We start from the raw sequence: 72,089 nt of genomic DNA, 5'->3' as shown, positions 1-72,089 counted from the left end.
ATATCATAAAAGCATATCAATCACACCAGAGTATGATGTCACTATGTTACATCTAGACCCTCACCAGTGGGACATTTTTCTTTCACCAGCGGGACATTTTTCTTCTGTGACCTGACGCATCTGTCAGCTTTTCAACAGCGGGGAGACTGCATAACATACTGGGAAATGTGCAACATGTAGGAAGCAGAGAATCGTGGAACAATAGCCAAGCTGATATTAACAGGAGGTTTTACAGTTAATTAATTTACAGAAATATAGTGGAGAATGAAAGGGTGGGTTATAGCTAGGCACCATTACATAGAACTGTGGAGATCAAGGGTAACAACAATGATATTGTAAACATTCAATACAGCAAACCCGATTAATTCCCTGTGTGTACAAACAATTTTGATACCATCAACATTCTGAAAACAGATGACAATGGGCAGTTTGTATCATTTAAATACAAAAACATCTGGCTGTGGTTACACTTCCAACCGCTGTGGCTCAAAGACTAATAAAACAGTGTTACAATGGTAGTGGGGAAGAACTATAGAGACCCCAGGGCTTTTATGGAATATTACAGGGTCCAGGCCGGCTACAGCCATCAGCCATACCTTAGTGGGAGAACTGGAATGTATGTAGCAGAGCTTGGTGGTATCTTTAAAAGTCTCTTTAGACGTGCAATGCCCTTCCTATGCCATGGCTTCAAATGAGCTTAATCACATGAGAAAACAGCTGCTACCAGTGTTGCAAAACATGTCATGGGGAGTGTGACAGCAGCAGTTGCCAATTGTCTCGACCAAACAGAAAAAGAAAGGGCAGGATGGAGCAGGATTCATTTATAGACATTGTCAGAGTGTTAGGAGGAAGAGGTCCACATCACATCTACAAGGCCCTCTGAAAACCGTTAAAAAGCTTGAGGGCCCGACGCAGGCATCAAACTAAGAAGAAGCACTTTAGCCCTAAAACACACAAAGGCAGTGATATGTTCTAAAGAACAATGGCCTTCTTACATGGTTCCTCCAGGGAGTGTGTGAAATCAGAGCTTGATTTGTTCACCATACCACCAACCCCAACCAGCATCAAGAACAGTTTCTTCACAGAGGTGTCTCCCCTGGCAGCAATATTAATGCTAGCTCCCATAGAATTAATTGCAGCAGCGTCGACTGAAATGTATCTGGACTTGAACAACTCATTCTTACCTCTAACTGGCGCAAGAGTGGCTACAATCGTATTTCCCAGAGCCACAATGTTTACCCAGGTGGACATAACAGTGGGTGATCGAATGATCACACACAGTAATAATATGTATCCCTAGAGGGCCTACACATAGAGTATATCAAATTATGGCCTCAATGCCTTGGAAAATTAGTTCTCGGCTGGTCTCCTTCACTGAGACATTGTGGGAGAGTTTGATGCCACTGCTCGGAATGGTGATAACACAGGGTTCATGAAGAGAGCCTGCTACTCCATTCTCAGTAGACCATTTCATTTCATAGGAAGTCTACATTATGGCTTTTTCTTCCAGAAAAACTGTTGATCAACAGTGTTAATTTTAAAGTAAAAGTATCCCGAAACACAGATGCTTTCTCTCTCATCAGCAGAGATGCCAAACTATACAAGCTAGTTATATCGGCTAGTTTGTTCATTAAACATTTGAGCATCACCCCAACCATTAGATTAGCACATGCGGAGGCTTTGCAAATAGCTAACATGACGTATCTCTTTGACAGGGTAGCCCTTAAAGTCTTCTGCATTATGACCATTAGACAGCATACCAGTGGAGACAACCTGTTCCTGAGGCAGCTGCCAACAATAATCATCATGGGGATTGTTGAAATGGCATCGCCCACAGGCACATACGCTCGAAACCCCTTCAACTTCAAACACTGTAACATGAACTATTTAGCGCTGCATAAGGATGGTGTCTTGATCCCAGCCAAAGCATATGCACCTAACTTTGTACTTCCAAACATAATCTGGGAGGATATGGGGTTGGTGTCTACTACAGGGAAGCACATGCGTGATGCATCAATTGCATTCACAAGCAATGACTTTGCCCACGGCTACACGCTACTGGCATTCAACCTAAGACCTGGTCACACATCATCAGGATATTTAAACCTACTGAGGAGTGGAAACTTACGAGCTGATATGACGTTTTAAAGAAACCTAGTATCTATGCACTTGCTTTGAGCGTTCTCAAGTTCAACACACAGTGAAATATACTCTTTGATATATAATGGATAATCTACTGATAAAAGGATTCCAGACACACTAGGAAAACATTTTACAAGTGTGTATGCCAGTTATACATGCCCCACGCAACTGCACTGCAGTCGCCCATTTATTTATGTATTTATTTATTGTATTTATAACAGCGCACACAGCCCTGAGGCATCTAGGCACTAGTTACAGTGATTAAACAGTTACAGTCAAATAACAAGTGCAGCAGGAGGGAGAGGTGATGAAACCAATCAGTCTCGGGCAAGCGGTGAGTCTTAGAAATGTTTCATTTGCTAGGTTTTCGTACACAGTGTGTAACTGCGTGCGAGGAAACTCGGCACACAGAGGGGAGCATTGGAGGACAGGGAAGTAGGCATTCAATAAGTTAACAGAGATTTAACTAAGTGAAGAGCACGTGGAATACTGACATGATTTCATGAAGCCAGCTGCACTCGACTGGAAGGCTTCTAGGTTTGAGCAAAGACATAGACACATGGATGCAAAGATGCAAAGCATGCGTGCAGTAATAATCGACTACATTGACAGGAAGGTTGCCTGGTAGGACGTAGTTGTAGTCTGGGAAAGCCGCCGCAAGGGACTGGAGCTACCTCGGACCAGGGAGATAGGGACGAGCATGTAAGGTCAAGTGGCACAGCGAGTAGAGTGCTCGCTTTGACATCTGTGCAGAACCTGCTAATGCAGGTTTGAATCCCGGCGGGGCCAAACTCAGCCTTTCATCCTTCCAAGGTCGATAAATGAGCACCACACACCGTGGGTAGTAATAAGCAGCGCTCAGATACCTGAGGGTTCGTAGCGCTATATAAATGCCAAATTATTATTATTATTATTGGATATTATATGGGCTAAGTAGGTTCATATTACGCAATAGCAGACAAGTTGGCAGATGCTTAGAGAGTCAAATATAGTCTGCACAAGCATACTTACAAATCAGGATAGTAGTAGGGCTTTGTTGTGGTACGGGAAAGCCTCAACCTTGGGTTGGGCTACATCTGACGTGGAGGCGGGTGAAAAAGACTTTTAGCCTGGTGCTGAACACTGATCCACTGGCCCAAGACGGAATGCATTGGATAGCTCCGTGGTTGATGGGGATACACTAACAGATAAAAGGCAGCAGTTATACATAAAAAAGTCTAGACAGCGGGTCGTTCGCAGTTATCAGACAACCAACTCAGACGTATATGTCTTCAGCGAAGCCTAGGCGCTTCAGATGTATAAGTGGTAGGTTCATCATAGTATCGTGATGTGGTAGAGTCTTTAAAGCCCAAGGCCTGCCACCTCACTTCAGGACTGGGTGATTAGGTTCTGTTGATAGGGATGGTTGGCCTGGTTGCATTGTGCTGGAGTGGGTTAGCAGGATCAACAGCTTTTAACCTCTCCAGAATGTGCTGTTTGGTAGCATTACCCACAACGGATGCTAGCATATTTAAATCAGCAACCACTTGCATGAACTCATCCCAGCCATTGGGAGCATGTTGTATAGAAGTTGACTGTCGACTTGTAATACCCCATACTAGATCATGCACGTTCGAGCCCCTAACAACTGCGCCTCTGTAGATAAATTCTCCCTTATCCGATCATGCCGCCACATCCTTTACAAGCCCCATTTTCTGAAGCAGGAGTTCTGCAATAGGTCTATAATGCTGGCTAAGAGTATTTACCACTTCTGACACAACATGGTCTACTGCCTGTGGAACCTTCACACCATTAGATTCACTGGATGCCATGTATAATGTTAGTTTGTTATTTTCTGCATTGCCGTGCCTAGCGTGATTTAAGTATTTAGGCAGAATATTTGCATATAAGGCCACCTTATCATGAGTCGTTAAACCAGGCCTGTTTAAAACATCCTTAATTTCAGAGTCGAGATGAATGGTTGAAGCTTTACATAGATCCCAACCCTTCAAGGGTGTGGGTGCTAGGCTTTCTATGCTTTCTAATTGTTGCTTGTCCACCAAATAAGTTTAGTTTTGTGAGTGTGCTCTATCATTTACCCCCCAGCAAACTGGTGATTAGAGGTAGGGCTATGCCTATGAGAGATCCTATGAATTCAGCGGCCTGACAGACCACTTTTCTTTTAACCAGTATTTATTCCAGCTTATTAACCAGTTTCTTGATGACACCCTTTTTTTTAACATACTTAATTGGAATTGTGTTAAGGGGACATGCCCCTTTAAATTCTTCTGGACAATCTGGGAAATAGCGGCCACCAAATCGTCAGAGGCCGTTGCTAGAACTTGTGTTTTAATCATTTTAATCTCATAGATGTCCCTTTTCCTTTTATATTAAAATTGGTTAAAGGTTTGTATTTTAACCATATGCTTAATAACATTTTTAAAAAAAGGACTGACCTTACATTATTTGATCGAGGCATATACAAGCATTTTGAGAAGTGCAATGTTTTTCTGTGTGCAACATTTTGAAAGCTGTAACAGCTTCTGATGAGGTGCTGTAGCTAGTGATGTTTTCTAGCTGTTTTAGATGCCTTTTCAGGAGTGTAGACTAGGTGGGTATATATTGATGCGCAGTTTATAATTCTCTAGAGCAGTTGTTTTTAAATGAACCAACAGATATCCATAGGGTTCACGGGTAGCTTCTTCAAAGGACTTCATAAAGAAAAGCGTTTTGGATGGATACATCTGTTGAGCTATCATGGGTAATTGTTGTTTATTATGTTTTTTTAAAAAAAATAATGCTATATAACTAGCCTTTAATGTTATAGATCTGTTACTCTTACCCTTGTTTAATAGGTTCGGCACGATATAGCAAATGCTTAGATTGTGGTGATGTGAATACTGGGTAAAGGCTTTTCCTAGTTCAATGCTCTGACCACCCTCAGTCATCAAATCATCCACAAGGAACACAGTCACCATGCTCAGTGGTAGTAAGTGATCATCGTTGAGACTGTCTGGCATACCTTCTACAAATTGGAGATGTTTAAACTGGTGTTGTAAAGAGAGGCTGCCAACAACTATATAGCCAGGCAATGTTAATTCGGATGTGTGACATCGCTGTGTGTGTATTTTCTAAAATGATAACTCTTGCTGCAGCTGGAAGGTTCAGCCAGCACACACGCAGACAGATGTTGTAGTCTGTTATCCATAATAACTTGTTATCAATAGCCGTAGGGATGTGTCAAGCCTACTGGTGTTAACTTCTGTTTGCATTTGTATTTATTGTGTTTTATATAGTGCCTTTGTCTAAAGCGCTTTACATAGAACAGTCAACAATATAATGAATCAGAATGTAAATCAGCATTCATAAACAGTAACATTCAAACTGTGTTCATAAATAGTAACAATTAATTAGCATTCCTGGGAGTAATCAGTCAATCAGTGTTCATAAACAGTAACAATCAATTAGCGTACATAAGAGTAAGTGAATCAGTGTTCATAAGCAGATTAAATCAATTAGAAGACTGTAGCAGGTGGGTTTTTAGAGAGGAACGGAACAGAGTATACGAAGTAATAGAGCAAAGAGACAGGGAAAGCATGTTCCAGTGAAGAGGGGCTAGGAGCTTAAATGAGCAAAAACAGGATTGGGCACAGGGGGACGTGGGACATTGAGTCTAAAGAGATTAGTAGAGCGGAGGGTTCGAGATGGAGAGGAAAAAGAAAGGAGATATGCAAGGTAGTCAGGAGCAAGGGCATTTGAACACAAGACAGAGAAAGTTGTATTTAAATTGAGAATAGAAGGCCAAGCAGCCAAGAGAGGCCAGGGAAGAAGAAATTGTGTCATGTTAGGAGAGAAGACAGAGTGAGTGAATGAAGAATGACAGATAGATTTAAGAGGAGCAAGGCGTGAGTGGGGAAGACCAAAGAAAAGAAAAGAAGAACTCAATAGTCGGGAGAAGACTAGTGAGTAGATGAGTTTTGTAGCGTGGAAAGTGAGAAAATGGCGGACTTTGCAAATGTTGTAGAGATGAAATCGACAGGTACAGGATGTAAGTGAGATGTGGTGGTTAAAGGAGAGATTAGAGTCAAAGTAAATGCCAAGATTGCAGGCGGACGGAGCGATTGAGAGACAGGAGGGAGGAGGTTGGGAGATGAGAGTGTTTGCGGGAAAGAATAGGACCTCCATTTTTTTAGTATTGAGAGTGAGGAAGTGAGAGATCATCCAAGACTTTATTGCAGTGAGGCAGGATGAGAGAGTTTGATGAATGTCTGAGGAGAAGGACGAGAAGGATAGAAAGAGCTGGGTGTCATCAGCGTAGAAGTGATGTGACACACCAAAGGATGAGATAATGGGGGCAAGAAAGGTAATATATAAGGAAAATAGAAAGGGGCCAAGGACTGAACCTTGAGGAATGCCATGGACCAGAGGAACGTGAGGAGAAGTGTTGCCAACCCAAGAAACAGCAAAGGTATGGATGGAAATGTAAGATGAAAACCAATGATAGAACAGAACCACGCAAACCAAGGGAGGAGAGAGAGTCCAGGAGCAAAGAATGATCTACGGTATCAAAGGCAGCAGACATATCAAGTAAAATAAGAACAGATGAATTTTTGGAGTAGTGAGCAGTGAGAAGAGAATTAAGTACGTAGGTAAGGGCTGTTTCAGTTGAATGATAGGGGCGGAAACCAGAGGAAGGAGAGATAGGCTAGATACAAATGATGAGATTTGTGAATAAACAAGGCACTCAAAGAGTTTGGATAGAAAGGGTAATAAGGATATATCACAGAAATCAGAAGCAAGAAGGGGGTTAGCTGTAGGTTTCTTTAGGATAGGTATGATGATTGCATGTTTAAAGGCAGTAGGAAAGGTAGAGGTGGTGAGACAAATGGTAAAGAAGGAGGTGAGAAAGTTTACCAGAGATGGGAAGACTTTGGGGATAAGTGAAGAGGGTATGGGGTCTGACGGGGCTGATGTAGGGTGAGCTTTGGACAGGAGTACAGCCATCTCAGAGTCTCTTACAGGAGGAAAGGTAGAGACAGTGCTGGGGGGGTAGGGAAGAATAAGGGGAAGAGTTATAGGAAGGTGAAGATAGTATGTCCTGTCGTAGAGAGTGCACTTTGGAAGAGAAGAAATTGACAAGGTCAGATGCTGATAGGGATGAGTTGATGGACGGGTCAGTTGTAGGAGGAGAGAGAAGTCGGTTTGGGGTTTGGAAGAGACGTTGAGGATGAGTCGATTGACTGTCAAGAAGGTCAGAGAAGTAGGTACGTTTGCCAGACTTAATACAGTTGTCATATAGGACGTGATAAGAGAAATAGGTTGCTTGGTTAGTAGGAGAACGGTATTTATGCCAGCGCCTTTTGAGTACTCGTGAACTCAGAACTGTTGAGTATGCTAATTTCCCATTGCTTTTTGTCATGCACGATGCACGTCTGTGTAATGGTAATAGGCCTAGGGTTGTTACACGCATCTTCCTGTGTATACAACTGCACAAGATCTTTCAAACTGTTAAAAGTGATCTCAGCTGTATTGTTAACATTAAGGGTCATTTTTCACCTTAATATTGTCAGTCCCTAGAGATGTGCGATAGGCAAATGCTTTAGGCCCTGCAGATACGAACTCCACAATGTATCTGCCGGGGTCTAGCTCAGAAGTTAGATCCCCTAGGTAATAAGCGGTGGTCAGGTTGACATCGCTGGGGTGCTGACAAAGATAACACTATTGGTATCATTATACACAACCCTTTCTTGCAATTAATTGCTCCAACACACTGTACAACTTCAAAAGAGCATGAGCTTTTGTGAATGCGGCTATGAATATATTGGTATTGTCAGAATTGCTGGATATTCCTCAGCTTATCGCCAGCCCAAACAGGTTTTTCCATCATCTAAGAACAAGCAGCTTCTCATGTCATAATAATTATTGAATAAATAAGCAAGAAGCCCATCTGGGACTGTGATGATGACTGTGTTTGACAAATGAACTCTTTGTGCAAATTTGCCCGTAGCAAATTAAGACATAGGGGGCTATTACGAGTTAGGAGATAACCATGCTGCTATTAGCGGCATGGTTACCCCATTACCGGGTACCGGGTCCGGGTTCCTTGAATAAGAAATTACTGGGCCATTCTGACCTTGAAGGGCCCGGTAATTCCTCATTCAAGGAACCCATCCCCACTCCCATTCGAGCCCCCATAGGGCTCAATGGGAATGGGGAGGGAGCTAACAATGGGCCCGTTAATAACAGGCCCGTTGTTAGCACCCTGGTCTGCTCGCCGGACCCACTAAGGGCACCTGGTAAAACCAGGCGTCCTTAGTGGGTTCCCGCGAGCAGACTCGTAATGCGGCGGTATGGGGTTGACGGCTCCAGCACCTTTACTGGGTCCGTTAACCCCTTACTGCCACACTCGTAATGACCCACATAGTTTTGATAAGAGCCGCCTGGTCGGGTTGTCCTCGATGTGTTCAATGTGCAAACATATGCCCTGATGATTGTAATAATCATCCATGTAGGCCTGTTTAGTGGCATTGTTAACATACCATGAATAAAAGCCATTTTAAGGTAATCACAAAAGAGCAATAGAGTGATTTTTTTTAAATGCCATATCTTGTGTATGTGCCCCAGTCAAAAGCCACCTTTTAAAGCAGCCTGAAACTCAAGCGTGCACCAAATGCCTGTCAGAACCCACTCTACATCCATGTGTTTACACACAGTGTGTTTTGTCTCGATGCATGGGAACATGAGCCTGCCACCCCATTGATAGGGAAACATATGTAAGTAAAGGCCTCTGGGTGGGTAGACCTTGCACCTGATCAAACCGTAATACTGGTCTGTATTGCCAAAATTGTCACAGACGATCTCTGGGTGTTCTAGAGAATATGGTTTTTCATTGTTAACAGGCGGGTATAGACTGGTAAAATATAAATAGTGTATTTGTGCACCTTCTGAGGTGCAATGGTCTAACATTAAGGCATACGTACTCGTACGACCCCCGTACAATGCGTCTCCAGCATTTTCTTCTCTTTAAGAAAACCACCCACTTTTGCAATGTATTGTACCATTTGAGTGCCACTCATCTTCCCCAATACTGACAACATGAACTACTTGACTGGATAGGGATGTTTGTTTCAAAAGGGTGTGTCTATACAACTTCCCGTAAGTAGTGAGTGTTGAAACCCCCGGGTGGGTAGCATTCAGGACACCAGTGGTAAAAATAACCATTGAATTCATAGGCCGTTTCCACACCCTGAACCAAACCACATCCATCCAGACAGTATTTGCCATACCGTTTCTCACCGTTACCTGTTAAGGCGTGTTCCATTGGGATGTTTTCGGTCTCTGCGATATACAAGAGCCATTGAATAGCCAATGTTGAGTAATGTTTTTGGAGCTCCTGGTATAAATCCTGGGGCAGCACTGTGAATCATCCCATCACTGAAAAAATTAAAAGCTCTCAATGTGAATGTTTGGACAAACACGTGACCGAGCAAAGGTTTGACATTGCAGGCATTTTGTAGGTCTCTCTTTAAGCGCTTTGCACTCATCTCTTAAACACAGGCGACAATGATACAGACAGCTGTGTTTATTTTTGTTGTTAAAAATATGGTGACAATGCTTACAGAGGTTTTTAGCCCATAGGAAGTTTTGTAGATTTGCTATACCATAGAAATGGTTGTTGTGATGTAACATATACAGTAGATTATATGCTGTTTTAGACATTAGCCGGAAGTATCGCCACACCCCTCTGTTAAAGTACAGGATTTTGTGGGCGCTATCGAAATACTGGTCAAAGAGATTCAACTGTCCCAAACGTACAGGTGTGTATCACAGAATACCCAGCTCTCTATGGGTTTTCAATGCTTTGTCAAGTATATCTGCGCCTGTACAACTCTGTGGCTCAATTAATCCTATGAGACTAGACGCCAGACACAGATTTAATGACTTGTGATTGAAATTTAATAGCCATCTGCTTTTAGATTTTATAATATGGCTGTGAATTAGTTTTTTTCAAAGGTTTGTAAATACCTATGGAGCGGGGCCTAGCATCCACCCCAATGATTCTTAAGGGTGCAAAACACATAATTGTGGTCTTACTCTGCATGAGTTGTCTCAGATTTTCCAGAAATTGTAAAATGCAGAAGCTATCACACATGGATCACCTTGTAAATAAGGGCCTAGTTAAACCATCAGTGTCCAGGCATATCTGTATGAAATCGTGGCACCCAACAGTTTCTAATATACGGCTGATCAATGTTTCTACTGCTTCTGTTATAAGAGCTCGTCCCTGAGTCCCAAGGATAGTAACTTATTCAAGTTTACAAATTGGAATTCCTCTTTATACTCGATGGCTGCAAATATTTTATACACCCATTGACATGTGTGCACCCTTTCTAAGTGCACAGGAGCTTCAGGTGTTGGGGTTTGGGGTTGTGGTGAGTTAGGACGATCACGTCTGTATATAAGCAACCTGGCCTTTTTGAAGATTTAAATAACCGATGTCACTGGATTCTGGATCTACACCATTTTAAGGATCATTTATTGTCTTTACACCAGTTGTAGCAGTGCTTGTGTTTTCAACTTCACATGTTGGATCACTCCTTTTACATCAGGTGCTGGTTAAATGCAAGCATGCTCTAACAGTGTGTTGGCTGTTTAGAAGACGCACCTGTAACATGACATTTCGTTTTGAAGTGTGGGCTATTTACTAGTCACAAGCATTTGCTGACGTTAGACCATGTTATATCTGATAATTGTGATACCCCTTTTGCGGGTATTGGTGGATTAGCAACTGTACTAGAGCTAGTTATCACTATACCATCATTTTCAATGGGTATCAGTGCTGTAGAAGATGTGTTATGGTTATCAAACCGGCAGGCGCCATTCTTCCAGGTATGCCATTTTGGACACTTTGAGCATTGCATGTTTCGCCACTTTGATAGTCGAGCAGTCTTACCAGGGATGTGTATGTGCTGCCGTTAAGGCTGTAGCACTATCATCCATCCGTTCAGTTAATGTAGATAATACCTGTTCCACACATTGAAAATAACCCCTGATATAAGGTTTGCCCAATTTACTTTTATAATAGGGCTGCAGAGTTTCCACGACAGCCTGAATTTTAAGATGGGGTATCTACCATTTTTTCTGTTCTTTTTTTGTGGAGTTGGGAGGTTTTACGCCATGCTGGGGCCCACACATATGATGGTTGTATATCCACACACATTGGCTGTTTCATCTATAGTGATGATACTAATGTTAATGCCTTTTTGAATGCAAGTGGGATCTCGATTGGTGATTATCACTCACCCCTTCGGAGACATTAACACCATTCTTCTGAGTTTCAGCATCATGATCATTGTATGCATTTGTGTCATTTATAATGGTAATACTGCCACCATCACCATCTGTCAGTGGGGGAAACATGGGGGTTATCAAACACATAATTGGAATCACTGACAATGGTTCTTTTGAGTTTCAACATCATTATCATTATTTGTGCTTGTGTGTTTAGTCTTTGTATTTGGTTTATCGCCAAATGGTTTAAGGGTCATTCAGAAAAGATTGTAAGCCATTTCACAAACCTCTTGATTGGGCATATTAATACAGGTTTGTAAATTATCAGCCCCCAAAGCACCCAGTGCAGCATCTATACAATCAAACTGCACTCCCTCATTAACTAGCCTATCACAAGCACCCACAAATACATCCTCATCCTCCCATGGGCTGATGTTTTCATACGGAGGGAGATCAGGCTGATACTACTAAATAGATCTTTTAGGTGCTGATTAATGATCACCCTGGGGTCTGGTGGTGCTATAGGTCGGTTAATTGGGGTATTGACAACAGTATTTGCTATAGTTTGATCTTTACAGTTAGCTATATTATTTTTTAATTCACAACTAATACCTGTTAACCTTTACGCATTAGTTAACAATGTATATTGTGTTTTATCAATCAAGGTGTTACATGCTATCACAGCATTGTCATCGTCAATAATTAACACAGCTCGGGCTGTGTCATCGTCTGTTGAACACACATGTGTGCCACCCAGCTATAGCAGTCGTATGCTGTTGCTATAGTTAGGTGAGGTTCCATCAAGGGGGGGGCAAAGCTATAGTGGGGGTCCCAAATGTTATTTTTTTTTTGCCTAGACACAATGGAAAAAAATGTCTGCTCATGCCTACAGCCTAAACCGGTGGACGAATGTTCACCAAATTTGCGGCAGGAGCTGCAGCTTGGTCCTTGTAAATTTAGTGTAAATCTGTCTAGTAGTATTCTTTAAAATTATTGACATCTGGGTTTGGTCCGCGGACCCACTTCCCTGTTCGGTCCACGGGCGGGCATCCGATTGGCCTAGTTGGATGGTGAAAAGCTTGAAGTGTGTCATATTTTTGGAAACGACCTCCATGTTGGATTCGTGGACAGCGACCGGTGTCCACAGACATTGTGGTACAAACATATTAAAAAACACAACAGTGCACTTGTCAAACTTATCAAATAATCTCTGGGGAGGTGAGGGGTGATGAGGATGTGATGGGATATGGCCATAAGAAGCTAAAAACAGGCGTTTTTCACCCCCGAAGTCCGCAAACAGTCCGGATGGTCGGGGTGCTCCTGTGATGTTCGTAAACACTTCAGATGTTCGGGACATTTATGCCTATTTCTGCAATACAGGGTTGGTGAAAAGCAGTTTTTGGATGGCTTATAACCTTGGCGCCACTCGATGAAACTGCATGAAATTTAGAGATTCTATTCTAGATCTGATTCTGAATGGGTTTCCAAAGTTTGGTGGGATTTTGTCCAGAGTCGGATAAATGAGTGGGGGTTCTCAACATTTTAAATGGCTTATAACTTTGTTGCTGTTTGACGAATGTTGACAAACGTTTCCAGAAAGATTATATGAATGTTTTTGTAAAGTCTGAATGGATGTTGTCAAGTGGGGGCTATGTTATATGACTATTGTATGTGTATACATTTTGACACTTTGGAAAAAATAAAACATGGGCGGATTTCCAGCAAACTCATGTAAGGAGCATTGGCAAGGACCTTAAAGCATGGTTTTGCAAATGTGCCCGTGTTTTATTTTTTGACAAGTGTCATAATGTAGGTACAAAAAATAGTGATATACTTTTGGTGATGCGGTATAGCCTGTGGCCATGAGCAGTGGCCAGATTGTCCATGTCATGACATAAGGTCATTACCCAGACAATATGGCTACTGGTCATGACCACGAGGGATGACAAACGCTGTTAAAGTGGCCATGTCCACCTGGGACTGACTATGTGGTACAGTTATTAGAAAGTGGGATAGGTTTGAAAGGGAAAAGAAATGTTGTGTGTGGTAATATGGTCATAGTGTTCTCTCTTCTCCGACTGCAGGCTGCCATGGAAAGGGAAGAGGGGCTCTTTACGAAGCCCCGCCTTCCCTTTCATGGTGGCCATGGTGGAAAAGAATTTTCCTTCCGAAAGCTTCCCGGTGTAGGAAGAAAAATCCTTTATTTTTTTTTAGCACCCTGGGTTCCCGCTTGGGAACCCGGGGTGCTAATGGTTTCATCCCGCATTGCAGGGGCTGGAACAGGAGATAACGGTCAGGAGCACTCATTACCCACCCTTGCTTCGCCTTGGCCAATAACTTGTGCTGCCGGGACATTATCCCCCATTCCAGTCCCACATTATTCCCATTAGGATAAACACAAAATGCTAATGGAAATGTTGGAAAATCTTTTTGAGCCTATGTATTTTACTGACAAATGTAAAGTAGATGGAGTCTATAAGATTTTTATTCTGTTCTATTTTTTAACTTAGAAAGGTGGTTCCTAAAGGAACCTTCCTTTTGTTGTTGTTTGATGTATTTCTTTTTTTGCAGGAGAGGTTAGAATGTTAGGTGGGGAGGGAAATGAAGGAAGAGGCACTAAGCACTAATATGGAGGGGCAGGTTGACAGGGGAAGATATTGCGTGTGTGTTTTTTCTATGGTAGGGCAGTGTTTCTCATGGTCCTTGATTACAGCTGCCAAAGCACTTCGAAATAGCTTTCCCCTACAGAGTAGTATGTTGCAGTATGTATAGAGGACTATTGTCTTCGAAAGATATGGATCATCGGCCTCTTTTATTGATTGCCAAGGTAGCTGCTGGTATTTTGTGACCTACAGAAGTAAGCTGTGTGGTTAGAGTATTGGTTGAGGAATATGAGGTGGAGGAAGACAGCCTACTACTTGCTAAGAAAGGAACATTTCTGAAAGCATTGCAGTGGTTGGATTTGGTGTAGCGATGCATGGAGGTGGTCCCGTAGGAGTACTGTCCAGGTAGTTCACGAATGAGAACAAAGTTGCATTCAGAGCATTTCACCTTGGTACCTTTAGCCTTTGTTACATTCCCAACAGTGGTAAAAAAAACTGCCACACCCATGATTCTCTCTGGGTGCTTAAGGTAGGCACTTCCTCTACCTCATGCTCTTGGTCATCTTCATTGTCTTCGGAAGTAGTGCACTTATTTTGTTGTTTAGGTCCTCCAGCTGGTGGTGGCTCTCAGGGAGAAGGGATGGCAATAGCTGATGCCATTTTTAAGATAAATAGCAGTTTTGCTAATATTCTTCCAAGTATGTGCTTTGTACAAGATTGTTAATGGATAATGTGTAAGTTTAGGTGTAGGAGATGTGCAAGAGTACATTTTGAGCTTGAAAGTTCCTAGAGCAGTAGGAAATGCAGTTCTGAACTGTCCTCGAAGCATGGACCTGATCGCGAAGTGCAGACACGACATCAAACCGTGCAGGACGGCATGGGCACGATACTGCTGTCCGGAAGGTCTGCAATTATGTCAGATGTTTGTGGACGTCGACGGATGCAAAAACAGTTGAAAAAGTTGCAAAAGGTGAAACTTTGTAAATTGGACAAAAATGTTGTTATAATGGGGTAAGTATGATATTAGTAAGTTGTAGGAAGATAGTATGCACTGGTGAAAACCCATGAAATTCACTGAAAAACATTGTTAAAGGGACATTATGGTTACGTTGCACTAATGAAAACCTATGAAATTCAATGAAAAATATTGTTAAAGGGACTTTAAGGTTACAAGTAAAACCAAAAAAACCTCAGAAATTCTCCAGTTATGGTAAGCTAAGCAACCATAACTCGCGCCACCACTGTGCACTGCTAATACTAACACCCAAGATATCAACAATGACATTACAAATGTCATTGATGACATCACTGATGACATCACATATCCAGGCCACTTGTTTTTGTTCACTGACATATCTAGGCCAGGTGGTTTTGTTCACTGACAGTCAGAATATTAAAATTCAAAATGTGCTATATATCTAGACGTTAACCTTGTCATATCTTCTTAAAGTACTTTCCTTAGGGTTGGTCTCAGCTCATGGTGCACATACATAGGGCAATAAGCAGGCCTCAAACACACAATGCGTTTGTATATATTTAAGAATTAGTGACAAGGCGCACGCTCTGTTGCCAGTCAAGCTTTCCTACATTAACTTCTCCTCCAAATGCATGTTTTCATGACTCCATCAATCTTCAGGGAGGCTGTGTTTCTTTACTTTTTCAGGCGTGTCTTCAGTTCCTTTTAAGGTGTGGCAAGTTAATTGACTGTTTGGATTCTGGTACTTGTATTTTTTGCACTTAATTGTTCTTGCAGGTGGCTGGAAACAACTCTCTTCAAAGCACAAATCTTCCCCTTGATGGGGGGAGGGGGAAAGCCATGGTTGTGGCTCTCCATTGTAAGGCATGATGCATTTGTATATATGAAGAGACAGTGAGAAGTTTGGCAGAATGGGACAATTTGAGGTTTGGCGCACTGACCAAAGATTGAGATAGTTAACGGGCAGCAATTGGAAGCAAAATGTGGACAGCCTGCCTGAGGTGTACACGTAAAGTGAATGGGGTGAGGATTGGTTTGCTCCCAAGAATTGCGCACACAACAGAGATTAAAGTGCTCAATTAAGCATTATTTAATTCACATCAAGAACAGCCGACACATGTTTTTGAGCAACAATGCTCTTCTTCCAAGGCTGCAATATTATTAGAATAAATGTACATATGTGAAAATCCTACATATTGATTTGCAATGATTGTAAACCATCCAGACCAAAAAGTATAGGCTGTGCATAGAAGTGGCATTTAGTATAGACATCACAAAATAGCCCAACAAGGTTAGCCAAATTGATTGTCAAAGTCAAAAACAAAAACACATATTAAAAAACATGGCAGTAAAATAAATAGCATGAAAGGATATAAAGCCAATTGTTCATTGAAGTTCATGAGAGGATCGAGTCAAGTGCCATGTATGAGAGGAAAAGAAAGAGAAATGAAACAAATCAGTGATCGGAACTGTCCCGTGAATACAAAACTGGTCACACCCATGTCCATGTGATCTCGAAAAATAGGGAACCAATTTTACCTGAGCAAACTTGAGACTAGCTTTGGTGCTACAAAAGAAAACAGAAACATATATGCTGTTGTATAGCCACAAAGACAGTATTAGTAAAAAGCCCACATTGCGGCTTGCGATCAGATAACTAATTGGTATACTCCTCAAAATTACAGCAATTGCCAAAAACTCTTACCTATATGGTTGTGAATTTTATATCGAATAGAAGTTGCGGCCCCGCTGCAAGCAGAAAAATGCTAGGTTAGCCACAAGGAAGTAGTTAAATTAGATTGATGCCATACAACAAAAATTGATTAAAGGAGATCACATACCTATATGAACGCAATTGCGTGTTGAGACTGGAGTTGTCAAGGTAGGCATGAAAGATGAGGTTGACCAAGATATACGGCATGCACCAGACACCGTGTAGGGGGGAAACAGAAAAAAGGAAGGATCTAATTAGAGAAGGTAATTGGTAATTGCAAGTGCGAGACGGTCACGTGCGTATGTCCCCAGGCCACATAGTCTTTAGGGGTCTATGCGAAAGACCTGGACTCACCAGCATTTCCGCCCATACTGAAAACACTGGAGCCTCGCGCATGATGGTTTAGCTCCTATTTACATAGATACAGGCGCCGTGTGGATGACTATAGCCGCTAACGCGTGCGTTATCTTGCGGCGGCCATGTTGGGTGTGAAACACACGTTCTATATACTTGAATAAGCAGTTGGCAGACACTGACTATTTAATTCAATTATAATTAGCACAAGTGCTGAGAGCAATACTGGCCAATAGGTACTGTGTATAAATTAGATGATACTGCAAAAACAAAAAATAAAGGCAAAAATTAATTAAAGAGAGTCTAGGCCATTCACCAATAATGCCAACTAATTGGCTTCACATATATTAACGATCAATTGGCAATGGTACACCGCACATAAGGTTCCACACCATTGCCCAATTGCCACAAATTGGCATAACAGTCAGAAAGGATACCGCTGTTAAAAATACAGCAATTGGTGATGTGAAAAAGATAATAAAAAACCTATTAGGAGGCAACCTGTGTCCCCCGGTTCTCAGTGTCATGTCCATACGGTCTAATTAAAATATAAATGTGTAGTCGTTACTTATGCACATGAGACATTAGTGGCTACCAGTGTTGGTTACACAAAACAGTTCCCATCCAAAATATATGCTGACATGTATGGAACCCCATACTATTCTAATACAGTAATTTAGCAATGACTTCAGAGAAACACAGATAATTCATGATCGCTGTTGAGGCCATTGGATATAGTTCGATATTGACAGATTAAACGTGCTTCCAATTGTCTCAATTTAAGAGTGAGATTACCTCCACGTTGTGGTAAAGTTACTTTTGCCATGCCGACAAATTTGATCTGTGTCTTGTCATCTAGCTGGTGAATGTTTTGCCAGTGCCTGGCAAGTGGTTATTTGGAATCATGGTTGGAAATGTTAGACAAGTGCTGCCTTATTCGCGTCTTGAGAGGCCTAATGGTACTACCAATGCAGTGCTTACCACATATGCACAAGATGCAGTAAACACAGAATTTTGTGTTGCAATTAATGAAAGAGTTCACTTTGAAACTGCCAAGCTTCGCAAAGTCAATTTGAGAGGCCTCAAGTGCGTGACAACACATTGAACATCTTCCACACTTATGGAAGCTTTGGTTGCATCTCTGACTAAGCCAAGTTGTAGCAAGTTGTAAAGGAAGGGGATAAAATATTTTTCAGATTACTTGCTTTACTATAAATGAAATTAGGAGAATTGTCCAACCAAGGTGAGATCTCTTGATCTAATTGTAGTAAATGCCAATGGCGCCGAACAATTTTATACAGGTTAGAGCTATCTGTGTTGTACCGTGTGATAAATTTCAATTTTTTGGTGTGGGTAGAGTTGGATCTGATTTTGGAAGTGAGTAAGTCCACCCTCTTCATATTTTGTGCAGCATGTTCTGCTTTAGTCAGACCAGACTAATTGAAAGATCTAAAAAGTTAATACTGGTACTACTATATTCATGTGGGAATGAGATTTACCAATCATTGTTGTTCAAATAATTAACAAATCCATCAAGACCATCCACTGTGCTTGTCCATACCAAAACACATAGGGCCTCATTACGACCCTGGCGCTAAGCGAAAAACGATGGCGGTAAATGCTTACCGCCATCGTTTTCCGCCAGGTCCGATCATGACCCGTGACCGTTAACTACGATGCCAATAGCGGCATCGTAGTTAACGCTGCCGCAAACTGCGCTAAGGGTGCGCGCACGCGACCGCCCACACCGTACTTAGCGCCATGGCGGAAAGGCACGCAAATGCCGACCCAAGCGGACATGCACCTAACGCCATCAATGAGGCCGCTAAGTACCTTACCGCCATGGTGCAAATAACGCCATCGCGAACCAACCGTAAAGGGCCAATTCAAGTGAATGCAGCTGCCACAGGTGCACAGAAACAGCACAGGTGAAGGCAATACAGACTCAGGGGAGTATAAAAAGAGCACACCCCACCCCTACCCACACCCAGTCACACTCCACAATGATGCCAATACGACTAGCAATGTTGGGGCTGGAGGACCTGATAGCAATGAATGTGCTACTACAACAGCAACAGCAACAACAACAACAACAGGCAGCACAGAGGAGACGCAGGAGGAGAAGGAGGGCAAGGCAGGCCCAGCAAGCCCCACCAGCACAGCCAGTGCCACCACGCAGGCAGCCCCCAATCCCACGCATCAGAGCCAATCCAAACAACCTCACTGCTGAGCAGATCCACACCCTGTACCGTTTGGACAGGGACACCATCACCGCCATCGTAGACATGACACACAACGACATCGTCAGCATGATAGAAAGTCCAACCGCCATCCCCCCCCTACTGAAGGTAGTGGCTGTACTCCACTTCCTGGCCACAGGCACCTACCAGCACACAGTGGGGCACCTGCATGGCATTTCACAACCATTATTCTCACGAACACTCATCCAAGTGCTCGATGCCCTCCTCAAGCACACAGACGACCACATCTCATTACCACGGACTGCCCAGGAGATTGCAAACACCAAAGTGGGTTTCCATGCACTAGCCAGCATACCCGGTTGCATTGGTGCCATCGACTGCACCCATGTGGAATTGGTGGTTCCACGTGCCATGGAGGTACCGTACCGCAACCGGAAACAGTTCCACTCTGTCAACGTGCAAATGGTCTGTGACTCCAACAAGATCATCACACATTGTTGTGCCCGATTCCCCGGATCAACCCATGATTCCATGGTCCTGAGGAACTCCACAATACCACGCTACATGGAGCGACATGCAGGCCCAAGATCCTGGCTACTCGGTGAGTGCGATGTCATGGAAGTGGGCATGGGAATGACGTACCAGTGCATACTCCACCTGGCTGAAAGGGGGGGGGGGGATGATGCATACTCCACCTGGCTGAAAGGGGGGGGGGGGGATGATGCATACTCCACCTGGCTGAAAGGGGGGGGGGGATGATGCATACTCCACCTGGCTGAAAGGGGGGGGGGGATGATGCATACTCCACCTGGCTGTGAGTAACACAGAGAACGGATACAGAGGAAGGCCACTCACAATGCACAAAACCCCTCTGCATACATAGGGTGATGGCATGCAAAACAGGCCATGGCAGCAATGAGCATATACTGGTTGCATAGTGTGAATCAATTAGTGCATGTAGAAGTGAGCCAAGGTAACAGTTCCATGCCAGCCATGGTGGGACATCATGTTCCTGATCAGACAACATGACTGACACATACATTCTCGCCTACATACAGGTGATGCAGCCTACCCCCTGAAGAGGTGGCTCCTCACGCCAGTCCGGAACCCGCAGAACCAGCACGAGGAGGACTACAACCGTGCACATACACGTACTCGTGTGGTCATAGAGCAGACATTCGGCCTCCTGAAGGCACGGTTCCGAAGCCTCAGCAGGTCTGGTGGGGCACTCCTGTATGGCCATGAGAAGGTGGCAAAGATCGTCATGGCATGTGTCATGCTGCACAATATGTGCGTCAGACGGAATGTGCCCCTGCCCCCTGACGCAGAACTGCAACCACCTGACGATGAGGATGAGGATGAGGAGGGTGCAGAAGGGGCGCCACCACATGGAGGAGGCGATGCACAGGAGGGGCGTGCCATGCGCCAAAGTATCATCAACCACTGCTTCTAGCACACACGGCTGGTGTTCATCGCATGGAGACTGCACTTGGGGCACTGTGTGACTCTGGGGCATGCACACTGAGGACTGGACACCAATAAAGCACACATACGCAATGAAAATGTCCACACATTTCCTTTTTTGAAATGAAAAAAGTGTATTTGAACTATGAACTGTCGTGTCACACCCCCTCCCACCTCCCACCTCCCCCCTGCACACCCCAACACACCCCCTCCCACCTCCCACCTCCCCCCTGCACACACACCCCCCCAAACTCCCCCCTTAACTCCCCAACACACCACCCCGCCACCCCCCTGCACACCCCAACACACCCACTCCCCCCTCCACCCTCCCCCCCCCCCTGGAATCCCAACAAAGGTGTGAGTTGGTCTGTGCAGCAGTGTCAGTAGTAGGATTCCTACACTGTCCGGCCACTATTGGCAGCCCCCTCCACTGGCCCCCGGGGCACCCCTGCCTGTGCTGCGGAGGTTCCTCCCCGATCGGCGGATGGGGCTGCTCGGTGTCGAGCTGGCAACCGAGGAGGATCCTGCCTGCTCATTTGGACGCATGGCCCGTATTGTCTGCACAAGGTCAGTGATGGCGTGCCGCACAGCAGCTAGTTCCGCGCAGATGTCCTTTGTGGACGACTCTATAGCTGCCTTCACAGTCTCAGCACATTTCTCCATTGCTGCACTTGACCCCCCACATTCAGCAACATGTTCTTCGAGCAGCGAGGAAAGTTGCTGCTGCCGGGTGGCAATCGCCTCCAGAGAATGGTTGGAATTCTGGCCCATGGCTAATGGCAGTGGTATTCCCATTGGGCTGATCTGCCCCTGCAGCGGGGATGGAGTGGCTGGCCAATCGTCATCCTCTGGCTGACCCTGTGTGGCATCCGCATGCGGGCTGCTTAGGGACAGGTAGGGGGAATGAGGGTGGCCTGTGGGGCTTCTGACATCACTCTCCTCAAAGATCCCTGCTTCGCTATCGGAGGAGGCAGCAATGGCAGCAGTCTCCCCAATTGTGCTGCTTGCAGCAGAGGCTGTGGCTTCTGTGGGCATGATTGGTGTGATGTCTGCTGCTGCTGCTGCTGCTGTACTGCCTGCTGGGGTGGCTGTCTGTGCCCTGTCCTGTTTCCCTTGCATGGATTTTGCCTGCTGTGGTGTTTTCCTCGGGACGACAGAGGTGGAGGGTTGTGGCGTTGGCACAGTTGGCCTGGCCCTCTTGGTGGGTGTGGAGGCTGTGGTGTCCTCTTCCTCAAGGTCGGAATTTGAGCCTGTGGTGGGACAGAGGAGGGAGAGTGTTATTGATGGGTCTGCGGACATTGGCCGGGCATTGTGGCGACTGGCATCTCATCAGTTAGTACATGTGGCACATTTCATGCAGGGGAAAAAAGTTGTCTCCCTTTTGTGTGGAAGTAGCATGGAGGTATGTGGGTGCCTGCAGTTAGGGTGTGCGTGCTGCATGTGTACAGGGTGCAGATCGGATGTATCTGTGGGCAGTCTCCTGCTGATGTGTTGCATTCACACTATGGGCCAACATTGTACTTCACATGAATGGACTTAGGTGAGATTTGCATGCCTTGATTTGAGCCACCTACCTGCATCGCCCGATGTCGGGGCTCCTCTCTCCATTCCTCCTACTCCTTCAATGCTCTGCATTCCGATTGTGGAGGCACAGATTTCCTCCCATGGCTGCAATTTTATAGGGGACTCCGATCCTCCCCCAGTTGCCATTGCCAGGTTCATGTTGGCTGAGAGTATGCTCCTGACTCTGAGCCGGAGATCGTCCCACCGCTTGCGGCACTGTTTGACATTGCGGGGTGTTGTTCCCACGGCACTGACCCGCTGAGCTACCAGTGCCCATATGGCCTTCTTCTTGGATATGGCCGGTCTTGTCAGTTGGTTGGAGAATACCACTGCAGCGTTCTCCTGGAGGGTCTCCGCTAGAATGGTAAGCTCCTCTCTGGAGAAGCGGTCTTGCCGCTGGCGGTCACAGGCTTTTTTCAAAACTTTGGGCATCTTCCTGCAGGTAGAAGGTTGAAGCCGGTATTGGCGGGGTCACAGGCTCGGATGTCCAGTGGTTTCGGAGGATGGCAATGGATTGTGTTTTTAAAGATGGCCGCCATGCTCTTTCCCGTTCCGCCGCGGTGACGCTACTTCCGGTTCCGCTTATCTATGGTCACCGCTAATTGCGGTGACCGCTAACTACGGTCACCGCTATGTACGGCGGTGGCGGTGGTGCACCTTGCGCCGCATACGATGCCGGTAGGTGCCGTTTTGGGGGCATTACCGCCATGGCGCTGTTTACATTACCGCCATGGCGTAATGCTCGTGCGCGATGGGTCCTAATATGGCGCACTTTACGCCATCGTCCCACGGCGTTAACGTTCATTACGCCATGGCGGTAATGACGGCGGATTACCGCCAGGGTCGTAATGAGGCCCATAGTCTATAGTGTAGTTATGGTTAAGTTGGTGTTTCCATAGGAAGAGCACTTTTTGGGCGGCTTATAGCTTCGCCCCCTCTGGACGAATCCTCACCAAACTTTGCAAAAAAGGTATATGGCCCACTCTGAATTTTGGTGAGGATTCGTCCAAGGGGGAAAAGTTATAGGGGGGTCCCAAAATTTCTGTTTTTTCCCATAGAGTGAATGGGAAAAAATGTTTGCTCGCACCTACAGCACAAACCGCTGGACGGATTTTCACCACAGTTGGACCAGGAGCAGCGGCTTGGTCCCAAAAGCGTGCTTTCGCAAATTTGGTGAAAAATCCGTCCAGTAGTATTTTTTGTAAAATGACCAAAAAGTAGGTTAAAAAAAATTAGTGATATCTGTGTTCGCTTCGTGGACACACTTCCCTGTTCGCTTCGCGGGCAGGGCAGTGATTGGGCAAGCAGCTTGCGTGATGTCCGCGGACATCTGACGTGCTCTCTCATTGGATGCGGTGAAAGCGTGCAGTGCGTCTGGCTTCAGAGACGCCTGCCATCTTTCTTTCCCGCATGAGAGGCTTTGTCAGGTCCTCCCACCCCCTCTCATGCCCCGTGTCTGCCCCAGCCCCCGCTCATACACCTTGTGTCCTTTTTGTCCCCCCCACCCCCGCTCATGCCCCGTGTGTCCTTCCTGTCCCCCCACCCCCGCTCATGCTCTGTGTCTCCCCTGTTCCTCCAGCCCCCGCTCACGCCATCGCACACGGTGGCCAGCGGAGCGCAGAGGAGCGGGATCTGCCGCACAAACTCATGTCCGTGTTTTTGCATACAACCCTCCCCACCCCCCGCTCATGTCCCGTGTGTCTCTCTCCCTCCTCCCCACCCCCCGCTCATGCCCCGTGTGTCTCTCTCCCTCCCCCCACCCCCTGCCCCGTGTGTCTCTCCCCTCCCCCCACCCCCACTCATGCCCGTGTGTCTCTCCCCTCCCCCTACCCCCGCTCATGCCCCGTGTGTCTCTCTCCCTACCCCCACCCCCGCTCATGCCCCGTGTGTCTCTCTCGCCCCACCCATCCCCCGCTCATGCCCCGTGTGTCTCTCTCCCTCCCCCCTACCCCGTTCATGCCCCGTGTGTCTCTCCCCTCCCCCCCAACCCCCGCTCATGCCCCGTGTGTCTCTCCCCTCCCCCCACCCCCTGCTCATGCCCCGTGTGTCTCTCTCCCTCCCCACCACCCCCCGCTCATGCCCCGTGTGTCTCTCTCCCTCCCCCCCACCCCCTGCCCCGTGTGTCTCTCCCCTCCCCCCACCCCCACTCATGCCCGTGTGTCTCTCCCCTCCCCCTACCCCCGCTCATGCCTCGTGTGTCTCTCTCCCTCCCCCCACCCCCGCTCATGCCCCGTGTGTCTCTCTCGCCACACCCACCCCCCGCTCATGCCCCGTGTGTCTCTCTCCCTCCCCCCTACCCCGTTCATGCCCCGTGTGTCTCTCCCCTCCCCCCAACCCCCGCTCATGCCCCGTGTGTCTCTCCCCTCCCCCACCCCCTGCTCATGCCCCGTGTGTCTCTCTCCTTCCCCACCACCCCCCGCTCACGCCCCGTGTGTCTCTCTCCCTCCCCCACCCCCTGCTCATGCGCCGTGTGTCTCTCCCCTTCTCCCCACCCCCGCTCATTCCCTGTGTGTCTCTCCCCTTCCCCCCACCCCGCGCTCATGCACCGTGTGTCTCTCGACTCCCGCCGACCCTCCGCTCATGCCCCGTGTGTCTAACCCCCTCCGCCCCACCGCCCGCTCATGCCCCGTGTCTGTCTCCTGTTGCCCCCCACTCATGCCCCGTGTCTGTCTCCTATTCCCCCACCCCCTGCTCATGTCCCCTGTCTCTCCTGTTGCCCCCTGCTCATGCCCCGTGTCTGTCTCCTGTTGCCCCCCTCCCCCCGCTCATGCCCCGTGTCTGTCTCTTGTTCTCCCTATCCCCCGATCATGCCCCGTGTCTGTCTCCTGTTGCCCCCCACCCCCCGCTCATGCCCCGTGTCTGTCTCCTGTTGCCCAAACACCCCGCTCATGCCCTGTGTCTGTCTCCTATCCCCCACCCCCCGCTCATGTCCCGTGTCTCTCCTGTTGCCCCCTGCTCATGCCCCGTGTCTGTCTCCTGTTGCCCCCCACCCCCGCTCATGCCCCGTGTCTGTCTCCTGTTCTCCCCATCCCCCGATCATGCCTCGTGTCTGTCTCCTGTTGCCCCCCACCCTCCGCTCATGCCCCGTGTCTGTCTCTGTTGTTCCCCCCACCCCCGCTCATGCCCCGTGTCTGTCTCCTGTTCCCCCACCCCCCGCTCATGCCCCGTGTCTGTCTCCTGTTCCCCCACCCCCCACTCATGTCCCGTGTCTCTCCTGTTGCCCCCTGCTCATGCCCCGTGTCTGTCTCCTGTTGGACCCACCCCCTGCTCATGCCCCGTGTCTGTCTCCTGTTCTCCCCACCCCCCGATCATGCCCCGTGTCTGTCTCCTGTTGCCCCCCACCCCCGGCTCATGCCCCGTGTCTGTCTCCCCTCATCCCCCGCTCATACCCTGTGTCTGTCTTCTGTTCCCCCCCGCTCATGCCCCGTGTCTGTCTCCTGTTCTCCCCACCCCCCGCTCATGCCCCGTGTCTGTCTCCTGTTCCCCCACCCCCCATGTCTCTCTCCTGTTGCCCCCCACGCCCCTGCTCATGCCCCATGTCTGTCTCCTGTTGCCCCCACCCGCTCATGCCTCGTGTCTCTCTCTTGTTGCCTGCAACCCCCTCGCTCATGCCCCGTGTCTGTCTCCTGTTGCCCCCCACCTGCCCCGCTCATGCCCTGTGTCTGTCTCCTGTTCTCCCCACCCTCTGCTCATGCCCCACGTCTGTTGTTCCCCCCGCCCCCAGCTCATGCCCTGTGTATGTCTCCTGTTCCCCCCACCCCCTGCTCATGCCCCGTGTCTGTCTCCTGTTCCCCCCACCCCCCGCTCATGCCCCGAGGCTCTCCTGTTGCCCCCCACACCCCGCTCATGCCCCGTGTGTCTGTCTCCTGTTGCCCCCCGCTCATGCCCCGTGTCTTTCTCCTGTTCTCCCCACCCCCTGCTCATGCCCCGTGTCTGTCTCCTGTTCCCCCCACCCCCGCTCATGCCCTGTGTCTGTCTCCTGTTGCCCCCCACCCCCGCTCATGAACCGTGTCTGTCTCCTGTTGCCCCCCACCCCCACTCATGCCTCGTGTCTGTCTCCTGTTGCCCCCCACCCTCAGCTCATGCCCTGTGACTGTCTCCTGTTGCCCCCCACCCCCCGCTCATGCCCCGTGTCTGTCTCTGTTGTTCCCCCACCCCCGCTCATGCCCCATGTCTGTATCCTGTTCCCTCCACCCCCCGCTCATGCCCCGTGTCTCTCTCCGGTTGCCCGCCACCCTCCCCTCATGCCCCGTGTCTATCACCTGTACCCTCCCACCCCCCGCTCATGCCCCGTGTCTGTCTCCTGTTCCCCCCACCCGCTCATGCCCCGTGTCTCTCTCCTGTTGCCCCCCGCTCATGCCCCGTGTCTGTCTCCTGTACACCCCCACCCGCTCATGCCCCGTGTCTGTCTCTGTTGTTCCCCCCACCAACCGCTCATGCCCCATGTCTCCCTCCTCTTGGCCCCACCCCCCGCTCATGCCCGTGTCTGTCTCCTTTTGCCCCTCACCCTCCGCTCATGCCCCGTGTCTCTCTGCTGTTCCCCTCACCCCCCGCTCATGCCCAGTGTCTGTCTCCTGTTCCCCCCACCCCCGCTCATGCCCCATGTCTGTCTCCTGTTCCCCCCACCCGCTCATGCCCCGTGTCTCTCTCCTGTTGCCCCCCCGCTCATGCCCCGTGTCTGTCTCCTGTACACCCCCACCCCCCGCCCCATGTCTCTCTCCTGTTGCCCCCCACCCCCGCTCATGTCTCGTGTCTGTCTCTGTTGTTCCCCCCACCAACTGCTCATGCCCTGTGTCTCTCTCCTCTTGGCCCCACCCCCCGCTCATGCCCCGTGTCTGTCTCCTGTTGCACCCACCCTCCGCTCATGCCCCGTGTCTCTCTGCTGTTCCCCCCACCCCCGCTCATGCCCAGTGTCTGTCTCCTGTTCCCCCACCCCTGCTCATGCCCCGTGTCTGTCTTCTGTTCCCCCACCCCCCGCTCATGCCCCGTGTCTCTCTCCTGTTGCCCCCCACCCCCCGCTCATGCCCCGTGTCTGTCTCCTGTACCCCACCACCCCCCGCTCATGCCCGTGTCTCTCTCCTGTTGCCCCCCACCACCGCTGATGCCCTGTGTCTTCCTCCTGTCCCCCCACTCCTCGCTGATGCCCTGTGTCTTCCTCCTGTTCCCTCCCACCCCCTGCTCATGCCCCGTGTCTTCCTCTTGTCCCCCCTCCTATGATGCCCCTTGTTGATCTCTTGTTCCACCCACCCCCGTTCATGCCCCGTGTCTCCCTTCTTTCCCTCCCACCCCCCGCTCATGCCCTGTGTCTGTCTCCTGTTCCCCCCACCCACTCATGCCCCTTGTCTCCCTCCTGTTGCCCCCCTGCTCATGCCCCATGTCTGTCTCCTGTACACCCCCACCCCCTGCTCCTGCCCCATGTCTCTCTCCTGTTGCCCCCACCCCCCGCTCATGCCCCGTGTCTGTCTCTGTTGTTCCCCCCACCAACCGCTCATGCCCCGTGTCTCTCTCCTCTTGGCCCCACCCCCCCGCTCATGACCCGTGTCTGTCTCCTGTTGCCCCCACCCTCCGCTCATGCCCTGTGTCTCTCTGCTGTTCCCCCCACCCCTTACACATGCCCAGTGTCTGTCTCCTGTTCCTCCCACCCCGCTCATGCCCCGTGTCTGTCTTCTGTTCCTCCCACCCCCCGCTCATGCCCCGTGCCTCTCTCCTGTTGCCCCCCACCCCCGCTCATGCCCCGTGTCTGTCTCCTGTACCCCACCACCCCCCGCTCATCTCCGTGTCTCTCTCCTGTTGCCCCCCACCACCGCTCATGCCCTGTGTCTTCCTCTTGTCCCCCCTCCTATGATGCCCCTTGTTGACCTCTTGTTTCCCCCACCCCCCGCTCATGCCCCGTGTCTTCCTCCTGTCCCCCCACTCGTCGCTGATGCCCTGTGTCTTCCTCCTGTTCCCTCCCACCACCTGCTCATGCCCCGTGTCTTCCTCTTGTCCCCCCTCCTATGATGCCCCTTGTTGATCTCTTGTTCCACCCACCCCCGTTCATGCCCCGTGTCTCTCTCCTGTTGCCCCCCACCCCCGCTCATGTCCCGTGTCTGTCTCTGTTGTTCCCCCCACCAACTGCTCATGCCCCGTGTCTCTCTCCTCTTGGCCCCACCCCCCGCTCATGCCCCGTGTCTGTCTCCTGTTGCACCCACCCTCCGCTCATGCCCCGTGTCTCTCTGCTGTTCCCCCCACCCCCGCTCATGCCCAGTGTCTGTCTCCTGTTCCCCCACCCCTGCTCATGCCCCGTGTCTGTCTTCTGTTCCCCCACCCCCCGCTCATGCCCTGTGTCTCTCTCCTGTTGCCCCCCACCCCCCGCTCATGCCCCGTGTCTGTCTCCTGTACCCCACCACCCCCCGCTCATGCCCGTGTCTCTCTCCTGTTGCCCCCCACCACCGCTGATGCACTGTGTCTTCCTCCTGTCCCCCCACTCCTCGCTGATGCCCTGTGTCTTCCTCCTGTTCCCTCCCACCCCCTGCTCATGCCCCGTGTCTTCCTCTTGTCCCCCCTCCTATGATGCCCCTTGTTGATCTCTTGTTCCACCCACCCCCGTTCATGCCCCGTGTCTCCCTTCTTTCCCTCCCACCCCCCGCTCATGCCCTGTGTCTGTCTCCTGTTCCCCCCACCCGCTCATGCCCCTTGTCTCCCTCCTGTTACCCCCCTGCTCATGCCCCATGTCTGTCTCCTGTACACCCCCACCCCCTGCTCCTGCCCCATGTCTCTCTCCTGTTGCCCCCACCCCCCGCTCATGCCCCGTGTCTGTCTCTGTTGTTCCCCCCACCAACCGCTCATGCCCCGTGTCTCTCTCCTCTTGGCCCCACCCCCCCGCTCATGACCCGTGTCTGTCTCCTGTTGCCCCCACCCTCCGCTCATGCCCTGTGTCTCTCTGCTGTTCCCCCCACCCCTTACACATGCCCAGTGTCTGTCTCCTGTTCCTCCCACCCCGCTCATGCCCCGTGTCTGTCTTCTGTTCCTCCCACCCCCCGCTCATGCCCCGTGCCTCTCTCCTGTTGCCCCCCACCCCCGCTCATGCCCCGTGTCTGTCTCCTGTACCCCACCACCCCCGGCTCATCTCTGTGTCTCTCTCCTGTTGCCCCCCACCACCGCTCATGCCCTGTGTCTTCCTCTTGTCCCCCCTCCTATGATGCCCCTTGTTGACCTCTTGTTTCCCCCACCCCCCGCTCATGCCCCGTGTCTTCCTCCTGTCCCCCCCACTCGTCGCTGATGCCCTGTGTCTTCCTCCTGTTCCCTCCCACCACCTGCTCATGCCCCGTGTCTTCCTCTTGTCCCCCCTCCCCCTGCTCATGCCCCGTGTCTTTCTTCCCCCCACTCCCCGCTCATGCCCCGTGTCTCCCTTCTTCCCCCCTGCTCATGCCCCGTGTATGCACTGTTGGAACATGGCAGACACGGGGCATGAGCGGGGGTGGGGGCCCCACCTTGCCCTACCCCCGCTCATGCCCCGTGTCACTCCTGTTCACCCCCACCCCCGCTCATGTGCTGTGTCTGTCTCCCTCCTTTTCCCCCCGTTCATGGCCCGTGTCTCCCCTGTTCACCCCATCCCCTGCTCATGCCCCGTGTGTCTCTCTCCCTCCCCCCGACCCCCCGCTCATGCCCCGTGTGTCTCTCCTCTCCCCCCCACCCTCCGCTCATGCCTCGTGTGTTTCTCCTCTCCCCCCACCCCCGCTCATGCCGCGTGTGTCTCTCTACCTCCCCCCCACCCCTGCTCATGCCCCGTGTGTCTCTCTACCTCCCCCCACCCTCGCTCATGCCCCGTGTGTCTCTCCCCCTCCGCCCCACCCCCCGCTCATGCCCCGTGTGTCTCTCTCCCTCCCCCTCACCCCCGCTCATGCCCCGTGTGTCTCTCCCCCTCCCCCTCACCCCCCGCTCATGCCCCGTGTGTCTCTCTCGCTCCCCCACCCCCCGCTCATGCCCTGTGTGTCTCTCCCCTCCCCCCACCCCTCGCTCATGCCCCGTGTGTCTCTGTCCGCCCCCCACCCCCCGCTCATGCCCCGTGTGTCTCTCTCCCCCCGAACCCCGCTCATGCCCCGTGTGTCTCTCCCCGTACCCCCCCACCCCCCGCTCATGCCCCGTGTGTCTCACCCCTTCCCCCCACCCCCCGCTCATGCCCTGTGTGTCTCTCCCCTCCCCCCACCCCCCGCTCATGCCCCGTGTCTGTCTCCTGCTGCCCCCCACCCCCGCTCATGCCCCATGTCTGTCTCCTGTTGCCCCCACCCCACGCTCATGCCCCGTGTCTGTCTCTGTTGTTCCCCCACCCACCGCTGATGCCCCATATCTGTCTCCTGTTCCACCCAACCCTCGCTCATGCCCCGTGTCTGTCTCCTGTTCCCCCCACCCCCCGGTCATGCCCCATGTCTCTCCTGTTGCCCCCTGCTCATGCCCCGTGTCTGTCTCCTGTTGCCCCCCACCCCCCGCTCATGCCCCGTGTCTGTCTCCTGTTCTCCCCACCCCCGCTCATGCCCTGTGTCTGTCTCCTGTTGCCCCCTACCCCCGCTCATGCCCCGTGTCTGTCTCCCCCACCCCCTGCTCATGCCCCGTGTCTGTCTTCTGTTCCCCCTGCTCATGCCCGTGTCTGTCTCCTGTTCTCCCCACCCCCCAGCTCATGCCCCCTATCTGTCTCCTCTTCCCCCACCCCCGTTCATGCCTTGTGTCTGTCTCCTGTTGCCCCCCACTCCCCCGCTCATGCCCCGTGTCTGTCTCCTGTTCTCCCCACCCCCCGCTCATGCCCCGTGTCTGTCTCCTGTTCTCCCCACCCCCGCTCATGCCCCATGTCTCTCTCCTGTTCCCCCCACCCCACGCTCATGCCCCATGTCTCTCTCCTGTTGCCCCCCACTCCCCCGCTCATGCCCTGTGTCTGTCTCCTGTTCCCCCACCCACTCATGCCCCGTGTCTGTCTCCTGTTCCCCCACCCGCTCATACCCCGTGTCTCTCTCTTGTTGCCCCCCACCCCAGCTCATGCCCCATGTCTGTCTCCTGTTCTCCCCACCCCCCACTCATGCCCCGTGTCTGTCTCCTGTTCCTCCCACCCCCCGCTCATGCCCCGTGTCTGTCTCCTGTTGCCCTCCTATCCCCCCACTCATGCCCCGTGTCTGTCTCCTGTTCCCCCCACCCCCGCTCATGCCCCATGTCTCTCCTGCTGCCCCCACCCCCGCTCATGCCCCGTGTCTTTCTCCTGTTCCCCCCACCCCCTGCTCATGCCCCGTATCTGTCACCTGTTGCCCCCCACCCCCGGCTCATGCCCCGTGTCTGTCTCCTATTGCCCCCCCACCCCCCGCTCATGCCCTGTGTCTGTCTCCTGTTGCCACCCACCCCCCGCTCATGCCCTGTGTCTATCTCTGTTGTTTCCCCACACCCCCGCTCAATCCCCCTGTCTGTCTCCTGTACCCCCCACCCCCCGCTCATGCCCCGTGTCTGTCTCCTGTCCCCCCACCTGCTCATGCCCCGTGTCTCTCTCCTGTTACCCCCCCGCTCATGCCCCGTGTCTGTCTCCTGTTCGCCCCACCTGCTCATGCCCCGTGTCTCTCTCCTGTTGCCCCCCACACCCCACTCATGCCCCGTGTCTGTCTCCTGTACCCCCCCACCCCCCGCTCATGCCCCGTGTCTGTCTCCTGTTGCCCCCTGCTCATGCCCCGTGTCTGTCTCCTGTACCCCCCACCCCCCGCTCATGCCCCATGTCTGTCTCCTGTTGCCCCCCACTCCCCCTGTCATGCCCCGTGTCTGTCTCCTGTTCTCCCCACCCCCCGCTCATGCCCCGTGTCTGTCTCCTGTTGCCCCCCACCCCCCCGGTCATGCCCCGTGTCTGTCTCCTGTTCTCCCCACCCCCCGCTCATGCCCCGTATCTGTCTCCTGTTCCCCCCACCCCCCGCTCATTGCCTGTATCTGTCTCCTGTTCTCCCCACCCCCCCGCTCATGCCCCGTGTCTGTCTCCTGTTCTCCCCACCCCCGCTTATGCCCCGTGTCTCTCTCCTGTTGGCCCCACCCCCCGCTCATGCCCCGTGTCTGTCTCCTGTTGCCCCCCACCCCCCGCTCATGCCCCGTGTCTCTCTGTTGATCCCCCCACCCCCCGCTCATGCCCCGTTTCTCTCTGTTGTTCCCCCAACCCCCGCTCATCCCCCGTGTCTGTCTCTTGTTCCCCCCACCCCCCGCTCATGCCCCGTGTCTGTCTCCTGTTCCCCCCACCCCCTGCTCATGCCCCGTGTCTCTCTCCTGTTGCCCCCCACCCCCCACTCATGCCCCGTGTCTGTCTCCTGTACCCCCCACCCCCGCTCATGCCCCGTGACTCTCTTTTGTTCCACCCACCTCCCGCTCATGTCCCCTGTCTGTCTTCTGTTCCCCCAACCCCCGCTCATGCCCCGTGTCTGTCTCCTGTTCCCCCCACTCCCCGCTCATGCCCCATGTCTCTCTCCTGTTGCCCCCCACCCCCCGCTCATGCCCCTTGTCTGTCTCCTGTACCCCCCCACTCATGCCCCATGTCTCTCTCCTGTTGCCCCCACCACCGCTCATGCCCCGTGTCTTCCTCTTGTCCCCCTCCTATGATGCCCCTTGTTGACCTCTTGTTCCCCCCACCCCCCTCTCATGCCCCCTGTATTCCTCCTGCCCCCCCACTCCTCGCTGATGCCCTATGTCTTCCTCCTGTTCCCTCCCACCCCCTGCTCATGCCCCGTGTCTTCCTCTTGTTCCCCCTCCTATGATGCCCCTTGTTGACCTCACTTTCCACCCACCCCCCGCTCATGCCCCGTGTCTCCCTTCTCCTCCCCACTCATGCCCCGTGTCTTCCTTCCCCCCCCACTCCCCGCTCATGCCCCGTGTCTCCCTTCTTTCCCCCCCACCCCTTGCTCATGCCCTGTGTCTGCACTGTTGGAATAGGGCAGACACGGGGAATGAGCGGGCGTGGGGGCCCCACCTTGCTCTACCCCGCTCATGCTCTGTGTCTCTCCTGTTCACCCCCACCCCTGCTCATGCTCCGTGTCTGTCTCCCTCCTTTTCCCCCCGCTCATGGCCCGTGTCTCTTCTGTTCACCACCCCCCCTGCTCATGGCATGTGTCTCCCTTCTCCCCCCACCCTCCGCTCATGCCCTGTGTCTCCCTTCTTTCCCGCTCATGCCCCGTGTCTCCCTTCTTCCCCCCATCCCCCGCTCATGCCCCGTGTCTCCCTTCTTTCCCGCTCATGCCCGTGTCTCCCTTCTTTCCACCCCCTGCTCATGCCCCGTGTCTCTCTCCTGGTCTTCCTGACCCCCCGCCAATGCCCTGTTGTGTTCTCTTTATACACCCTGCCTTCCCTTTCCCTGGTGTCCATCTTGGTAAAAGATTTTCCTTCCTACACCGGGACACCTGCCTGCGGCATCCCGGTTTGGGAAGAAAAATCTTTTTTTACCACCCCGGGTTCCCACTTTGAGAACCTAGGATGCTAGTGGTCTTCCTCCATTGAAAAGGACGTTATGGTTATGTTGCACTAATAAAAAACTATAAAATTCAGTAAAAAAAAATGTGTCAAAGTGACTTTATGGTTAAGTTGCACTAATAAAAACCTATGAAATTCAGTAAAAAAACTTTGTTAAAGGGACGTTATGGATAAGTTGCGCTACTAGAAACCTATGAAATTCAGTAAAAAAATGTTGTTAAAGGGACGTTATGGTTAAGTTGCGCTACTAAAAACCTATGAAATTCAGTAAAAAAACTTTGTTAAAGGGACGTTATGGATAAGTTGCGCTACTAGAAACCTATGAAATGCAGTTAAAAAACTTTGTTAAAGGGACGTTATGGTTAAGTTGCGCTACTAAAAACCTATGAAATTCAGTAAAAAAACTTTGTTAAAGGGACGTTATGGTTAAGATTCGCTACTAAAAACCTATGAAATTCACTAAAAAAACTTTGTTAAAGGGACGTTATGGTTAAGTTGCGCTACTAAAAACCTATGAAATTCAGTGAAAAAACTTTGTTAAGGGGACGTTATGGTTCCAAGTAATGGTGTCATCAATGACATTTGTGATGTCATCTTTGATGTCGTGGGTGTTAGTCTTAGCAGTGCACGGTGGTGGCGCGAGTTATGGTTGCTTAGCTTCCCATAACTGGCGAATTTCAAGGGTTTTTCAGTTTTACTTTGAACCATAACGTCCCTTTAACAAAGTTTTTTCACTGAATTTCATAGGTTTTTAGTAGCGCAACTTAACCATAACGTCCCTTTAACAAAGTTTTTTTACTGAATATATATATATTCACTGAAAAACCTTAGTTAAGGGGCAGTTAAATTGCACAGATTAATGCAACAAAATCCTTGAAATTCATGACCAGCTTTACTCACCATGCTGCTGTTGATGTGCCCCATAATGCCATTTTGTATGTCATTGTGAATCCCATCTCTTATAATATGTATATGCTCCTGGGCTTAGCCATGGCCTTTGGCCATGTCCATTGTACATGTTCCCCCAATATGTTCCTTTTGGACCCACTAAGTGGCCACGGCCTTTGACCGTGGCCTCTATACATGTCTTTTGGGCCATTAGCCAGTGACTTCGGCCCTGGCCAGTGAGCATGGCCTTTAGCCGTGTCTACTGTATATTTTAAAACACTACCTCTCTTACTTACTAGCCACGGCCATCACCCATGATCATTGACCCCGGCCTTCGGCCATGGCCCCTTTACATGTTACCCAAATACCTTTCTTCCAGCCCCACTAGTCATTGCCTTTGGCCATGCAAGTGCCCACAGCCTTCAGCCGTGGCCACTGAACATATTGCTCCAATAGGTTTCCTAAACTGACCCACTAGCCATGGCCTTCGGCTGTAGCCACACCACTAGGTTTCTTTTGGGCACATTAGCCATTACCCTTCGGCCATGTCTACTTTCCATATTACAACTCTTGACATGTTGCCCCAAAGGGGTTCATTTGGGCCTTCGGCCTTTTTCAGTTTCTATATTGCACCATTTGGTTGCTTAAAGTAACCCAGTACCGATATCCTTCGGCAACACCCATTACCCCCTACTGTAGCCGTAAAATTCCTCTTTTCTTTGTAGTAATCTAATTTTTTTAACTTAAAAAAAAATTGCATAACTTCGGCTATGTTTGCAATGTACTACAAATGACACAGGTTATTTGTAAACATCTGCAAATAACTGTGGTTATTTTCATGTGACGCACTTTAATTTCCTATGCCATTTTCTACTACAACCCCTGTCATCCCCAGTAAACCCCGCTTATGCAAAAGCGTTTGAGCTCTGAACTCAGTCCCCAGACCCCCCACCAAACTCTCCAAATTCTCATGGTGTCCTCTTTCGCCCTCCCCACTTCTAGCCTGGCCGTGCTCACAAGCCAGGGCCTGAAGGCCATAGCTAGTGAGCCCAAATGAAACCCATTGGGGCAACATGTCAAGAGTTGCAATATGAAAAGTAGACATGCTAGCTTTGCCAGTGGGAGATCGGCATACCAGTCCATTAGGAAGAGCACATCTATAGGAATGCACAGCTGTAGTATTCCATGTACACCCATGTACGAGTTAAACTGAGATACTAGGAACTGGTCCGGTACGCCGACCCTCAAGAGGCAGTGAATTCGTGAGAGACCGATTACTGAAACACCGGCCCCTTATTCCGACGGATAATTCCCCCCGGACGGCACGAACCTGCTACACAGTCCTTTTACCACCTCTGCAACTCTCAGCAGCAGCACCATCAGGCACATTATAACAGTGCAGGACTTTTGATCTTACAATACAGAACGCTCTACAACGCCATAGAGCGAGTTGAATATTAACACACTGCACCATTGATAAAGCCAAGAGAATTACAGCAATGCCATGAAAACCAAGTGGACTGCCATATACTGACCTAGCCACTGATAACTCTGCTTCCTGGTTCTTTACACACTCCAAGCGATGTTGAATTATATTGCTGGTCAAGTATTGAACAAGAAGGATCCCCCCTAGGAGTTCACTTTCCGGAGGCCGCTGTAAACTGATACTCAATGCTGTATATTGGATAGAATGTATTTGTTCCTTCTCTCCTGTTCTGCCTGATAGTATGAATGCATTTTTATTACTGCTTTCCAAACCAGTCCTAAATAGCACAACATTGGGGTATTGTGCAGATATTCCCCTGATTAATTTCTGCTTATTTTCTTTACCACACACTCCAGAATGAAACATGTTGGGACACATTTTGAATGAGAATGAGATTGTTTGAGTGATGGAATAGTATGATTGAAGTGACCACTTGTGATGGATGTTTCAAATTGCACAGCACATGACACTTTTTCAACCAATAGGCATCTACTAAATAGGTCAATAATTTGACCAGGTACTGCCTATTATTGTCTGCCTCTCCATTTTGCATCTGTGTATTTAGATAAGTGTTATCTGATGATTTGCCTTTTTGCATCTCCTATAGATTGGCGATTTTTTTATTGCTTCATTCTATTTAGCAATACGTTTTTAACTTTGGTCTGGTATTAATAAAATTGATTGATTTATTTTTGTAAAAAAAAAGTCTTGCGAGTGTATTTAGAGACTAAAGGTGCAACCACTTGACCAGTAATTCTAGTTCATCTTGAGTGATTTGAGATTTTTAATCCCCTAGGGTTTTGTTGTTCCATGTTCAAGGCTTCGCCTATGTTGAGGTTACACTAGAAATGGGACTGTAGCTTCCTCATACCTCCCTTCTCGAGTTTATTGTGTGGCCATAGCTTGTGCCTGGTAATATTGTAAAATATACAGTGGGCACGACTGAAGGCCTTGCGCACTAGACAGGGCCTGAAGACCATGGCTAGTGACATGGCAATGTTGTAAAATATGCAGTGGACACGGCCAAAGTCCATGGCTAGTGGACTGGTAATGTTGTCAAATATACAGTGGGCATGCCAAAGACCATGATCACCAGTTGGCCTGATAGGCATGTATAGTGGTCACACCAAAGGCCATGGCTAGTGGCATCATATAGTTGTAAAATATACAGTGAGCACACGAATGAAGGCAGTGTCCACTGACCATGGCCAAAGGCCATGACTGGTGGCTTAGTAGTGTATTAAGGGTCAACTAGGGCCAGCAATAAATAAGTTACCAGTAGTAGTCCAAAAAGGAGCGTACACCTGGCAAGAAGTAAGACTGTTTATTATAGTTGGGCAAGCACAAATCAAACAGCAAAATGGAACAGAACTGGTTGATGCTCATCATCTTCTGGCATCCAGTGTTCATCCACAGTACGACCGTCCCTGTAGCACTGAAACACAAAGAATACTGGACAGTATTTCTCATCTATCCATGTCAGTGACATTCCATATTCCCCTGCATTTATGTTTATTTTCTTTACCACCCCTTCTTATCCCACCAGCCCTTTGGCGTGGCACTGCACCATCCCCCCATTCCCACTTCCTATCGTGAAACATTGAACCCCCTATTTGCATCAGAGGTCTGGTGTGGCACCACGGAATATCATGCCTTGTTGAGTTTTTGCAATATATTCTCCTGTGGTTAGTGGCCACTTTTTCCCCCCTTTGCGCCCCTTCGATACTATATTTCAATATGACACGCTTTGTTGACTCCTCCCTGGCCATGCTTTCAAGCTGTATATAATTATCTTGATATACCTCCTCCCCTTCGTCTATCCATTGCACTTCTACTGTATGCCTTTGAAACAGGCCCTGAGTTCTACATAAGGACAGGTGCATCAGGCATCCTCCCTTCTCTATTGCTACTTCTTGTGGCAAGAATTTTTTTGGTGTCCCTTTAATGTGCGGGATTAGCGAGCACACATAGCAAATGCCATTAGTACTCTCTCGCCACACGTTTTTCATCTTGTCGAACCATACGTTTCCAGATGCTGTGTTTCCCCCTCCCCAATGGAGTCATAGAACTTTTCAGTGCTAAATATACTTCTCTTGCTATGTGCCCCTTATTATTGTCGGTGGGCACACCCTTACTTTCTTTATACAATAGAAACAAGAGGAAGAAGAAAAGAGAAACAAGAAAGATACAAAACAATCCTATGCCTATGGCTGTCGCATCATGTTCATACTTTCTTGCATCCCCCCCAATTGTGCCTTGCTATCCTCCTTCTTCACTTGTGAGCTATCTGTAAAGTCTTATAGATGTGAAGAATGTCAATGATAGCTGGGTTACACTTCCCATCAAGTTGCACTTCTCTCTTCTCCTTCCATGGTGCTGCTGTTGACCTTGGGGACGTCAGAAACATGAGTCCATGCCCTTCTTTCTTTTATCTTCACTTCTGTGGGATTCACGCACACCCCTAGGGGCCAGTAAACCTCGTCTCTTGCCACCTCTGTAGGATCATTAAGGATGAGTACTTTGTCCCCCGAATAGAGGAGTTGGGCTTGTGGAAATTATTCCACTCTGTGAACATGTCTGTTCTCCAACGTTGGGCAGCCGACTTAGTGAACGTTGAACCTGCCGGGAAATGTATTTGAGGGCATTTGTAATTTCTGTTAGGTATGTTTGCATCTCTTCTGCCAAAACCTGTACTGTGGTATTAGTATCTGAAATTGAATGTGCAGGAGGAACAGGCGCAAGCATTCTCCTGCCAGTTACAATTTCGTGCAGAGTCCAATGATGATCCACACCGGGTGAGTTGCGACGGGCAAAGAGCTCTAATGGGAGGCAATATAGTCAGTTTTTGCACAATGTCCTGGTTAGCTTTGCTAAGCATTCTTTAAGCAAGCTGTTTAATCTCTCGACAATCATATCACCTGAGGCTGGTACACTGTGCATAGCCTGTGTTTTATCTCCGGGGGGTGCGTTTTTTCCTTAGAAAAGTTATTGGCAAACTGTTGCCCATTATCAAACCTTATCTCATTGCATAACCCCAAAAACACCTCCCGCACTAGTTACTTTGTGGCTGACTTTGTGTTGTTTTTAACAAAGAGCCCTGCCTCAAGCCAACATGAAAATGGACAGACAACTACACGCAGTACCTATAAGAGGTACACCTGTCTTGCATATCAACATAGTCAATATGCCGGAAGGGCCCTTCCCATTGCAGCAATGTACCCCTCACTGTTATTAAAGTATGGCAAGACAAGACTTGCTGACACAGCACACAATTGCCTGTAAACTCTGTCACTCGCTCATGTGCATTTGAAACATGCCACACTTCTTTTATTTCTGCCGCTATGTTTTCTTTGGACAGATGGCCGGGAAAGTGAAAATGCTCTAGTGCTGCACATAACAACCTTTTTGGCATAACACGTTTTCCTGTGCTATTTTGCCTCCATATCAAATCGGGGGGTGAAAGGCAACTACCTCTTTGAATCTACAGATCTTTTTCCTCCTGTGGGCCTCTCCTTGCAGCTCTATTATATGTAAAATCGGTAGTGTGTTAAAGCTTGTCCCCCGCTCTTGTCCCTTTCTCCTCTCTACTGCCATCATTTGCATTATTTTGTTTTCACCTGGGTATAGTCTTGTTGTCCCTTCTGGTAAATAGGCTGCTTCTTTTGCTGCTCTGTCAGCCATTTTGTTCTCTAAAGATATCAGGTTCTGCTCACCTGTGTGGGCAGCACATTTTATTATGGCAACCTCCGCTGGTAGTTTCAAGGCTTCAATCAGTCACCTGAATAACTTGGCATGTTGTACTGGGGACCGTCACTTCTCCTAAACCCCCTTCTTCAAGCTGAATCTGAAAATATGTTAGCTGCATGCCCTTTCATTACGTTCAATGCACTGATCCTGCCCCCTAGCTATGCTGCCTGTGCTGAATAATGACATGTCAACCTCTGCTGTGATGCTATTACATACTCCCTGACCTTGTAGAACACTATTGCAGCCCCAGTATGTCTCCCTCCCATATTGGATTCTATACTTGAGGACCCGTCAATGAAGACCATGTCTGCCACTTCTATTTCTTCTTCTTTTACCTGGATATTCTCTTCCATTCTGTCCATATGTGCTGCAGCGTCATGTATTTAATCCTCTTCCTATGCAGCTCCTGCTATGAATTTTGCTGGGTTTACCACACGACACCTCACTAACTCTATTGCGTGGTTTGTCCATTTTATTTCATACCCTGGCGCCCTTTGTGTTGTTAGCATACCTTTTGATTTTTCCAAAATGGCAAATAATGAATGTTCAACGTACAGTACTACTGGGCATCCCATGGTAATTGCTGCTGCCTTCTCTATTGCAAATTATGAGGTCGCAAGCACTTGTTCACAGGGGTAATGTCCCTGTATTACTGGGTCAAGAACACCACTATAGTAAGCCAATGGTTTGCATCCTGTGGCTACTTTTAAGTGAGGATGGCTGTCATCACTGAACCATCTGAGTGGGAGAACAAGTAAATCTTCTCTTTGTAGTTAGGCGTGGCCCACACAGGCACATGGGCGAATGCTTCTTTTAGTTTGGTGAAATTCTCATTCTTTTCTGAGGTCCACTTTATTTCCCTTTTCTTCTTTTGCGCCTCCTTAAGGGCCTGCACTAAGGGTTTTGTAAATGTTGAGTAACCAAAACCCACACCTTACAGTAATAGCATAACACCAGGAACATCTGCATCTCCTTCACTGTGCGTGGATGTGCAGTTTGGTGAATTGCTTCTACCATCTCCTGCATTATCTTGTGCCCTTAAATGGACATTATTTGCCCAAAGTACGCAACCTCCTCCTAGCAGTATTGCAGTTTTTCCTTATCCACTGTGGGATGTTTTAAACAACTTCTGCTCTGCTATGCTGCATCACTGTGTTATGAGGGTGCCAGAAATAGCAAAATGGCAGTGAAACCCTTGTGCGCGCCAAAACCCCTGAAAATTGCGCTTTGCAAAGCACAAAAAGATGGATGCCCAATCTGCCACGCATGTTGTCAGTGGTGAACAGAGATCTCACTCCTGGAATATGTCACTGGGCTCCACAACAAGTAAAAATGGAGTACAGGAGGGAGGCCACCAGGGGGCGCACAGGCAATGGCTGCCTGATTTCCGCGCTCCGCCACCGGCCGGGTCCGAATCGGGATTGAGCCCCCCCATAGACCTCCCCGAGGCGAAAGAACGGGTGGTAGAGCGGGGTGAACCCCTAGTGCCCCCGTGGAGCGAAACAGCGGGGTCAAAGGACCCAGGAAAAGCGGAGATTCAGGGCTGCAGATCCAAGGCCGCGGGACCAGCAGCGGAGGTGCGTCAGAGGGCCCAGGCGGCGCGTAGCCGAAAGTCGAAGCCGAGGACCAGCGCACTGGAGACAGGCAAGGGAGAGCCGACCTCCGACGCCGCGGTGACCACCCATCCCCCGCGGCGCCAACGCAGAGTGAGAACCGGTGGGACCCACCCGGGGGTGAGGACCGCCGACGGAGAAGGCGGGGACCGCGTGGGAGACGCGCCCGACCCGGGGAGTGGAGTAGGAGAGGAGCATCGGCCCGAACAGGCCACGAAGAGGTGAGAGCCCCGGGGCGGACTCAGGGACCCCCGGTGGGGGTAGCGGGCTGTCTACGGGGCGGACAGCAGCCTCCCCGCCCCCCCACCCCACAGTCAGCGGGGGGAAGCGCCCCCACGGCCAACAACGCGAGCGGGCCGCCTCAACGGTCGGGCACCCCACCCGCGGCAAGGAAGACACAAGGGGCAAGGAAAGCCCGGAAGACGCCGGGTGTGAGGCCCCCGCCGGGGAACGGCGGGGCGAGTGCCCACCCTGAGGGGTCCCCCAGGCACGGCAGAAGCAGGCGAGAGGAGAAAGAAGTGATGGATCCCCTCGGCCCCCCAGCCCCGCCACCGGAGAGGGCTCTGGGCACAAGCAGCGCGACATAAGGGCAAGCAAGCCCCCCCCAAGGAAGACACAGAGGGCACAGAAGGCCCGGCGGTCACCGGGTGTGAGGCCCCCGCCCGAGACAGGCGGGGCGTGTGCCCGCCCTTCCATGATCTCAGGTGGTCCCGCGAAGTGACCCACCAGGAGCTCCCCCCCAGCCCAAGTACAACCAACGGTCGGGCACCCCACCCGCGGCAAGGAAGACACAAGGGGCAAGGAAGGCCCGGAAGACGCCGGGTGTGAGGCCCCCGCCGGGGAACGGCGGGGCGAGTGCCCACCCTGAGGGGTCCCCCAGGCACGGCAGAAGCAGGCGAGAGGAGAAAGAAGTGACGGATCCCCTCGGCCCCCCAGCCCTGCCACCGGAGAGGGCTTTGGGCCCAAGCAGCGCGACATAAGGGCAAGCAAGCCCCCCCAAGGAAGACACACAGGGCACAGAAGGCCCAGCGGTCACCGGGTGTGAGGCCCCGCCCGAGACAGGCGGGGCGTGTGCCCGCCCTTCCACGATCTCAGGTGGTCCCGCGAAGTGACCCACCAGGAGCTCCCCCCCAGCCCAAGTACAACCAACGGAGCGTCCAGGAGGAGACTGAATGGACTGGCAAAAGAATCTACAGAAATACCGCTACCGAGACCCAAGCCCACACGGAAGAGACCCGGCCTGTGCCCGGGAGATGGCCCACTCAGAGGCCACTACCCACGCAACGGAGGCAATGGAGAGGGGCTTTGCATCCATATTGCAAGAAATTAGAGACATGCGCTCCGACATAGCCCAGAAGTTTGAGAAGATGGACCGACGGGTTGACAAAGTGGAGGACAGACTCCTGCAGGTTGAATCCAACCAATCCTCCTCAACAACCCTGGAGATAGAGACTAACATGAGGTTATCAGCTCTGGAGAAGAAGGAGGAGGAGAGGTCCAGACAAATGGATGATTTCGAGAATAGGGAACGAAGAAACAACCTCAGGTTTTTTGGAGTTCCGGAGGCAGAGGGGGAAACGGAGAGAGAGCTTACCAGAATGGTGCAGAGCATAATAGCCCTCCTCTTCGAAGAGGAGATGACCGCTGAACTCACATTTGACCGGGTACACAGGGCGGGAGGACGAGCAGGGGGCCCTCGCTCGATCCTGGTCCGGTTCCACTACTACCTAGAGAAAACACGGGTACTGGAAGCAGCCAGGAAGACTCAAGAGATAACGTACAATAACTCGCAGGTCTCCATTTTTCAAGACCTCTCTGCATACACTCTTTCCAAACGCAGGATGTGCCGCCCCCTCACACAGCTGCTGAAGGACAAGGGAGTACGATATAGATGGGGCTTCCCCTTCTCCCTGACCTTCGAATATCAGGGCCAACGGACGACACTGACCACTGAGGAGGACATCAAAGGAGCCATCCAGGACTATCTGGTGGACCCGCCCCCCCGAAGGGAGCCATCAGGACCGGCGACGGGCGGAGCAAGCGGGCCGGGCCCGGCGAGCGAAAGGAGAAAGAAATCTGGGGCACGGAAATTTAGAAAAATGAACACACCCTCACCAGCGAAAGAGGCAGAGCGAAATGACTCGGAGGGATGATTACCAAGGGGTCCCAGCCAGCACTGGCGCGAAAGACCGGTCTCCCGGAATGACCGGAGTTAGCAGACTAACTACAAGGCAGTAACCCGGGGACCGCCGAAAGGCAAGAACGGTTCCAGAATCAGGCTGAACAGCAAGTACAAAAGGGGGCAATTACGGGAAAGAAATCGGGGGGGGGCTCACACGGAAGAGATTCCACAATGATTGCCTGGCCGAGAAGGGCAGGCTGGTGGTCCGGCCAAAAAGCCAGTAGTGGCGGAACTATCTGGCTGGACGCCGGGGGAGGGGGTGGGGGTTTATGACCAAGTTGGGGTTTGTTTGTTGGGGAGAGGGTTAGAGGGGCTGTTGGGGGTTCATTTCAATAGCGTCCAACCGGTGAATCAAGGGGAGCGAAAAGGGAGAACCGATGCGAAGTTGTTGACCAGTATGGCAGGAAACATTGACTATGGCTGACAGCCATCCGGCCCTGGGAGTGGGCACCCTGAATGTGAGGGGGCTGAACACCCCCACAAAAAGATCTCTGATTTGCAGAAAGTTTAAGCGGGCGAAACTAGACTTACTGTTTGTCCAAGAGACACACTGGGCTAGGGGGAAGGAGCCCAGGCTGCAGGGGGGTGGAATTGAGGAGGTCTATCACGCTTCCCACAGGTCTAAGAAAAGGGGGGTGGCCATATTAATAGGAAGGAACGTAGGGTTCGAGAAGGAGGCGATCTTGAAGGATCCTGAAGGCCGTTATCTGCTGATACGGGGCACCCTACAGGGGGCCTCCATCACCCTGGCGGTGGTGTACGGCCCGAACGAAAACCAGGCCCAATTCTGGGAGGAAACCAGGGACAAGCTCAGGCTATTCATGCAGGGCCCACTAGTGGTGGGAGGTGACTTCAACATGGTCCTGGATCCCACCTTGGATAGGAAGCGGATGGGCCCCCTCAACCCCAGGCCCATAGAAGAGGCCATGGCACAGAGCTTCCGGAGAGTAAATGAGGACCTGGGACTGATAGATACTATCCCGACCCCTAGGACAGGGATCCCCTCTTTCACTTACCACTCAGCCATACATAATTCATTCTCCAGGATAGATTACATCCTAACAGACGACAGTCTTTGCCCGTTTGTATCAGGCTTCAGGATAGACCCAGTCCCCTGGTCGGACCACGACATGGCCCGCATCAGCATCACAATAGGCTGGAATAGGGAAAGCACACACACGCTCTGGGACGCCTTCAAGGCAACCCTAAGAGGAGTCCTCATAAAAATAGGTGCCCTAAAGAAGAGGGAGAGATTGGCCCAGGAGAAAGCCCTGCGAGAAAAGATAGCCCGTCTCCAACCGGGGGGATCCCCGACCCAACCCCTAGACCGCGACCGGGTGGCAGCACTGGCGGACTATAGGCTCCAGCTAAAAAACCTCCTCCTACACAAAACGGAGAGGAGTCTTCAAATGGTTAAGCAAAAATATTATGAGAAAGGGGACAAGGCGGACAGGATCCTCGCCTGGAAGTTAAGGGAGGTACAGAAAAGCAGGAGGGTAAAGGAAGTGAGGGACACCCGGGGACTCATGGGATGTGACTCTCCCCACATAGGAGAGGCTTTCCGGCAATACTACAGAACCCTCTATTCATCCGAATACGAAGGGGACGACACCCAGATAGAAAACTTCCTGGACTCCATACGGATCCCGTCCCTCTCCGGGGAAATATCCGAGGGGTTGGAGGGCCCGATAACCGAGGATGAGGTGGACAAGGTGATTAGTGGGATGAAGGTGGGCACTACCCCGGGGGAGGACGGCTTTTCCGTCCTCTTTTACAAGAGATTTCGCTCCACTCTGGCCCCTTACCTTGCAAGGGTCTTCAACGCGGTGCTGGAGGGGGACATCCTCCCAGAATCTATGATGGGAGCTATTATAGCAGTCTTGCCCAAAGAGGGAAGGGACCCAGCGGATTGCTCTTCCTATCGCCCCATATCACTATTAAATATTGACGTCAAGATCTTGGCCAAGGTGGTGGGGAGGAGGATGGAAGGTATCATGCCGAAATGAGTACACGGGGACCAGGTGGGCTTCATTAGAGGAAGGCAGGGGTCAGATAACATCCGCAAAACAATAGACCTCCTCCACTTCGCCCAATCATCGGACTTGGACGCCTGCGTCCTTTCCCTGGACTCCGAGAAGACCTTTGATAGGGTGGAGTGGCGCTACATGGAGCTCCTCCTCCGGAGGATGGGTTTTGGAACTCACATTATGCTTTGGATAACCGCCCTCTATCGGGCCCCAACGGCAAGGGTACAGGTGAACGGGACATTGTCTGAATCATTCCCCCTCTCCCGCGGGACAAGGCAGGGATGCCCACTCTCTCCCCTGATATACGTCCTTACGATGGAGGCGTTGGCAATAGCGGTCAGAGCCAGCCCAGATATTAGAGGTATCAAAAGGGGCGAGGTGGAATTTAAGCTCTCCCTATTTGCGGACGATGTCCTGGCCTACCTGGTGGACCCGGGCTCCTCACTCCCCCCCTTCCTGGCCCTGATCTCTGCGGTTGGTCGCTTTTCAGGCCTAAAAATTAACACGGGGAAATCCGTCATGCTACCAATGAGAACAACAGACCCAGTGCTAGACCCCTTGGTTAGGTTTCACGGGATTAAGGTGGGTAAGGTTGCCATAAAATATCTGGGGGTACTTCTCACCAGGGATCTAGCGAATTTAGGAGCAGCCAACTATAACCCCATGATTGCGGTGATCACTTCAGATTTGAGGAGATGGGGGAAGATGATCCTCTCTTGGTACGGCCGAATGACCGCAATCAAAATGAACGTACTCCCTCGGCTCCTGTACCTCTTCACTGCACTCCCGACTAGAGTCCCAGCACAGAGCTTCAGAGATTTGCAGAATGGGGTACGAGACTTTGTATGGCAAGGGAAAACCCCGAGGACCGGAAGGGCTACGCTGACCCTGCCAAGGGAGGAGGGGGGATTTGGGCTACCAGATTTCCACCTATACTTCTGCGCGGCCCAACTGCGCGTCCTCCTGGAGCACATGAAAGAGGGGCTGGGAACGTACTGGTCTTACCTGGAAGACATGGACGCTCACCCCCTAAAGGTCAGAGACCTCCTATGGGCCCCACGCAAAACGATCCCGAAACACTTAAAATCACACCCGACCCTGGGAGTCCTCTGGGACATCTGGAAAGAGGGCCCCAGCACCGCTCATCTTACTACATGGCCCTCTCCAATGTCCTCTCTTTGGGGTCACCCTATCAACTTAGGAGGGCAGGGGTTCAGGAACTCTCAGACTTGGTCAGATAAGGGCCTGGAGTGGGCAGGGCAGATGTTCAGAGAAGGCGAATTTCTGCCTTATGAGGACTTGAAAGCTGCCCTCGGACAGGGATCACTCTCCATCTTCGAGTACCTCCGCCTGAAGGGCATCCTTTGCGCCAAAGCATGGGGCCCAAACCTGAGTAGGCAGTTGACCCCTTTTGAGAAGCTGCTAGACTCTGCGACGTCCAGGAAGGGGGCAGTGTCCAGTGTGTATAAACTACTGAATACCTACAACCTCAAAGGAAGAAGGAGCTTCCGCCGGTTCTGGAAAGACCTGGCGGGCGAGGAGATCTCCGAGGACGCCTGGGCCAAAATATTTAAGATAGCATTCCATGGAAACCTATTCACCTCGGACATGGAGCATAACTATAAGATAATACAGGGGTGGCACAGAGACCCGGTAAAACTGTCCAAAATGTTCTCCGGGGTGTCCCCGAGGTGCCCGAGAGGTTGCAGTCAGACGGGCTCTAGAAGCCACATGTGGTGGCACTGCCCGAAAGTACAGTCCTACTGGGAGTCGGTGAGGGGCTGGATAGAGGAAGTAACGGAGGATAGTCTGCCGCTAAACCCCTTAACGATGTTGCTGGGCCTCCCCCCGGAGGACACGGAGCTCCACCGATACCCAAGGATGTGGGAAACCATGCTGAGAGCAGGCAGGGTAGCCCTGGCCCAAAAATGGAAGAGTCCCGAACCCCCATCCAAGGAGGACTGGCTGAAAAAAGTAAAAAACATGTTCTTGATGGACAAATTAACCGCCAGGGTGAATAATGACACCAGCTCATTCCTTACAGACTGGTACGGGGTGCAGCAGTCCTGGGGATGGGATGTCCACTGAACTTAAGGGAAGGTGCTTCTCCAGAAAGGAACGGGTCTAGCCCAGCAAGACAGAACAATACGGACTGGGTCCCCACGTCCGGGGGTACGGAGGCATTAAGCCAACCAAAGACGCGGTCACAAATCGCATCGACCTCGAGGCTCAAGAGACGGAGCCACATAGGGAGTCTCCCAAAGACAAATAACCGGAATGGACACGGGGGGGGACGGGTTCGGGGGGGCTACTAAGGGAGGGGGGGAGGGGTCATTCAGTTTTTTCTTTGTTGTTTGTCACATAAAAAATGCAAATAAAAACTAAAGTTTAAAAAAAAAATGGAGTACAGAAGGAAAAAGCAGTGTTGCTTGTTAGGAGTACTTTTGAATTATCTGAACTCTCTCCAAACCATTCTATCTTCCTCCTGTAATAGTATTGCCAAAACTATCTTTGTTCTGATGTTTTCCCATCTGAAGAAGGCGAGTCCTTAGCAGGCAGTCATTCTGATCAAGTGGCTGTGTTCCTGCGTGCATTTGTTTTGTTCATAGTCATCCTCTAGTGTAAGAAATCCTTTTGTCATTTTAAAAGCACATTCCTGTTTTCCTTTCTTGCGCCAATCTCAAAAAAACGACCTCCACTAAACCGTCAATAACTTCCTCAGTTTCTGTGCTAGAAACAAAATTGTAACTTCTGATTGTAGCTAAGATCCACGGCTTTAAATCACATCTACAACATTCCAAATCCATATGGTTCTCCCGTTATCACGATTATCGCGCAGTGAATAGTTTTCCGCAAATTTCATTTTAGGGAAATTCTGACACGTGTAAAACAGCTTTTGATTGCTTCCGACTTGATTTTTAAGATTTCAAATTGTTTCTTGGTATTAAATCATTGCTTGTGTTTGTGTGCAACTATCCAAATCGGCTCCCATAAGAATTTATAGTAGTTTCAGCAATTTTGACCATATTTGGTGTTTTTGCCCAGTCCATTCTAAGATAACTTTAAAAGCCATTTTGACAGCTTGATAGTCAATTCCGTTTTTCTCTTGTGTTTGCTGGGGGAAAGTGGGATTGATATTCTGTGTAAATTTTGACATTCCTGGATACCCGTTCTCTCCTCCTATCTCTTTACATTGCCTATTGAGGGTTGAGGGGTGTGCAGGGGGAACCTTTAACCACAGTGCTATTTGATCTGAACACACACACAAAAGTATAATTTCTGTGCTGAATTGTTTTTCTCATATTACTCCTGGTGTATTAAAGAGATTATTCTGTGTTACGTCACCCCATTGGTGATTATTGTGTTCCCATTAAAACATAGTGTGATTAAATTGTAAATACATAAATAAATATTTTAACTTTGCAAACCAGCCTGATTCTTGGTTCAGTGTCACCAGGAGGGTTCCAGGCGAGGGGTGTGAAATGAGTGGTATATCGTTCAGAATAAAGAGCTTTTAGACAAAAATAAATAAGGATTTCAGTTGTGCATTACACCCTTGGCCTTGACTTGGGTGTGTGCCGGATTGAAATCACTTACACCACCTTATACCCTTTGTCTGCTAGTAGTGTCAAGAAATGCAATGAGTCAGCCCTGCACTGTTCCTCAGTCTCCCTACAAACGTACAAATTATCAATGTATTGCATCACTGTGCTCGGCATTTGTAAGTTGCTTAGGTCCATTTGTATCACTCTGTTGAAAATGCTTGGTGATATGCAATAACCTTAGGGCAACCTAGTCTGTAAAAATCGGGTTCCCCGATACGTAAATGCTGCCAAATATCTTGAGTCTGCATGAAGCGGGATGGAAAAGAAGGCATTCTTCAGGTTGTTGATGGTGAAGTACTTTGCCTTCATTGGAATATTGCATAGTATTGTAGTGGGGTTCGGAACCAGGGGAAACTCTTCTTCAACTACATTGTTAAGAGCTGTAAATCTTGTATAAATCTCCATGATCTGCCCTTTGATTTCTTTATTGGGTATATAGCTGTGTTGCATGGCGACAATGTGGATGTCTGTATTATGCCCTGCTGCCACAGTGCATGAAGGGTCAAGTATATCCCCTCATCTTATTCTCTGGACAATGGGTATTGTTTTGCTTGGGGCAGTAGCGCCCCTTCTTTTAGCTTTATCTTTACCGCCCCCAACCCTTTTAATACATCATGGGGCCCTTTTGTCCATAGTTTTTCTGGAACCCTTTTGAGATCCTCATTTGTGTGTCTGCTTCCTCTCTTTATCAGTTGTATTTGTAGCTTGAATACCATGTCTCCCTCTTTCTCCCCATCAGAGAACAGTTATTCATCCTGTTACTCTAAGTGTTGGGTCGATGCATAAAGCCGTACGCCATTCCATGTTGTCATTGTCTGTCCCGCATAGAATCACCATGTTTTTGCATATCACTATCTGTTCAAGCTGTAGCACTACCGTTGTGTTTTTTATGTCTTCCTTCTGGCACTATGGTAGGAATATGAATTCTGATGCCAACCGGAACACCTTCCCTAGTATCCCCGGGACTCATCCAAGCAATATCCCAACCCCATACAAACACATGCTAGGGTACTGGGTTGGCCTCGTAGTGTGCTCTGAGCATGTGCTGCTAGAAGGAGTGCAGCCACTCATGTGTAATAGATGCCTGGCATTGCGCACACCATCCCCTTTTCTGTGAATGATATTGTGGCATTCAGTTTGCTGAGCAAGTCTCTCCCTAGTATATTGATCGGGATGTCTTTGGAATAAAGCAGGGATGCTACAATGTTCTGCATCCCTGTTGTTAGTGGTAAATCCTTCATTATTATAACCGTCACTACTATTCCAGAGAAGCCCTGCGTGTCCATCACTTTGTTTGATAGCGGGAATCCCCCCTCCCTTATACAAGATTTGGTGGCTCATGTACCTATGAGGAATGAGAACTCCCTTGGTCCTATTCTCACTGCTACCTTAGGTTCCTCTTTGGGGCCATCAGTTACTACTAGGACTGAACACACTCAAGATCTCTGCAGGCCCCCCTATTGTTGCGGATTACTATGTGGGAAAGGGAATGGGTTTGCTCTGACAACGCTGACTGCAGTGTATTAGGGCACCCCGTTTTGTCCTGACACCACTGTACTTCCTGCAGCTCATGCTGATTTTCTGCGCCGTACATGGAGGTGCCATTCCACCATCCGTTGGACACCCTTGAGCCTTCTGTGGCCCCTGTAAAAGGGACAGCTGCCCCTGCTGCAGCTTGGCTGGGTAGGGCTACATCTGCTGCCACTGTTACTGTGCTGTGACAAACCCTTGCTGTTGTGCCAGTTGTATTGCTTGTGCCTTGGCCTGTTACCCAAAAGGGAATTTGTGTGGGAAATGCCCATGTTGCCACATGTAAAGCATGGCTGAAAGCCCCTGTACCCTAGACCCCGGTATACTCCTCCTCTTCCTTGCTGCGAGTACCTTATCCCCTTAGAAAGAACACTGCTGCATGTAAATCCCATGCTGTGGGGCTCCCCACTGTGGCATAAGCTGTGGCAGCATATAGCCCCCCTGCTGTGGTGCGTTCCCTATGGAAAACCCTCCCTGTTGGGCGTGTGCCACAGCGGCTGCATCAGGTATTAGCATTGCCCCTTCCATTGTACACCGTGCCAATTTCGTTTGCACTAGTTTGTTTTCTGCCTTTGCATCATTTTCTGCCACCTGTCTCTCACTCTCTTGCTTACTTTTACAGTAGTATACTATCGTTGCATGTATCTCTGGCCATCCCTTCACTTCTGTTCCTACAATCTTGTCTAGCGACGCCTGGTTGTCCACCGGTAATCCCTTGACCAGTATGTGGTAAAATAAAGGGTATGCACTGGTCCCAGCAACTTCATGTTTCCTGCGCTCAGACATCCTGGACCTGTTTTATATATTCTGCGGGGACCTCACCAGGCTTCTTCTTATGTGCCATTACTGTTACTAAGTCGTAACTGTCTGGGTACATGCTTCTCAGGACCTCCCAAACATACGCTTGGCTGTTGTTAAACGGGGCCCCATCGTGTGCATTAGTGCTTAATTTCACCCCCTGGTATCCCTCCTGCTCCCACCTTTTTTCTCCTCTCTCTCCTATTATGGTTGCAAATAAATGTGTCATGGCCCCTATTGCCATCGTCATCACAGCTGTCTATTCTCGGGCACCTGTATCCATTTGCTTGACCCTACCACAAGGGAGGACACGTTGTATATTAGGTTGGCCCAGTCCATTGTCTGCCATGGTACATAATGTGCATTCCATTTTCCCTTTTGTAGCAGCAGGATCTGCTTTGCCCTGGGCCCTGTCCTCCCTCCCCCTTTCGTTGCCTAGGCCAGTCCTATTTTACCTTCTCCTTCTGACTACGAAGGGAGGCTGGCCAGTCCTTCCTGAGCTCTTTGCAGTCCTGTCGTCTCCTTTGCTTTCCCCCCTTCTCCTCACTTTGTCATGTGTCCATTTGTCACCTTCTCCATCTCTAAAATCTTCCCCTACTTCTTCCTCATCTGAGGCTACATTACCCTCATTCCCTCCTTCTGTTTCTTCCTATCCCAGTTCTTGTTCCTGATAGTCCAGTCAGAATTGTATCCTCCCCGACCACCATTCCTTTCCATCCCTCTTGTCCCCTCTCTCTCTGTTCTTCCTCCGTACCTCCTGTTCAATCACCCTCTCTGCTTCATTAAATACTGCATCCACCTGTTTGTTGTTTGTTCTTCTCAATGTCCGCTAGGTATTTCCTCCCACCCCTTTTTTGTGTGTCATATGGTCATGTGTCTCTGTCCTTTTTCCCTGTCATCCCTCCTTCCTCCTCTGGGATCATCGGCTGTTAGTTTGTATATCCTCCCACTGGTTTGTATATCGTGTTGTGGGCCTTAATGCTGGATAGACACCATAGGGTGGCGCTGAGAGCTTGGCCCGTCCCCCTCCTCTGTCCATTCTCCCTCTTCCTTATTGACTCCCCCTTCTTTTCCTCATACAGAGTCCCAATATATTCTGCCTGCTCTTTAAGTTTGTTAATAAATATGAAAACATATTTTCTATTATTTTGCTATTAAACGTTTCCTCCACCGACGGTCATGCATGGAAACACTGACCTGCAGTCTCCTGGATCCACTGGAAGTTGTACTTTATCGCAATATTGAGGTAACTTATTGCACATATGATTGAGGGGGCTATCTTGATAGGCCATTATGTCCCTTCTTTTTGCTGCCCCTCCTCTATACCCTAATTACTCTATGTACCCCCTCCCACTTCTTCTTTCCTTCCCCTTTTTCCTTCCCCCATCCCCTTGTATACTCGCCTCCCTGCAACACCCACACTCACCTGTCTACCCCTTATTTCTCCCTTTTGCTCTGACCTACTCCAAAGACCTTCTCCACAGGCCCACCCACCCACTCTCATCCGACACACGGGCCTTCTCCTCAGGCCCGTCCACTCACTCCGGGTTAGTAAAGCAATGGCCCTCTACACGGGCACACCTTCCCCTATGTTAGTAAAAGTAAGTGCAGAGTTACCTCTACCCCTCTCAATCATGCCCACTGCTAGAATGCCAAGCGCAATATTATGCATAAGGTACCTGTCGAAGATGACTGTTCTACCTTGATCAACACCACAAAAACAATACGAGCGACAGTTACTACCATGCATGTGTCCTTTCCCGCTCCTTCAGAACACTACTTCAACCTACACAATAAAATGACACCTGTCTCCCCTAAATGACCCAACTATACAATCACTGGTGCTATGTGCAACTCCCGTCTACCCAGAGTCAACCTCTCACTATGCACCTCTCCTGCTCTAATGCAGGTGTCCCCACACACACGTCCACTCCCTATGGGGTGGTGCATACTAAAATCTCTGACTACTACGGCAAATCATCCTCCCACCTTAAGGATGCGTCCATAACACCATACAATACAGCCCTGCCCCCCTATGTGGGAATGCAACCATGAGACAGAGCTTTCTTGCTCGCTTACACGCACGTGTCCTAGAGATCCTCGAGTCCTCTCGGCACCAAGCCTCCCATGCAGGCTCACTCCTCCCCCTGAGCACGGGCGGCGCTTGGGGCCAGGCAGGCCTTCATGAACTCAGCATATGCTGGGCCTCCTCTCTGTTGCACGTAAAAGAGATATGTGGTCACCTGACCTGCGCCCAAGGATGGTGACCAGTTGATCAAGGGAACTGAGGATCTTGCTGGAGTCTCTAAAATGTATTAGGGGTCCACTAGGGCTCGCAATAAATAAGTTACCAGTAGTAGTCCAAAAAGGAGCATACACCAGGCAAGAAGTAAGGCTGTTGATTGCATCAAACAGCACAGTAAAACAGAACTGGTTGTTGAAAGCTGACAAACTGGCTCACAGCGAACATCACTTTTATACCGCTAATACAATGTGTATACACTTAGAAACAGTTGCACTTCAAACTTCACGTCTTCTCAGTTCTCATGAAGCTGACTGGTTAGAATGCACCATACCCTTATAGCTAAACATACGTTAGACATGATTGGAGCAAACAGACCTGCCCTCTCCTGGCTCATCCCCTCCCCATTTGGGGCCTCATTGCTTCCCGCTCCAACCAGCAAACAGTTTGCAATTAGTAATAACACAATTGTGCTGACCTCAGGATCTTTATTTGTCTGCCCTTGGCCAGCACCAGAAAGGAAGGAACACAAGACACCCTGAACTAGTGGGAAGGGAGACATTCACAAGGCACCTGCCTGATAACCTTCGCAAACACTTTTGTGGACACACTGTGGGCTTGTTACTTTCCAGTGACCCCCAAGCTTACCATCTGATCGGCTCTTCTTGGAGCGCCCCTTTATTCCACATCCTTGTTCCCATGCCCGCTGGCCGAGGGGCGATTTGAAACCACCTTGGTGCCATGCGAGTGCCTCTCTGGTTTAGGTTGATTTCCCCACGGGACTGGCTCGCCAACCTTGAGTGTATCTCTCTGTGCTGTTTCCAGTGACTGCTGTTTGCTGGAGATGAGCAGAATGAATGCAGCTTCCCAACTCACTCAGCCGCAGTGTACAGGCCATGTGTTCAAAGCTGACTTACAGGGTGTGGCCTACCTGTGGCACGCCCATGGAGTGTGCTTGCCTGTGGTTTCGCCTCCCTCAATTTTGATACAGATTGTCCCACCTCGATCCCTGGGGCTGGCTTCAGTTTCACAGACTCCCTTGTTTCACCCCTTGGGGGTGTCCTGACCCACATCCCTTATTCCGGTAATTGGTAGGTGTGCCCCCCTGTCTGGTGCTGAAGCAGCACCTTCATTGCAGTAGTGTGGTAAAATATACAGTGGGTACAGCCATGGCTAGTGGTTGGTAGTGTGGTAAAATATACAGTGGCATGGCTGAATGCCATGGACAGTGGCACAGAAAAAAACTATAGTTTAACAAAACCCTTGAGATTCACTGAAAAAACTTTACTTAAAGTTTAGTTTAGGTGCCCAAATGTATATCAACAAAACCCCTGAAATTCAATGGATTTGGGAGTCATGCCCAGCTTAACTCTGCGTGTATCGATTGTAAAGCCCATGAGTACATACACAATACAAGAGAAGGGATTCACAATGACATACAATTTGGCATTATGGGTTACAGAGCATGCTGAGTTAAGCCGGTTCTGACTTCCCGCATGTGCTGAACTTCAGGGGTTAGTAGTACGGGTTTTGTAGCGATAAATTTGGGCACCTTAAATTAACTTTAACCTACGTTTTTTCATTGAATGTGTATATGTATATTCACTCAAAAAACGTTGGTAAAGGAACATTATGGTTAAGTTGCACTAATAAAATCCTAGGAAAAAAGTAAAACCGAAAAATCTCAGAAATTCGCCAGTTATGGTAAGCTAAGCAACCATAACTCACGCCACCACCGTGTACTACTAAGACTAACACCCAGGACATCAAAGATGACATCTCAAATGTCATTGATGACATCACTGATGACAGCACATTTCTCGGCCACTTGTTTTTGTTCACTGACATATCATACCCAGGTGGTTTTGTTCACTGACTGTCAGAATATTAAAATTCAAAAGGTGCTATATATCTAGATGTTAATCATGTCATATGTTCTTAAAGTACTTTCCTTAGTGTTTGGTCTCAGCTCATGATGCACATACATGGGGCAATAAGCAGGCCTCAAACACACAATTCATTTGTATTCATGAAGATAAACTTTAATGGTATTAACATTTTCTGATGATGCTGTTTCTTTCTTCCTTACTTTAGTTTCCCTGTATGTGCCTCTGATTTGTGTGTATTGTGGGTCTTCATATGTATTGTTTGTACTAGCAAAAGTGTAGTAGGTCTTGAATTGTTAACTAGTTATTTACATGTTTAACTTTACTCAGAACTCTAATAAGGTAGCATTCATTATTTTACTATCCAAAATTACACGTTTTTAAGTATTGTACTTCTGTGGTGTGTGCTGCAGCCATTGGCTATGTTTATGTATGATAAGGTTACTGTATTAACAACAGCACAATGTTTAGATGAGAACATTCTTTAATAGATTAAGTAGTTCATGATAGGTCTCCCGATTATCCCTGACATATTGTTACCAACATTATAAACACAACACCTTGTAGGGACTTTTCATCAGTGATGTCATCAATTACAGTTGTGATGTCATCTTTCATGTCCTGGGTGTTAGTCTTAGCAGTGCACAGCGGTGGCACGGGTTATGGTTGCTTAGCTTAGCATAACTGGTGAATTTCTGAGGTTTTTTGGTTTTACTTGTAACCATAAGATACCTTTAACAAAGTTTTTTCAGTGTATTTTATAGGTTTTGATTAGTGCAACTTAACCATAGCATCCCTTTAACGTTTTTTCAGTAAATTTCATGGGGTTTTACATAGTGCATGCTATTTTCCTTTAATTATATGTATTATATTTATTATACTTACCCCAACATAGCAAAATGTTTGTTCAATTTACAAAGTTTCACCTTAAAACTCTGCCATTGCACACCTTCTATCATCATTTTTAACACCTCTATACACTTTTTTGCAACTTGTTCAAATGTTTTTGCATCCGTTGACGACACGAACATCTGACATCATTGCAGACCTTCCGGACAGTGCCATGTGCCCATGCGGTCAGGCGCGGTATAATGACGTGTCCGCGAACGTGTCTGCACTTCGCAATCGGGTCCGTGCTTCAAGGACAGTTCAGAACTGCATTTTCTACTGATCTAAGAACTTTGAAGCTCAAAATGTACCTTTGGACAGCTCATACACCTATACCTGCTCATTATCCATTAACAATCTAGTACAAAGCACATATCTGGAAGAATATTAGCAAAACTGCTATTTATCTTAAAAATGGCATCCCTCCTCCCCAAGAGCCACCACAAGCTTGAGGACCTAAACAACAAAAAAGCTCAGTACTTCCAAAGATAATGAAGAGGACCAAGACGATGAGATAAAGTAAATGACTACCTCTAGCACCCAGAGAGAATCATGGGTATGGCAGTTCTTTACCACTGTTGGGAATGTACCAAATGCTAAGGCTACCAAAGTGAAATTCACTGAGTGCAACTTTGTACTCAGTGGCGGACTACCTGCACAGTACTCCTACGGGACCAGCTCCATGCGCTGCCACATCAAATCCAACCACTGCAATGTTCACAGAAAGGTTATTCCTTTCTTAGCAAGGCTGTCTTCCTCCACCTCATCTTCCTCAACCAATACTGTAACCACACAGCCTACTTCTGTGGGACACAAAATCCCACCAGCTACCTTGCAAGCAATAAACGGTTGTTGATCCACATCTTTTCAAAGACAACAGTCCTCTGGATATACCACAACACACCACTCTGCAGGGGGAAGCAATTGTGAAGTGCTCTGAAGCTGTAATCAAGGAGCATGAGAAACACTGCCCCCTACCATATAAGTAACACCCTCGCAACATCTTCCCCTGTCCACCTGCCCCTCCATATCATTGCTTAGTGCCTCGTCCTTCATTTCCCTCCCCAACTTACATTCTATCCCCTCATGCAAAAAACAAAATAAATAAAAAACAACAAAAGAAAAGTTTCTTTAAGAACCACCTTTCACAGTAAAAAAATGTGAACTAAAAGAAAGATTCTTATAGACTCCATCTCCATTACATTTCACAGTAAAGTACATAGACTCATTAAGATTTTGCAACATTTCCATGAGCATTTTGTGTTATGCTAATGGGAATAATTGGCGTTCATCTCCCATTCCTGGTACTGGAATGGGGGATAACAGCCCGGTAGCCCAAGTTACCGGGCCAAGCTAAGTGAGGGCGGATAATGAGGGCTCCGGACTGTTATCCCCATTCCAGCCCTGCAATGGGGGATGAAAGCCATTAGCACCCTGGGTTCCCAAAGCAGGAACCCGGGGTGATTAAAAGAAAAGGATTTTTCTTCCTACACCAGTATGCCTATAGGAAGGAAACGCGTTTTCCAAGATGGCCACCATGGAAAGGGAAGACAGGGTTCCATGCAGAGCCCTTCTTCCCTTTCATGGCAGCCTGCATAAGGCAAAGAGAGAACACTATTACCACATTAACACAAGCACATTTTTTTTCCCTTTCAAACCTATCCCACTTTCCCATAACTTTACCACGTAGCCGGTCCCAGGTGAGCATGGCCACTTTAACCCCATTTGTCTTCCCTCGTGGTTATGGCCAGTAGCCATATTGTCTGGGTCATGACCCGGACAATCTGGTCACTGCCCATGGCCACAGGCTATATACTTCTGTCACCAAAGGTATATCACTATTTTTTGTACCTACGTTATCACACTTGTCAAAAAATAAAACACAGGCATATTTGCAAAAACATGCTTTATGATCCTTGCCAATGCTCCTTACACGAGTTTGCTGGAAATCCGCCCATGTTTTATTTTTTCAAAAGTGTAAAAATGTAGGTACATACGATAGTCATATAACTTAGCCCCCACTTGACAAAATCCATTCAGACTTTACACAAACATTCAAGGTTGGGTCTATAATCTTTCTGAAATGTCAACAAAGTTATAAGACATCACCAAATGTTGAGATCCCCTCTAATTGTGCCCCCTCTTGACAAAATCCCACTAAACTTTATAAAAACATTTATATCTAGTATCTAAAATCTTTTTACAAACTTTTGTGTAGATTCGTCATATGACACCACATTTATAAGCCTTTACAATATTTTGGGACCCCCACCCCCTAATGTTGCCTCCTCATGACAGAATCCCACCAAACTCTGCAAAAACATGTATATCTAGATTTAACATTGTTTTACTAACTTTTCTGCCAATTAGTCAAATGGCACCACATTTATAAGCCTTTACAATATTTTGGGCCCCCCCTCTAATTTTGTTCCCTCTTGGCAAAACAGCTACACACCTTTCAAAACCATTTAGAATCAGGTGTAAAATAAAATTCTCAAACTTCATGCATTTTCATTGAGTGGCACCAAGGTTATAAGCCATCCAAAAACTGCTTTTCACCAACCCTTTAATGCAGAAAGGTTTGGGTTTAGTTAAGGTGCCCAAAATGTATTGCAACAAAATCCCTGAAATTCAGCGCATTTGGGAACTCAGGATCAGCTTAACTCGGCGCATTACCATTGCAAAGCCCATGAGCACATACATATTATATACAAATTAGCATTATGGGGGACATGGAATTATGGGGGAAATCAACAGGAGCGCGCTGATATAAGACAGTCATAACTTCCCAAATGCGCTGAATTTCAATTGTTTTGTTGAAATAAATTTAGGCACTTTAAACTTTAACTAAAGTCTTTTCATTGAATATATATGTACAATATATAACAACAGTTATAAAGGTTGTATCTCTCTATAAAAAGTATTGATCTGTTGTGAAATACATAATTATAGTTGCGAGCTGTTCTATCAAGTCTACGACCAGATAATTAAATATTACTATGAAATGTGTCAAATGATATCAATAGTATATTAAATGTGTGCTTTTTTACTTGTTAGTTCAATATTAAACTGATAGTGGTGCTCTCAAAGTTCTATTTTTGATAACAAATTCATTGGGATTATTATCAGTTTAATATTGGATGTATATACCATGTATATAATATGTACATACAGTTTATTGGGTACTTATCAAAATTGTATTACATTTATATAACATGTATATACCATTTATTTTGGGGTAATCGCATGTATTGGTGTTCAATTGAATTCATAAGGATTCAGTTAAATCTATGTCAAATGTTTATATCAAATTCATTGCAGTTCTTATCAAATGTATCTCAGATTTCTATAGAAATGTATTCAGGGGTCATCAAATGTATTGGGGTTCAATTAAATTTATAGGGGTTTAGTCAAATCTATCAAACTTGATATACATTACAGCAGCATTCTTATCAAATTCATATCGAATTTATATAAAATGTATATGGCATTTATGGGAGTGTCATTCAATTTTAGGGATTAAATCAAATATATAGGGGCTCAGGCCGTGATGAAAGGGTGTGCCCATCAGTCACTTGTAACACTTAATGAAAGGTTTTCCACTCTATTGTTTGGGGGTATTCTCTTTCTAATCGAATCTTCATCTGCTTGTGTGGCATGGTCAATTATGAGTCCTGTGCCACCATTTAGCGCTCAGTGCTGTCACCAGATCGGTATCAGGTAATAATATCCCTATATATATGGTCGCTGTATATAATGTCACCGGGAAAAGGTTGTGGTGACATTATATAGATGACCTTATATAAATAGGGGAAGGCAGGGGTTGCGGGGGTGTCCCCCGCTCCCCATGAAAAATAAAAAAGGGTTTGGCATTTGCGGGGGTGTCCCCAGCATGTTCCATGTAATAATGTCCCCACAAAAAACTGCCATTGTTCCTTGATTATTTTGCATGGCGATATTTTTGAGGGGACATTATTTCATGGAACCACCAGATCAGGCCTTGGCAAATGCTGTGCTGAAACTGCAACCTGCAGCAACGGTTCCAAGATGGAATCAGTCTAATTTGTGAGAGCATTGTTGTAGGTATGCTTGAAGCTGCACAGTGGTCTTTCAACTTGTAGACAGGTGAGTAATTCCCACCTACTTTCCATTAGGGATGCAAACCTAAGTGCTTAATGGGCAATTGGCTGGCCAGTAGGAAATGCTCTCTACAAGCAAACCTGACTTGTAAGCTCACTCTTTGCATCCCTACTTGAAATGCAAAAGCAGGGGAGCACTAGTAGGAAGGCAGAGAACACTCATCAAGCCACTGTGATCATGCAAGTCTGAGCTGGAGCTGCAGTAAGTTACAGAAGACAGCTTTTATACTGTAGCTCTCTACGCTTGAGGAACTTAAATTGAAAGATATTGATTCACACCAGGAGAGAGGTCATTTAAAAACAACGGCTCAACAATCATCAAATGAAGAACATTGTTTGATATGTGGCTAATAATAATTCAAATAGTACAAAAACATTTAGAAGAAAAGGAAATCATCAGTGGGGACGATGAAACCCTCTGCTTAAGTGGCTGCTTGCTTCACATGCAAGTGTTGCAACCTCTGGACCACAATCGGTTCAGCCACTAGACGTGCCTGAGTGTTTATGAACCAACTCTAACAATAGGTTCTCCACACGCACAGGATAAGAGCTGGGATGTTACTCGCAGGGGGTGTAGAAGAGGTGCGCCTGGTCTTGCTACCGCAGTGCTCCCATACGTCAGCTCGCTAGGATGCTCACACCTCCAGGCAAGTAATGCCCACCTACTTTCTACATGTCTTGCACATTTTATTACAATGTGACCGTGGTCAGGGGCTGCCAGTAGAGATTCCCACCAAGCAGCATACGGTTAAGATCAACCTAACCACAATGAATTGCAAATGTAGGCAGCATCTGGATGAAGGCATAAATCACCTGCGCGAGCAGTTAAGTTACTGAGGACAGCAATTATAAGGGGGCTTATGTAGCTAACAACACTTAGGTAGAAGAATACTGCCTTTCCATTGGAGTACTGGTCTTTAAAATCAACAATGATAAACACTTACAACATACTCCATGTTGGTTGAAAACTGCAGTAATGTTTTTTTAAACAGATTGTCACAGTTACACATAATAAAGGGAAAACAACATTGGTTGTCTGGGAGCAATATTTGACAGGTGGGAAGTTTAACTGAATATGTATTGACCAGTTCCCCTAAGATACCAAAGCCTTAATTGAAACTGTACCTTAGCGTGTTAGTAGAGAGGGTGAATAGAAGTTAGGCAATTAAAGACATCTCTTACATAGTAGCTCCTGGCACTATTGAAACATGTTGTCCACCATACTGGCTCCGTTAATAACTGGGACATTAATGTGAGCGAGGCACTAAAAAGAACATTTATAAATACTACTGCCAGTGACTATCAACAACAACAACAACAAATAAAAAGGTTGACTAACTAATATACTATTTTTTTTAAAAAAACAGATTGGCAGAGTTGCCATGAAAAAAAGGAAAATGGAATTGGTCATCTAGGGGAGCCCATTTTGTCAGGTGAAGTGTATACATGTTTCTGCCAATTTGACAGTTTGCCGGGCTACCTGATTGCCCGGATAATTTCTCCTAGGTTAACACACCTGTGGCAGAATCTGAATTTAGCTATTATATACCTATTGTATCGTACATTAAACACTTCATTCAGAAGAGGAAGCAGACAGGAGCAATTACTTTAATCTAGCTCTCAGACAGAATATGTTAACATTGTAAATTTATTTTTAGTAATAGGTGGAGTGAAGAAATAATAATGAGAGGTGAATGATGTTTACAATGATAGACGATTATTGGTGTGGTCGATCACTGCTTCTACTGCTACTTGCTTTCCATGTGAGGGCAATAACCTCTGATGCCCCTGCAAACTTGCAATGAATTGGGTCTGAGCACAAATAAACTGACTGTCAGCTGACGATGCCTCCATGCACTGTACACAGAACATGTGTGTGCCGACATGAAGGGCTATCTTGAATAACATGGAGTTACCTACTATTGAAATAACAGACATCACCTTTCACAGCTACATCTGCTTCATTTCGAGGAGATTTTTGGAGCCACAATAGTGGGAATCTTTGTCAATGAAACAGCCGTTTTCAGCAAGAAAAAATCAATATGTTAAAATGTCGCTCTCAGTGAGAATTTAGTAAGAAACCTTTTGCTATGTAACTTCTCATAAAGTATTGTTCCCAAAACGCCGCTAGTTTCTAAAATTCTTTAATGCTCCTTATAAAAAGCTTGTAAGCTATGTGTATATTTTTTGTGAAATTGTAATATTGGTACAAATCATTGGAGATCTCAGCATTGAAATGTTTTTCCTGTTTCTAATACAGTAACCGGAGCAATAATGTGGCGTTAAGCTCCCGTTCCAAGGGCTGGAATGATAGGTAACGGCCCAGCAGTCAGGGGTCTGCAACCTTTGGCTCCCAGATGTGTTTGGACTACCATTCCCATCCGGCCTGTACAGCATAGTCAATGTCAGGAGATCATGGGAGTTGTAGTCCGAAACATCTGGAGAGCCACAGGTTGCAGACCCCTGGATGACCCGAGCGATGCAAGGGCGATTAACGAGGGTTCAGGGTGTTACCCCGGTTCAAGCCCTTGGAATGGGGGCTTAATGCAATTAGCATCCCGGGTTACCAAAGCGCGTTCCGTCCATGACTGAAAATACTGTGCTAAAATGGCCACCATGTAAAGGAAAGGAAGGGCTCCATACGGACCCCTCTTGCTTTTCCATAGCGGCCAAAGAAGCTGCTGCAGCGGCTGCCGTAACACACAGGTAACTGGGGTTGGGGAGGGCGGGTTGGAATCGTGCAAAAAATTAAGGGGGCCGAGTGTGGGGGGAAGATGGCGGCCCGGGGAACCAGTCGTAAGGCGGCTTCGAATGCAGGATGAGATTGTAGGTTTCAGCTGCATTTCTAGCCACCGGATTGGCTGGTCCCACTTGACAGGTGCTAATCTGCAGTAAATTTATCAGACTACACATTGCAATCAATTTTTGGATTATGTGTTGATAACATCAAACCTCCTGGAAATGATGAACTGTGGCATGTCAATGAGATCAAAACTATTTAGTAAATAGCAAAAATCACATTTTGCGGGTTTATGGGACCAGATTGCAATGTTGTCCCATCTACCCAGATTATCCATCTATTTGAATTTCAGAAAATGCCCTGTTGTCCCAGAATCGAAAAAAAGAAACCTCTAATTTACAATCTAAAATCATCAGGAAACAATACATGGCTGGATGAGGGATCATTGATTGCAGGCTGTTGGCAATGTTATGGAAAACTGTATGAAGCTGCAAGACTAATTCTGTTTTACTGGCATGGAGCCTGAGTGGTCATTGATCCAAGATGTGTCTTTAGCAACTGCAATACAGACAACCTATTTTTTCTTCTTGTTACACTTTCCTGAAAACCCATGGGACCTGTTATACCATTTATTTCCATGGATACAGGTTATGCATTTCCCAAGTCTGGATTTTCCAGGGAGGGTCACAATTATTTAGGAAACCCTAAAGATAAAGATGGATTGGGTTTTCTATGCCTTTGCGTCTTTCCCCTTTCATTAGGTGGTGTTGTCCCTCAGCACACAGCTTTGTTCTTGATTTCCTCTCTCAAACCTATATAGAAGTAAGTTGTTCTTTCCAGTCTCAGTTCGACCTCTTCCAGGCACGAACACACTGAACTGTGTCACACATGTCCAGATATTGCTGCTTCCTCATCTCAGATCTAAATGTCCTCTCTCTATGGTGTATGAACATGACAATCAAACATTCTGTCAAATTCTCCTTTTCAGTTCATCGAAGTATACAAAATATGGTTTGTCATTTTTAACTGGAGAATTTATACAGGCTTGGACTTCTTGTGAGCCGTTTAACAGGTATCATCTGAGAGGACCTAAGGACTGCAGAGGAACTGTAACTAAACCTGACAACACAAGTTGAGAGATTTTCTTGAGTTTTTAACATATGTCTTTGGGTCTTTCTATGGGGCAGTCACAGGTTCCGTGAGTTGATATTAAATTGATGTGGAATTGGGTACTTAAAAGGGACTCTTCAGACGACCTCCTAACAGAATGTCCTGCCAGCAAGAGATTCTTTGAGCTTGTAACTTTCTACCTGTTCAGACATGTTCTCCATTTCATCTTTCAACTGTATAAATGTTAGGACTGATTTTCTATACTCTGGCCTGGTGGACAGATATATAGAAGCCCAACCTATATTGTGACAGGGACAACTCTGGGGCGTTGTAGCCAAACCAGTTCAGGTAGCAGTGACAGGTGGTCTAGGCTAATTTCTTCAGTGGTGGTGAGCTTGTAAAGGGTCCGCAATGAGTTCACACAATGGGAATCACAAATTACACATAGACAGGATATATAAAAATAGAATTATTATTTATTGGCCAAAGCACACTATAGAAAAATTACTACTACCAAGTAGAGTTATCACACAACACTAGCAAAATAGATTACATATATACATTTACTTATCAGAAGGCATAATATACATCACAAACTCCTGCAAAGGATGGGTAAGGTTATCATTATTCACTCAAGGTACACAGAGAATGAACCCTAACTAAAAATGTCCAGCCCTAAGGTGTCTGGGGCCTTTTGCCCAATAGTTCAGGTAAAGTTCCACAGATTCTTTGAGGCAGGAAAAAATACAGGTAGGCTCTCTGGGGTCCAGTGATGTGTTCTAATTGTCAGAGTACAAGTTAAACTAACTAACAGAGGTAGCCCCAACTTTCAGAAATCTTGCGGAAGCAAGTAATGGCAAAGCCAATAGTGTTAGAATAAAGTTTATTATAAGCCCATTGACTTATAAAGGGAGTATAGGAATAGGTAAGAATCACTGTAACGTACCCCCCATACTCTGATTCTTCCCCAGAATTGGCAAATTCACAGGGGTTGCAGGTTCTAACTGATCTGCGGTTGGTGTCTTTCACTGTTGTAAGGACTCTCGAATGAAGAATGCAGTAAAACTCGAAGCAGAACCCCTCTCAGGACTGGACTCGGGTCAAGTAAGGGATTTTGGATGGTGGTCACCACAGCACAGAAATGATGCAAAGGGACTCAACTGCCGCAGTCAGACTTTCCCTCATATCTCAGGTCCTCTTGAAGCTAGGATGCTGAAAAAGTTGCAGAGGTGAGTCTTGTAGGGCCAGCTGAGGATCCCCAAAGTTCCAGGTCAAAACTGGGAACAGTGACATTGGCAGCACGGTAGCCGAAATTCAGAGCTGGTCTGCCACAGGGCATTCCTGGGACACTTCCGAAGGCTCTTCATTGCAAGGTACCGAGCAGAGTCAGGAATGGATGTTCCCTCCACTCCCAGGGTCGCAGCACCTTCGTTGAACTGCTGAAGATCTTCAGCAAGATAGGACTCCTCCAGGACAGCAGACGAAGTTGGTAGCCAGGCCTCTTTACAAAGGGTCTCCGGTTTCTTCGCAGGTCTCACAGCTGAATAGAAGTCTTGGCTCCTTCAGGTTTCTCCAGGATCTCTGAAGAGTTGATGCAGGGGTTTCCTTCTTATCCTAAAAGCCAGGTAAGAGTAGCTGCCCTCACTAGCCAGTGACAGATGTAGCCCACACACACACCATTCCAATGGTCCAATCAGGACCACTGGAGGGAACAATCATGCATATGACTCAGACACACTGAAACCAGTTTCCGGATTGGGACCAGACAATCTCAGCCCACATCCTGCCAGCAAACACACACAGCCCCCCAGTAGCCCACCGAAGGCTTCTGCTTTCCCGGGCACTAGAAGTCCTTATAAGGATTTTCCTGACCTCTCAGACCTGAAAGAAGGCTAAAAAACAAGATGGCAAAAGGACAAGTGAAAAAAGAAAACCCATCTGGCACTGCCATGTTTGGATACTAGCCAAAGTTAGAAGCCAAACACGGTAAACTCGTTAAAGCTCAAATGAAAATTCCCAAAAAGTGGGGAAAAGTCACTGCTGCCACCAGCTTATCCTTTTAGCACACCTAGAGTAACCAAACATCCTCTGAGGGTTAGTCTAGGGCAAAAGAAATACACCCCATTGTACTGCAGTGTAAGCTGCGTTGTACAATGATAAACGTTACCACAAGTGATACAAAGTAACCAAAAGTAGCAACAGAGTAACACAACTAAGGGAAACAATGTTTCCCAGTACTGACAGATTAAAGGACATGTCAGTTTCCCCATAACATATGAGCAAAAGCCAGTGTAGCGAAGCATAAGGCTTCACTGAACTGCAAAAAGGGCAGGTCAGTATAAAAAATAAAAGCAAACAGTTTGGGAGTTCCATAAAGATGGAAGGAAAGGTGCAGTAAAGAGAAATCTTTCCTAACATGTTACTCAGATTAACCAGTCCACCCTGCTCGACTGGTTTGTTTTGTTTTGCTGATTCCATGTGCCAGCAGAGATTGATTTGCAGGCTTAACTTACTGTCAACAAAATATACTAAAGGAGGAACCCCTTCAGGACAATTACTCCCTAGGGTAGTAACGAAATCTCTACCTTCAAGAAGGGTTTAAAGAGACAAAATACAAATAGCAAAAGTAGAGAAAACAATCAGCTTCACCAAACTAATATCACAAAATATAAATTTTATTAATAATCTTTAAAAAACATCATAAAAAGCATACAGGTGTTAAAACCTCATAAAATATAAAGTGCAAGTGACACCACACAAAATGTTCACAAATAAATTGTAACAATTCATCACTAGTCTTTAACTAGACTAGAGCACAACTCCTATTGACACCTTAGTATAACACATACAGGAGAGGACAAAATTCTTGGTCAGTGAAGACTCGAATACACAAACCAGAAGATCTAATAACTGGTGTAATGCCTCGACATGTTTCAGTTCGTATATTTTCATTCAAACTTTCTTCAGGAGCGTGTTTTTGATCTGTCACTTTCTTTTTATCAATCAATCTGGCACATTAACATTATAGAGTGCTCAAACCAAGTTGGTGCTGCTGAAAAACATTTAAAAAACACTGTGAGTCTAAGAATTCACTACAGAGGAGGCAGATTCAATCTGTTTTAGCATGACAAAAGAGAAACAAATACATCTTTTACCTAGCATCAGAGTGGAAGTAGTACAGGGAAGGTCTGGGTGTTATTCCGTTTTCAGGCACATAGTGCACCCTTTACAGATTTCAATATCTGTGGAGATACATACAAATTGTATCAAAACTACTATTTAGAACCTCTACAAGCCAACTGCTGAACGTGAGTGTGCACCAATGTCCAAATCAACATATTCTGCCTTTCTTAAAAAACATAATTGGTGTAAATAAACATTGGCTTAATATACACCATATAAGCACCCCTCCCCCTAGCTTATCCTTCACACAACATGCTGACACCAGCCCAATCTTTGCTGAAGCAGTGCCAGGGAGGGGTGCTTGAAAGCTAAACCTCTCCATTTCTGAAAAAGTGCTAGTTTGCTGCTCTCCGCAAGGGGAGAGAGGCCTGGCGCAACTTGTCTCTGTCTAGCATAGATGGCTGCTTCCAAGAGGAACGAGAGAGAGAATGCGTGTGTGGCAATTCTGGCAAATGATTTCTGAGACACAGAGATCAAGATGTTCTTGGGCACTAGTTGCATAAAAGGAGGGGCTATGCTGACATATATTTGTGTGACATGCCTCATGATCCTCCATGGACATTAGCATCATGAAAGGGAAGGACAACACTGGCATTTATTGTTCAGACGCTAGATGCATTACAGACCACCCAGCACTGGCATATGTTATAGTGAACAGTCCCTGAATAGGTACTAGCATATTGAAAGTGGGACCAATGCTGGCAATTATTGTTGAACTACACTCACCAGGGGAATAACCTTCAGTTTTCTCATCTTCCAAGCCTCTACTTAAGGACTGAAGGCCAGCTCCAGCCAGACAGAACTGAGTAGGCTGCTCGTCACGTGACCAGGCCCTGCCACTCAGTTGCTCCGCCCACCACCAGTTTTCGCACCTTCCAAGCCTCTTATTACGGACTCTAGGCCAGATACAGGCAGACAGCACTGAGTAGACTGCTGGTCACATGATCAGACCCGACAGTTTTTGCGCCTTCCAAGCCGCTACTTAAGGACTCTAGGCCGGCTCAAGGCAGACAGCACTGAGTAGGCTGCTGGTCACGTGACCAGGCCCTGCCACTCAGTTCCTCCGCCCACCACCAGTTTTCATGCCTCCTAAGTCTCTACTTAAGAACTCTAGGCCAGCTCCAGGAAGACAGCACTGAGTAGGCTGCTGGTCACCTGACCAGGCCCTGCCGCAAAGTTGCTCCACCCACCACCAATTTGTGCACCTTCTAAGCCCCTACTTAAGGACTCTAGGTCAGCTCCAGGAAGACAGCACTGTGTAGGCTACTGGTCACGTGACCATGCCCTGTCACTCAGTTGCTCCGCCCACCACCAGTTTTCGCACCTTCCTTCCAAGCCTCTACTTAAGGACTATAGGCTCTAGGCCAGCTCCAGGTAGGAAGCACTGAGTAGGCTGTTGGTCACATGACCAGGCCTTGCCACTCAGTTGCTACACCTACCACCTATTTAATCAGTCCTCCTTTGGCATCCTCATCACCGGAGTTCTCAGCAAAGGACTGGCGATGGTAAGTACCTCACCTATTTCAACCTGTTCAGGCCTGATAAGGACAAGGGCCTGGCCCGCTATCCTGCATTTCACCTAAAAACTAATCACTACTACTGTTACTCACTAAAGGCATCCCCATGTGTCTCCTCCCTCCACAGCCCATCCCCACTCTCACTAGAGTTTGAATGGCCAAGCACCCTGGGCAGTCCCGGGAAGCTTCCCTAGCGAACTTCATCAATATTGCCCTTTGCCCTATTCAATACCCAAGGGCCACAGGCACACGCCCTCTCATGCTGATCAATGCTCACTCTGCAGTTGGTCACGCTGCAGAGATCTCTGACCTCATCTCATACAACAATCTTAATGAACTGTTCATCACTGAAACATGGTTTACTCCATAATCCCACATATTTTCGACATCCTCCATTCCCTAAGGCTACTGCATCCAACATGCCGACCAGTCAGGAAGGGTGGGAGGTGGAGTGGCAATCATCCACAGGAGTGATTGGCCATGCTCCATCAACCCCTCTTCCAGAACAAGCTCATTCGAATCACTTGCTTTCCAGTTCCCTCTACTGGACAAGGACTCCATCAGCTTCCACCTCATCTACAGACCAGCTCACATGAGTGACTCTTTCATTGCAGACATCTCCAACTTACTCTCCTCTACTTTAGTAGCACATTCCAATAATGTCTTTCTCTATGATTTTAACATCCCCGAGTCACAGGCTAACAACCACACTTGAAGCACGCTTTTTGCACTGACCGCTTCCATGGACCATAAGCAAATTGTGCTCTCCCACACGCACAACAAAGGTAACACCCTAGACCTAGTCTTCACATCACCCCCCTGCATAACCTGTGCAGACCCGATACCATTTGACTGGTCTGACCACGCCTCCATCCCATTACCAGTCACCCACTCGACTACAGCTCACAAAGGTTAGGCTAAACACCCCCGCACTTAACACAGCTCATTCAAAACCTTCCCAGTCAATGAGGTAGATGCAAACTTTGCAGCCTTCCCCACCACAGGGAATACCTCGGTGCTCCTGAAATTATTCAGCAACTCTGCTATGAAACTGGTGGATACTCATTCCCCCATATAATCCAGCCGTGCTAAAACCAAACCATCTACCCATGGTACACCCCCGAGCTAGCCTCCAACAAACGCTCAATCAGAGCCCCAGAGAAATGGTGGCGCAAAAACCATAACTCAGGAGACCTCACCAACCTCAAATCTCTCCATGCAAACCATAGGATTCTGATTACCCAGGCCAAAGCTGCTTATTACTCCACCACCATTGCAGTAGCCTCTAATAGAAGCAAAGCCCTGTTTGAAGTAGTAAAACAGTGTACCAAACCCTCACACAGCCCTGAGGTACCAGCAACCCAGGAAAAATGTGACAGTCAATAATTTATTTTAAAAATAGACAAAATAGACAAAATTAGACAAAATCTGGGAGACCATCGAATCAACCTTTCACAGTATTAGCATCCCGTGCACTCAAGCACACACACTGCCCCTCTGGACTGAATTTGCTCCTCTCTTCCCCCCAGATCTCCTAAAAATGATTGCCTCCCTAAAACCTACTTCTTATTCCGATAATATAATTCTGCCCTCCATCATTAAACAATTAATGGGTCCAGTGCTTAATGCACTTCTCAGCATCATCAATGCCTCCTTCACTGAAAGATTATTCCCGGGCACCCTCAAGACTGATCTCATACGACCTCTTTTGAAAAAGCAATCCTAGATCAGACAACCTGGCCAACTACAGGCCCATTACCAACCTCCCTTTCATTGGCAAAATCTTCATCAATCAGCTGCAAAGTGTGTCTGGGGCGACAACTTTTTAACCGATTGATGTGGACCCATTTATCTTCTGACAGCTCTTCTTTGGGGATGCGGATCCTGTAGGCGAGGCCTGGGATGGTGACCTCCTCTCCACTTTTGAACTTCAACTGCCTACGGTAGCAATGGGGCTGACCAGAAGGCTTTTTTCATGATTGCCAAGGCCCTTAGGGTTACCTCCAGTTAAGACCGGGCTTGGCAATTAATGAGATCATAAATAACTGCAAATCGGTTGAGAATGTTCCTGCCTAAGTAAAAGGCAGAAGGAACACCTTTCACGACCCAACAATTATGCTCTATGCTTTTACCAGAGATAGAAATGTTTAGCATACAACTGCTAAGCATATGTTTGGAATAGGGAATTTCCAGGCCCCATACCCACTGATAAACCTACTCAACAGTGGGAAGGGTCTGTTTCTTTTGGGAGTTTCCTGAATAACGCTTCGCTGGTGTAGCTTTCTTCACTATTCAGGCCAACTCTGGCGAGAACAGGCTCCCTCCCCTCATTTAACTGAATGGGGAGGAACAGCAGTTTGCCCTTCTTCTGAATCTCAGCCAAGCTTTGAGCTGGTTTTTCATCACTTTTGACTACAGGACTTGGATTTTCAGATTGGGGATCAGTATAAACTTTCAAGGTATTTTCTTTCAGTGTGGAATGCCACTTGAAACTGGAAGGAAGGTTAATTCTCAGGAATGGAGAGGAGTTCCCATCACCAGTTTGTTGTCCAACAGCAATTACAGTAATGTCAGATATTTGATTGTTTTGAAAATGGAACTCAATTTTATCTGATTTTTGTTGAACCATGTGAGATGTGCCATTTAAACTGACATAGTTGCTCCTTTGTTTTAATTTTATTGTCGGTTAGTCTGAGTCCAGAGGACCTTGTTCACACAGTCTATCAGAGGAGACATCCTCCGAAGGAGGTCATTTCCTAATAGAAAG

The sequence above is a fragment of the Ambystoma mexicanum genome, chromosome 4q (genome assembly GCF_040938575.1).
Source record: "Ambystoma mexicanum isolate Mex_15411 chromosome 4q, UKY_AmexF1_1, whole genome shotgun sequence".
NCBI classification, from domain to species: domain Eukaryota; kingdom Metazoa; phylum Chordata; class Amphibia; order Caudata; family Ambystomatidae; genus Ambystoma; species Ambystoma mexicanum.
Note: the sequence above shows the minus strand (reverse complement) of the source record.